The sequence below is a fragment of the Diabrotica undecimpunctata genome, chromosome 9, assembly GCF_040954645.1.
Source record: "Diabrotica undecimpunctata isolate CICGRU chromosome 9, icDiaUnde3, whole genome shotgun sequence".
NCBI lineage: Eukaryota > Metazoa > Arthropoda > Insecta > Coleoptera > Chrysomelidae > Diabrotica > Diabrotica undecimpunctata.
The window spans coordinates 45,922,395-45,994,483 of record NC_092811.1 but is presented as its reverse complement, the minus strand read 5'-3'; the positions used below and the strand labels follow the sequence as shown (position 1 = coordinate 45,994,483).

General features: G+C 31.9%; 4 protein-coding genes across 4 annotated transcripts; 3 read left to right on the top strand and 1 right to left on the bottom strand.

The window, feature by feature from the left end:
* Nucleotides 1-33,842: 33,842 nt before the first annotated feature.
* Nucleotides 33,843-38,276, bottom strand: LOC140449466 (uncharacterized). The gene is made up of 8 exons (XM_072542646.1): nt 37,975-38,276; nt 37,659-37,916; nt 36,967-37,050; nt 36,623-36,763; nt 35,947-36,539; nt 35,157-35,763; nt 34,436-34,984; nt 33,843-34,235 (listed from the first exon to the last, which is right to left on the bottom strand). Exons 2-7 carry the CDS (start codon nt 37,909-37,911, stop codon nt 34,737-34,739), a joined length of 1,926 nt encoding a protein of 641 aa, XP_072398747.1. The 5' UTR covers nt 37,912-37,916; nt 37,975-38,276; the 3' UTR covers nt 33,843-34,235; nt 34,436-34,736.
* A 7,052-nt stretch (nt 38,277-45,328) lies between these two features.
* Nucleotides 45,329-47,469, top strand: LOC140450605 (uncharacterized). The gene is made up of 2 exons (XM_072544262.1): nt 45,329-45,748; nt 46,694-47,469. Exons 1-2 carry the CDS (start codon nt 45,574-45,576, stop codon nt 47,467-47,469), a joined length of 951 nt encoding a protein of 316 aa, XP_072400363.1. The 5' UTR covers nt 45,329-45,573.
* Nucleotides 47,470-48,938: 1,469 nt separating this feature from the next.
* On the top strand, nt 48,939-49,620 carry LOC140450604 (uncharacterized). Its single transcript, XM_072544261.1, has 2 exons — nt 48,939-49,110; nt 49,169-49,620. The coding sequence occupies exons 1-2, from the start codon at nt 48,939-48,941 to the stop codon at nt 49,618-49,620; spliced, it is 624 nt and encodes a 207-aa protein (XP_072400362.1).
* A 13,664-nt stretch (nt 49,621-63,284) lies between these two features.
* Nucleotides 63,285-64,386, top strand: LOC140450603 (uncharacterized). The gene is made up of 2 exons (XM_072544259.1): nt 63,285-63,874; nt 63,932-64,386. Exons 1-2 carry the CDS (start codon nt 63,793-63,795, stop codon nt 64,384-64,386), a joined length of 537 nt encoding a protein of 178 aa, XP_072400360.1. The 5' UTR covers nt 63,285-63,792.
* Nucleotides 64,387-72,089: the final 7,703 nt, after the last annotated feature.

The window sequence follows — 72,089 nt, the reverse complement described above, 5'->3', positions numbered from 1 at the left end:
CTTAACACTTCCTCGTTTCTCACCCTATCTGTCCATGGTATGCGGAACAGTCTTCGCAACATCCACATTTCGAAGGCCTCCAAATTATTAATGGAAGGTACTCTTAACGTCCATGTTTCCATGCCGTATAACAATATGGACCATACATAGCATTTAACCATCCTGTAGCGGAGATTGAAGGAAAGATTGCGGTTACATAGTAGCGGTTTAAATTTGATAAAAGCTTGTCTTGCTTTTTCGGTACAGCACTTTAATTCTTGTTGAGGATCCCATTGGTCATTCATCATCATTCCCAAGTATTTAAATGTTTTACTTGATCGATTGGAGCATTATCTACTTGCAGTTGTATTCTTAAAAGTGCGTTTTTTCTTATTGCCATGCATTTAGTTTTTCCAGATAATGAACACAATCATTAAAATGCAGAAGAGCACATTATAGCAGTCATGATTCGTCTAAACTATACTTGCCTAAAGAATTAAATATTAAAAAGTTACATAATATGTATAACGAAAAGTGTCCTACACATAAAGTTTCCTATGAAACATACAGACAGATCGGTACAACAAAATACAACTTATCCTTCGGTTATCCCAGAAGTGATACATGTTCAGCGTGTGTTTGAAGAAAAAATTAAAGTGAGTAACAATGGTGATGAAAAGAAGATATATATTTAAGTGAAATAAAACAACTTAACACAGAAAGACAATTACACATAAAGAAAGCTCAAACGTTTTATGATCGTAAGCGAATAGCCAAGCATTCTGCTCGAAAGCATGCTAATTCTGAGGCTTTATGTTTTGATTTTATGAAAAATCTTCCGGTGCCAAATATATCAACGAACGATGTTTACTACCAACGGCAATTATTTTGCATGTTTAATGTTCATATTTTGTCTACCGGTGAGACTGTTTTTTACTTATGATCAAATAATTGCCAAAAAAGTTTCAGATGAAAAAAATTTCGGTTTTTTATAAACGTTAATAGCTTTTTTGAAAATAAACTTATAATATTTATACATCATGGAGTGCTGTGTCTTATAGTGTTTAAAATATGGTCAAAACTTCAAAGTAATCGGTAAAATAGTTTAAAAGTTATTTTATTTGTTTATCCCAAATTAATTTTTTTTGCAACAATATAAGTCAGAAAATTATAGTTTTAGTAATTGTAAGGGTAGTTTCTGAAATAAAAACACTTGTTCTATTATTCACATTAAAAAAAATTAAGAAAATTAGTTTTAAATATTGTAAAATAATTTTGCAAAAATATGTCGATTTTTTGCTTATAAACAATTAGAATAGCTTTTTAACCATTGCCTGTAGAAATATTATTTTTTTATATTTAAAAAGCCTGAATTTTTTCACAAATTAAAAAGAAAAAAAATTGTCCTAAAATAATTTGGGACAAAGTTAGCCTCTTTTTTTATTTAATTCATAGCAGCCTTGTTTATAACAATTAAGAAATCTTATTAGCACTATTTGAAAGAATATACTTTATAGTTTTAATGTACCAAATTCTGAAAATATTGCCACTAAATAAAATCGTCCACAAAGAGCTGAAGGGAGGGGGAAGGAGCTGTTAACTGTATCTCTGGTCTTTTTTTTATGTATTTTAACGTTTCTTTTTGAACTTGTATGTACATGTTGCGTAAATTACGAATATGCATTATTTATATATATTATATTATATTATAAATATTATAAATTTTCAAATAAACCACCTAATTTGTTAAATATATATATATATATAATTTTAATTTATTTTTAGTAATATTTAATTTAAGTTTGAATGTAAAACAGAAATATTTATAATTAATGTATACTTCTTTAATAAAATTGTAAATAATAATAATAATAAAAATAAATAAAGTTTGAATAATTTATTTTCCCAAAAATTTTATTTATATATTTTTTTATTCTATCTATGTAAATTTATCAATGTATTTTTTACAATATTGTAAGTAAATTTAATCTAATGCATCTAATTTATTCATTAGAATAATTGCAAGTATTCAAATATACATTCAAAGATCATGTTATTCACAAAAGGCAATTTTTACATGTTGTAAGGGACTCTCCTAGTGTCGAGTAAATGGACCAATCCATTTTGTTGGACCATTTTGTTTCGCTAATTAAATGAAATGTTTACAATATTTCAAAACTATACTGAAGACAATTCGAAGTCACAATGAATTCAGAAAGGGAAGGAAAAAAGGAAGCAGAAGGAGAAAGTGTACAAACGTAGAGTTTTATTTTTATATGTTTTAACTCTTTTTTCAACTTAATTTATTATTAGGATTACATTACGATTGATTTACAAGTATACCTAATAATTTTTTCAATATAATGTTAATAACTAATATTGTTCTGAAGCTATTTTCTTGTGGCATCTTAATGCCGACTCCTATTTTTGAGGGAATAAGTTACAATTTAAGTTTATAAGTTTATTTTTGACTTTTCGATTTCTACGTCGGAAACCTTCTCAAAATACAAACATTAATAAATTAATCAAATTTTGTTTTTGGTTACTTGGCAGAAAATTTTTTTAATAACTTAATTTTATCTGACTCATTCATATAGACAATTCAGACATTATATTAATTTATATATATATATATATATATATATATATATATATATATATATATATATATATATATATATATATATATATATATATATATAATATATATAATATATAAGAAGATGACTCTAAAATGATATTGCCAATATTACTGAGTTGCATTCTTGGGACGATTTTATTGTAGGATAGTTCATTCGATTACATGAAATTAACTCTAGCTTAAGAATATCCATCAGAAAAATCATAGCATGCAATTTGTGTACAAAAAGAGAATTTTACTGTCATCATTACGTGCGGTTTTTTTTTAAAACAAATCACTTATTCCAATCAAAAATAGTAAATTGTTAATAACTAAGTTCTGTGAAATATATTTAAGAACATTGTTTGAGCTCGAACGAATCGACTAAAGTAGAATCGTTATGTTTAATTTGTGACAAGAGTATAACACCTGAAATCATTGTAGTTGTCAAAAAAAGAGGAATCCAACCGTGTATTAAAGCCAGTCGAGAAAGAAAGGATAAGAAATATCTACTATTTGAAAATTTGGAAAATGTTGAGGTACACAAAACTTGTCAAAGAGCTTACATAGGCTCGTGTAACATTCAAGTAGCTGCTAAAAATGCTTCACAGACTTACGTTGGGCGCAGAAAGGAAATAGCTGTAGGAAGAAAATTTAATTTTCCTGAAAGTTGCTTTTATTGTGGTGAGAGAGTTAGAATAAAAGATACTTCTACTTATAGAATAGTTAAAAAGAAAAGTACAGTAAATAATGTTTTTGATAAAATAAAAAGTCAATCGAAAGACTATTGTAAAACAATAGATGCACGTCTGCGTAATTTGCGTAATGGAAGCAATAAATTTTTTTAGAAAATAATGTTGTATATCATAAATCATGTCAGAATCAATTTTATTATTATAAACCTATAAATATGACAGACAATAATTTGAGTGATAATATGAATGCTATTTTTGAATTCGCTATTAACTATATTTGGACAATAAAAGTATTTCGCAATTTTCTTTAAAAGATATTATGGTTCATGTAGCAGAAAATTCCCGTGATTATTTTATTTGCTACCGCGATACTTTAGGAAAAGTTTTAGAAGATTCCTGGTACGTGGCACGCGAAAAAGACAACATAAATGATCGCGAGGGGATTATCGAAATGGCAGGTCATGTTATACTGCAAGATATCAAAACGCATCAACAACTTGACATGGATGAATATAATTCTCCAAGCAAGTTTTTAGATGACATTGACAACGTTCCGAAAACATTAAAGAAATATGTAGACATTATTGCAAAAACTCATAAAAACCCAAATGAAATAAGAGAGATGAAATTAGACAATCAAGTACTTACTTTTTCGCGTTTACTCGTGTCTGCTGCGAGACCAAAATGCTTTAAGTCTAATATTAAGTTAGGTTTATCACCTTTAATTCATCGTAAATATGGTATCAAAGAACTCATTAATCTGCTCAGCAATATTGGTTTATGTGCTTCGCATAAGGATGTTGAAATATTTGAAAATTCTGTCCTTCATGACCTCGAAAATTTTAATATTTTACCTGACGCATATTTACAATTTGTTTTCGATAACGCAGACCATAATACTGCTACAGTTGATGGACATAATACATTCCATGCGATGGGTGGTATAATGTGTGTTACTCCCTGAGAGTCAATTACATCAGAATCAAAAATAGCAAAAACAAAAAAGACTTTATTAAATGTAGCAAATGATAAATTTGATTTTATTCCTGTAAATTAATGTTATACACATTAAGGTGCTGGATTAGATAAAATGATATACAGCGATCTTTCAGCTAATGAAGATTGGAACGAAGACAGTATTCTTGATCCTAGTACTGCGGAAGACGAAAACCAAGTAGACAATGCAGTTGTGGATATGGACGTTGAAACACAGCTTGAAGTTAAGGTTAATTTAGTTGCTGAAAATAAAAATAATAAGTTCGAATCAGAAGCGTCAAAAAAATAGAAAAAATACAAAAAAGCGCCCTTGAAAAATTACGAATCAAATCTAATGAGTTGTTATGGTCTTTCACTAAAAAAAAACAGATAAAAATATTCCGGGCTGGTTTGCATTCATGGATGAATACCATGAATTTAAAGATACTTACGAAATTTCTAAAGTAATTCTGCTACCTAATTTTATTACTAATTCCAATAATAAACCTAGAGACTGCTGGAAAATAGTAAATTTCGAAAGAAACTACACAAGATCCAGTTCGGTACAACCTGATCTACCTCGAGACGAAATGAATCATTTTTTTACTACAATTGCAGAGAATATAACTACTTCTCTTCCCAATATTAACGTCGATGTCCTCGTCAATTACAGAAATTATCCTTTTCCGAGCAAGTCCTTTTTTTTTGTCCCGTTCTGGAAGAAGAGGTCTCTCAAATAATAAAGTCTCTTGGTAATTCTAATTGTAGGGACGTTCACGAAATTAATAGCAAAATTTTTAAAGAAACTTACCAAATAATTTTAACACCTTTCACTCATCTTATTAATTTAATTCTATCAACTGGAGTATTTCCAGAAATACTAAAATACTCAAAAGTACTACCAATCTACAAAAAACGTGATTCCTCAAAAACTGACAATTACAGACCCATAAGCATTGTTTCTACTTTTGGGAAAGTAATTGAAAAAGTTATCAAACAACAATTTTATTCCTATTTTGAGTCAAATAATTACTTTAGCAACTCACAATATGGATTCGGAAGTGCTCGTTCTACTACGAACGCGGCATTTAATGTTGTGAGCGAGGTGATTGAGGTGCTTGAACGCGGCAATCGCATAGCAATTTCTCTTTGCGACTTGTCGAAGGCTTTTGATTGCGTTTTACACGACATTTTGCTTCACAAATTAAATTACTATGGAATCAGAGGTATCCCTCTTAAGCTTATAACCTCTTATCTATGTGGCAGACACCAAGCGGTAGTGTCTAAAGGTCATCTCTCCGATTTTCTATCCGTACAACATGGAGTCCCACAAGGTTCGGTCTTAGGACCCCTTTTGTTTATTATTTATGTCAACGATCTGCCTAAATTCATATCTCCGTACAAAACCATACAATTCGCAGATGATACGACATACTTTATATCAGGAAAAAATAATGATGATTTAAAAATGTCTCATGAGGAAGTTTCTACGAAATCTAGCTCATGGTTTGCTGCAAACAAACTAAAACTTAACTCTGATAAAACGCAAAATTTGGTTATATCTGCAAGTAATTTACACAATGATCTAGTTAACAAAGAGACTGTTAAACTATTGGGAATAACCATAGATAATCGACTTAACTGGTCGGCTCATATCTCACAACTTAAGAAAAAACTATCAAGTTCATTATTTGTTATTCGCCAACTAGCAAGGGTTGTCAACTTTGAAACATTAAAAATGACATATTTTTCCTTATTCCACTCTCATCTAAACTATGGTGTAATTATATGGGGCAATTCAACAAATGCACTTCAAATTTTTAAAATGCAAAAGAAAGCTATCGGGATTTTAGCAGGGGTTAGTTATCTAGAACACTGCCGACCTTTCTTTATCCAATTCAAAATTATGCCGCTACCTACTCTGTTGATATTTCAAGTTTTAACTGAAATTCACAGAAAACGTGCTCATTTAATAAAGCAGTCTGATGTCCATGTTCACAATACGCGAAACTGTCACCACCTACGAACAAATCGCTGTAGATTAAGTCTTTCAGTTTGTCATTCATTCATGTTTGTATATATTATTTAAGTCACGTTTTTTTAATACTATGTATGTTCTTTTTGACTTGCTACAAACAATATTTGTTTTGTTATGTAGTTAAATAAATACTCTACTCTACTACCGTTTGTAAATGGTGCTCCAAGCGACTACAGTACAATATTTACAGTTTTAATGTCCTATTTAGGAAGTATCGGTTTTATCATGGAAGGAAGCGGAATAAAAGAAGCTATTTCGACAATATTATTTTTGAAAATGTCGAATTTACAGATACCGAGAATAAAGTTCTGGAAGAAGCTCGAAAAAATTTAGGTATTATTCCAGTGGATAGTTTGAATGACAGTACATGGTCTAATATTATAGATAAATTTGAATTGACTGTAACAAATTTAGAACAACGTGGGCCCACAAGCAAGAATGGTCACAATTATGCTCCACTTCATTAATTCAGAACGCTGCGGAAACTGGGATCCTAACCACCACTGCCCTTTTTCCATGCGTCTGGCCATAATTTATTTGCGAAGAGCACGCATATTTTTTTACAGGATATGCGAAATCTTTAAGCAAAGTATAAATCCAAGGGAATTAATTAATTTAAATCGAAAGGAAATTTCACAATAAGGCGACCAGACAAATATTGGTCTGGAATATGGTCAGACATAGCAATTGAACAGGTTTTAATGCGTTCAATGAAGTGCGTAGGCGGCTTAACGCATGGTCATGGCTTAACAGAAGCAGTAATAGCAAAATGGATAGCCTGCTCAGTTTGTATGATTGAAGTGTGTAACAATATGAAAGCTTTTTGTGGCACTTCATTTTGCACTTGTGAACAACATATTGATGCTAGAGCGTCCCGCATATCCAGGGATACTTCGAATTTGCAAAAATACGTAATTTTTTGGAGGAATTCAACCCATTTCCCATAACTGAAGATATAAGATCAATATATTCTGGTGTAGTAGGAGATACATCTATAAATTGTTATAAAGCGCAGGAGATTGGCATTAGCTTGCAATTAGCTTTAAGTCGCCAAACAGTGGGAAAATTTACTTAAAAAAATAACATGTAGTTCAATCTACCAGCCATTATACGAGATAATGGGGTCCTGGTACAGAATAGGCTCTACAATTGCTGAGGTGAAAGAACCTTAACAGTTATCTCCATCGTCTGACATCGTGTGGAGGTACCAGGCAGTTTCACATTTGGCAACCGCTGGCATATACACCCAAGAAGACTTGGATATCCTGAGATCACATATCATGTACGGAAATGAAAGAATAGCTGTAGATACTGAATTAGTGAGAGGACTCCAAGGACTAAACCCTGGCATGCAAGGTCTCTACCCATCGGATTTGCTCGATGATAAATCATTAGAGACAATAGAAAGTAAGATATCAACTAAGCTATGGGTTTGGTTCACAGGATTCGGCAATATATCTCCAGGAGAATTAGGAATCTTGATAACGCTCAAAAGCATCAAATGGCTCATTAATACAATGATAAGCGGAACTATATTATATAAGATATATGGTTTCAGTTTTATGATTTTAAAGTGCTTTTTTGAGAGCGTAACATCCTGGTTTGTCCATAAGGGTTATAGTAAGACTACCACTATGTCTCAGGAAGAGACTGAAAATGATAAGTTAGTAACTTTATCCATAATACCTCGGGATTCGTGTAATAGAAGCTCGAAAAGTGCTATAAATAAACAAGAAAAGACATGCGATAAGGCTGAGCAAGCACCTCTATGCACTCTGCCTACATCTCCTAGACTATACCCTACTCTACCTCTTATGCAGCAAACGAGATCAGGACATATAAGACTTACTGAGGTATCATTGTGGTACGCTCAAATAGTATTCTCCCTATCAAGAATAAATCAGCAATGAAAAATAAGACAACTCACATCAAAGCAGTTATCACAGCAGTATCACAGCAAAATAAAGTCAATCAGGATGATGTCTTCTACTGTAAAAAAATAACAAAAATGAAGAAGTAGCTATAGATCCACTCTTGATTTTTCAGCGAATTTCTTTAAATATCTTTGAGCGGAACGATTATAAACAAATTTTACATTATGAGCTCGCACCGTTTCCTCTTTTACTCTTTACGGAAGGGGGTTTAAAAGAAACTATGAAGATGAAATTTTCATCGTCGTCAAATGAGGATAATATTCTTTTCGAAATAAATTTTAAAAAAATGGTATTTTATAAAAGCGAAAATACAAAGTTCGTACTTTATAACAAAAAGCGATGTAAATATGGAGAATTTCACCACTTTTTTAACGACCTCAAAAAAGATAAACGTCAATTTTTTCAGTATATGAGAATGGATATAGAAACTTTTGAGTATATTTTATGCAAAATCGATAACACTTTGGATACAAAACTATACAAATTGTCACGCGCAACCAATTTCACTTGAGGAACGGTTAATGGTAACAATAAGGTGTATATTAAAGCTATATAAAAAATATTATTTAAAAAGACAGTAGGCCCAAGTTACAATTTTTTTATTAGTATTGCTTTTAAGTTTAAAAAATTAACACAAATATTTAATTAAAATTTGGATAATTCTAAGCTTGTGAAGTTTGCTGAATTGAAGTGTTTGGGCTTTGCAAACTCGTGTTGTAAAATGATACATTTTGATCATTCGGAAGACGTGGAAAGCGTTGGTATCATTTAACAACTGGAGTACATTTATTCGAAAATTAATTTTTCTTTTAAAATCCACAAGGAAACAAAGTTCCTGTATTTGGCTGTATACCATATATTCAAAAATTTTGAATAAAATCCTTTATAAAAAGGTATATAAAAAACCCAGTTGGGCTATGTTGAATTGACAAAACGTTTTCGGAATAAGTATTCCATCATCAGTGTCTAGTTAATACATGGATGTAGCCACTAAATATGTGGGTAAAAACCCTTTAAAAATTATTAAATAAAATTTAGTTTACATTATGTCTAATTTACAGTTGAGATGTTAAAGTTACCGTTGGATTGGTAACATGGCGACATATGACTCTACATTAAGTTGCAAGTCCTGAGACGGTATGTCTCAGGACTTGCAACTATATCCAACGGTAACTTCGGTTGGCGCGCAGTTTTTTGAATTATTGTATGATGGCCTCATTTTATCTAATTTTTGATTGGTGCAATCAACAATATAAGAAATTATCTCATCGGGGAAAAACAATTTCCAACAATCTAGAGCTGTTTTATATCGTTTCGCTACATTTTTTACGCCTGGCAACTTCGTAATTATATTTTGCCGGGAAGTTTTATTTCTGAGATCAGTTCTTTTGTGATGAAGCCACTCTGTTTTGTCTTTTCCTCTAGAGATTGGCACATCAATTGGCAAAATAGTTATATTTGAAGCACTTGTGGATGGAACCGGCTCACTTTCAATTATTTCCTCACTCTCACTCAACCCAGATTGTTCTGTATCGGAACAGTGTTCACTATGCCCAGATGGAGCATCTGAATCCGAGTTATTATCCATTTCCACATCACTCTCACACTCCTCGAACCATTTTATCAATTGGTCTTGTGTTTTCTCATCCATTTTAGATAATAAGTGTAAAAGACGAGCGTAAATAATCTCGACAGACTACACGAAATAACAACAACCTTACTCGACAGCGTAAGACCTGTAAAAAAAAACAACTATTAGAATAGATTTTTAAATTAACATATATGTTAGGAAGTTGCTTAATAGTTTAAAATATTTTTAGAAAATTTCCTTTTTAAATAATAATATTAGGCCTAAACCCGAATCCCATTATTACAATATCCTTATGAAATTTTTGTTTCAGTTGACAATGCTAAAGCGCACTTGAAGAGACTCCGAGAAACATTCTTAAAAAAACTTGCCGAAAAACCAGTTAAAAGATTAGGTGACGGAGTTGATGACGAAACCAATATACCAGAATGGCCTTATTTTAATTCACTTTTATTTCTGAAAGATACTTGTATACAGGAAGAGATGGTTTCCCCTATGCCTGATGATTTAATTCAGACCGAGGACACACTTGTAGGCGATGTTGAAATGTCCTCACAAATTAGTTCCACTCCAACTTCAAGGCCAGGAACACGTCCCAGTAGTCCAACCCTTCTACAAAAACCTAGCTAAATTCTAAAAGCAAAATCAAAGCAATCGATTGGAGATGCCTTAATTAAAGCAGAAACCGAAAAATTAGAATATTTGAGACGCAAAGAAGAAGACAGACAGAAAAGGAAAATACTGGAAGAAGAAAGAGCTGCACAAAGGCAGATGGTAGATGAAGATGAGGCATTTTTCAACAGCATACTTCCTCATGTTAGGGCATTGGACGCTAAAAGAGAAATTAAAAATTTTTGAATAAAATCCTTTATAAAAAGGTATATAAAAAACCCAGTTGGGCTATGTTGAATTGACAAAACGTTTTCGGAATAAGTATTCCATCATCAGTGTCTAGTTAATACATGGATGTAGCCACTAAATATGTGGGTAAAAACCCTTTAAAAATTATTAAATAAAATTTAGTTTACATTATGTCTAATTTACAGTTGAGATGTTAAAGTTACCGTTGGATATAGTTGCAAGTCCTGAGACATACCGTCTCAGGACTTGCAACTTAATGTAGAGTCATATGTCGCCATGTTACCAATCCAACGGTAACTTTAACATCTCAACTGTAAATTAGACATAATGTAAACTAAATTTCATTTAATAATTTTTAAAGGGTTTTTACCCACATATTTAGTGGCTACATCCATGTATTAACTAGACACTGATGATGGAATACTTATTCCGAAAACGTTTTGTCAATTCAACATAGCCCAACTTGGTTTTTTATATACCTTTTTATAAAGGATTTTATTCAAAATTTTTTAATTTTTCTTTTAGCGTCCAATGCCCTAACATGAGGAAGTATGCTGTTGAAAAATGCCTCATCTTCATCTACCATCTGCCTTTGTGCAGCTCTTTCTTCTTCCAGTATTTTCCTTTTCTATCTGTCTTCTTCTTTGCGTCTCAAATATTCTAATTTTTCGGTTTCTTCTTTAATTAAGGCATCTCCAATCGATTGCTTTGATTTTGCTTTAAGAATTTAGCTAGGTTTTTGTAGAAGGGTTGGACTACTGGGACGTGTTCCTGGCCTTGAAGTTGGAGTGGAACTAATTTGTGAGGACATTTCAACATCGCCTACAAGTGTGTCCTCGGTCTGAATTAAATCATCAGGCATAGGGGAAATCATCTCTTCCTGTATACAAGTATCTTTCAGAAATAAAAGTGAATTAAAATAAGGCCATTTTGGTATATTGGTTTCGTCATCAACTCCGTCACCTATCTTTTAACTGGTTTTTCGGCAAGTTTTTTTTAAGAATGTTTGTCGGATTCTCTTCAAGTGCGCTTTAGCATTGTCAACTGAAACAAAAATTTCATAAGGATATTGTAATAATGGGATTCGGGTTTAGGCCTAATATTATTATTTAAAAAGGAAATTTTCTAAAAATATTTTAAAATATTAAGCAACTTCCTAACATATATGCTAATTTAAAAATCTATTCTAATAGTTGTATTTTTAACAGGTTTTACTCTACCGGCATATCATTCCGTAGTTTGGCACATTCTTTTCGTTTGGGAAATAGTACAATGCAAAATTAAGTAAAGTATCAGAATGTTTGTGGAATGTTCTATCTGGTATCCATATGTCAATCTCATCTTAACGTGATTTTAAAAAAATTGCGAAAGATTTTTATAAAATTTGGAATTTTTCATGCGTAGGTGCGCTAGATGGTAAACAGAGTAATGGCGGGACATTCAGATCGTCTGCTTTATATAAAAATATTGTGCAAGGCACACTTAATTTACCGAATAATAGTCCTCTTCCAGGCACAAACATGATTTTGTCTCATGCCATAATAGCTGACGAAGCAAATCTCCTTTAATGGCGAACCTATTGAAACCTTATAGCAAAAATGATTTAAATTCTGACAGAGAAATTTTTAACAAACGTTTATCCTGGGCTAGGCGAACTGTAGAATGAGCTTTTGAAATTCTAAGGCTATGGCTCCACGAGCGACAGATTGTCGCTAGCAGTAGCAGTAAAATGTAGCTTGATAAATGAAAACAACAGCAGTGATACTGAGTGGCTCCACGCGCTGTAGATTGTCGCTTCGTTTCGACACCGAGACGCGTCGTCAAGGTCGTGTCGCGTTCGAATAGATCCAGACCTATTTTTTGACAGTAATTTGCAGCGCGTTTGTGGCTCCACTGGCAGTAATTTGTCGCTTGTAGCGGTAATTGCCATTTAATCGGATATTTTTGTTCTTGTTTGTTTATTTCTCTGTGTTGTTAAGTTGTTTCTTTGTTTTTATAAATAACTTTAAAGTTTTTTCATACAATTTTGTGTCTCAAATCATAACAAATAAATCCAATATTTTCTTTATCGGTATTCTAGATAACAAAAATCAATGGATGGTTTTTTTTCAATCCCAATTAACCGTATTAAACGGTACTTTATAATAGATGCCATTACTAAACAAGAAAAAGTTGAATAGAGAGAATAAACAGTTTTTATTGATTTCCCGAAAATCTATTTTTTGGATTTTCTTCTTCGAACTGGTGATTCATTTCTATATAAGTGGTAAGTGGTTGTCTAATCATGTCATATAAATAAAATTTTATTATCCTTCAGTACTGTTTCGTTCTCGATAGCTTGGCGTAAAATTCATAAATAAAAGAATGCAACAAAGCAGATTTTATGTCACATCAGAATTTTTTTAATTATTGTAACATAAAAAAGCAAGTTAGATATTGAAAAAGGAAGATTCATTACATCAACCCAATATGATAAATGAATATAATCGACATATGGGAGCCGTCGATCTACTTGATAATTCAGTAGATAATTACAGAATACGCACAGGTAAGAAGTGGTGGCGGCCCCTTTTCATTCTAATGAAAGTTAAATAGTTAAATATTTTTTTTTGTATTTTTAGGTAGATACATGTATAGGATTATAAAATATGTAATTTGAAATCTTACTTTAAGGTTGGTAATTGCTAATTTTTCTTCTGGGCTTAGGCTATCACGCATTGATGTATCCTGTTTTCGTATGACTTCTTCTATTTCACATAATAAAACATTAAAAGAAGACACTGACATCCTGTAATATTCAAAAAGCTTGTCAGGATATTCTTTTAATTTGTTATGTAAAAGAAAAAATTGTCCCTCTGTCTAGGCACTAGAACAGGGTGAACCCACCATTTCCGTTGTTTTTTAACCCTACGTCGACGGCGCAATGCCAATATTAAGCAATTTTTTGTTAAAATGATAGATTATCCATACTATATTATTGTATTATCGGTGTGAATTTATTTTACTTATTTATTTTATCTGCTATATACACGGACATTATATAAACGGACAAGATACTACTGATTGTAGCTGCGTCATATTAACGCTCATGTAGCCACTACAAGACCAAAACGCGGCGATATGCGCGCTGTAAACTGTCGCTCGTGGAGCCATGATTTTACTTCTTTACTGTCGCCGTAATTTTACTTCTACTGCTAGCGACAATCTGTCGCTCGTGGAACCATAGCCTAAGTCGCAACTTTTGAATAGAGCAATACTTACAGATGTAAAAATGGCAGATAAATTTTTTAAAACATTATGCGTTTTGCATAATACAATAATTGTTAGAGAAGGTATGGAACACAATCTGCATGATGTTCAATTTACAAATGAAGTTCAAAATTTTCAAGCCAGACATTTTGCTGCAGGCAGACCGGCTGAGCGAGCCAAAATTGTACGAGAACAATTTAAAACATATTTTGTACAATAAACAATAATATATATATATATATATATATATATATATATATATATATATATATATATATATATATATATAAGAATAAGAAAAAAGAAGTACTTGTGACTCGTTTGGAACAAATATATAACTGTTTTGGATGGGTTGGAGTCAATAAAAGGGCTATTGGTTAACTATTTTTTTATTCTCGAGCTTTCAGTTGTGTTTACAATTATTATCAAGAGCTAAAAAAGACAAAATACTTACAAGGTTGAACTAAAAAGAAAAAACAATTTTTGTTAACTTACCAAATATATAATTATTATATATATAAAATATATACCAAATAATTTTTACTTACTAAACTAATTTTTATTTGGTAAGTTAACAAAAATTGTTTTTTCTTTTTAGTTCAACCTTGTAAGTATTTTGTCTTTTTTAGCTCTTGATAATAATTGTAAACACAATTGAAAGCTCGAGAATAAAAAAATAGTTAACCAATAGCCCTTTTATTGACTCCAACCCATCCAAAACAGTTATATATATATATATATATATATATATATATATATATATATATATATATATATATACAGGATATTAGTGACTGTCGATATAAATCACTTCCACTGCCACTTAGAATTTTGGCAAAAGAAAAAAACCATATCTTGCATTAATAAAAAGTCTGACATTAATAACTTAAGCAATATTTATTGTTATTTACTGGAAAAATATCAAAAATAAAATAAATATAAATGTCTAAATATTCTTGTATGCATAACATTAAGACAGATTAAAAATCAAAACTACCGAAATATGGGCCTCTTGCTTCTTGAAAAAAATAAATACAATATTAAGAACAACTAATTACACTTTGATCACATTGTTTTTTCTTTCTGTTCTCTATGTATTAGAGTTAAAACATACCATCAAAATATGTCATGAAATAAACTAAGTTTTACTATCCTGACCAAAATTTTTAGAATGTATTGTCCACTATTATATTTTAAATTTGTGTTTTTAGTGTTGAGTGTCAAAGTTTATTTTAAATAAGCTTAACGACTAGTCAGTTGCACTGACGAATTGTGATATTTTGTAAATATTTACACATTTTTTTTATTTACATTACAGTGTCTTGAAAAAGGAATAAAACCATTAACAAAGCTCGACTAAAAGTCAAAAGAGTGTTTCTGTAACATCTCGGCAAACCTTCTGACTGCAGCCCTAATAAACTTGTGGTTTTGTTTATATCGACAGTCACTAATATCCTGTATTTCATGTATTTACATAATGGGGTTTTTTGAAAACATCCGAAGAGGATATGGTTCTGCTAGCGTAGATTTCCTAAAACAATGGGCCAAGTTCAACATCAAGCTTGCATCACTCAAGAACTGAAGGATTTTCCTTCTGAAATGTAGACGAAATCTTTGTTTTCCTGTACACATAGAGAATTTAAAGCTTATCATCAATAACTTGTTACATCATAAAGGAGGTAAATTAGGTAGTAAAATTCAAAACTTTAATTCAAATTTAAAAACAAAAATCTTAAACTTAGCAATTTCAGTAACAATAAGTGATATTACTTAAATAGAAAAAAATTTATATCAATTAAAAAATATATTAGAGCTGCATTTACCTGCTCCTTTAATACAAGAATTCTATAGAAGACAAAAAATTAAATATAATAAATTATTTTTCCAAATTAGAAATAACAACATCAAAAAATTTAACAAAATAAAAGTAGATCAATTTTCAAAAATAACATTCCAAGAAAAATGGTTCAAAAATCTAAATGACATCACTTTTCCTTACAATGTCAAAAAACTTTTGTTTTGGGTCCAAAATTTTGCCTATTTCCTAGTGCTAAAGATTTCAAAATGTCTTCTCTTCTCTCAGATATCGAGTTCCTTATTTCTGCTCTGAAACCCCAAGAGAAGGATATTGTGAGATCTCAAAGCACTAATGTTATCACTAAATTTCTACATAAAACAAGTAAAGAAGGACATTTTTTGAACACAATATACAATGAGTGCAAACAATTTTTAAAATCACATCCAGAAATTTACATTGTTAGGAGTGACAAGGGAAATGTACAGTGGCAATGTATAAGAATGATTACATTGAAAAAAGTAATAGTTTACTGAATGACAAAAAAAGTTACATCAAACTTGTCCGGTGTGCACCCTCCAACAAAAAGCAAACAAGCTGGTTTCGGAGTTAGCTTCTTCCAAATCCATAACAACAGAGGTTGCAAAATCCATGAAAATTTACAATGCAGTTGCACCCAGGTTTTATACACTGCCTAAAGTTCACAAACCCACTATTTCAATGAGGTCTATTGTCTCTTTCATTGATGCTCCTAATAGTAAACTTGCTAAACACCTTACAGATACTCTCACAATTTTCTACAACAAATCCAATGAATTCTATATTAGATATTCTTTCACATTTAGTAACTTCATTAACAATGTTAAAGTTCCGAATAATTATATATTGATTAGTTTAGATGTTGTGTCACTGTTTACAAACTTACCACTAGATGCTATTCTGAACAGCATCAAAAATAACTGGAACAACATCTCTCCGCATACCAAGATCAGTTTACATGATTTCATAAGAATTTTAACATTTATATTTGACTCTAACATCTTTTTGTTCAATGGTGTTTTTTATAAACAAATATTTGGCACCCCAATGGGCAGTAAAATATCCCCAATACTATGTAACTTTGTTTTGGATGAACTTATAACAACGTGTAACGAAAATATACCTTTTATTAAACGATATGTAGATGATTTGATTTTATCGGTCCCTGAAAACAAAGTAACTGATGTCTTAAACACATTTAACTCCCAATGTGAAAACCTAAACTTTATGGTTGACAGAGAGGCAGATGGTATAATTCCTTTTTTAGACATGCTTATCCATCGTGGCAGTGATGGCATGCTAAGAACAAAGTGGTATCGTAAACCTTGTTTTAGTAACCGTTTCATAAATTTTTATTCTCAACAGCCATTCAAGATGAAAACAAATTTGGTTTTGGCCTTAAAAACTAGGGTTACTAACTTATCACACATCGATTTCAGGGACAAGGGACTAAAAAAGTTGAAATCTATACTACTAGAGAACTCCTACGCCAAGGGCCTTTTAAATAAACTCATTTTCGGTTGTCCTTTTCACTCGCAATTTTCCAACAAACAAAATTTTCATAATAACAATGAGATCCGACAAGTGACATTGACAAACAACACTTCAATGATACCATCTAAAATAACTTATGATTCCTTACCCTACATTCCAGTTCTGACACCTAAACTAATGAACATTTTCAAAAATGTTAATGGCTTGAAAATTGCAACTAAGAATGTGAAAACGGTATCGAAGTTATACAAAAAAGACAAAAGATCCTTTCACAATACAGGAGTCATCGAATGTTGTTTATTCTATATTGTGTGCAAATTGCAACAACGTCTACATCGGAGAATCCTCTCGTAATTTCCACAATAGGGTGATCTCACATCGCAGTGACATAAAAACCAACAAAATAAATGCATGTGCACTCAAAGAACATGCAATAACTCGGAAACATATTTTCTTGGAAATGTGTTGCATAAAATCCAGTACATCTTGCATTAATGAAAAGTCTGACATAGATAAATTGAGCAACATTTATTGTTATTTACCGGAAAATTATCAAAAATAAAATAAATATAAATGTCTAAATATTCTTGTATGCATAACTGGTTGCATACAATTAAGACAGGTTAATTAAAAATCAAAACTACCCAAATTGCTACCCTCTTGCTTATTGAAAAACATAAATACAATATTAAGAACAAATAATTACACTTTAATCACATTGTTTTTTCTTTCTGTTCTCAATGTATTAGAGTTAAAACATACCATCAAAATATGTCATGAAATAAACTAAGTTTTACTATCCTGACCAAAATTTTTAGAATGTATTGTCCACTATTATATTTTAAATTTGTGTTTTTAAGGTTGAGTGTCAAAGTTTATTTTAAATCATCTCAACGACTAGTAAGTTGCACTGACGAATTTTGATATTTTGTAAATATTTACACATTTTTTTTATATACATTACAGTGTCTTGAAAAAGAAATAAAAACATTCTGAAAAATTCGACAAAAAGTTAAAATAGTGTTTCCCTAACATCTCGGCCAACCTTTTGACTGCAGCCTGACATACTTTACTTTTACTTTTACTATTACTTTACATATATTACACTTTACTATTTGTGTATAATTTAATCACAAAATAAAAATATTGACAATTCAAATATTGTCAAATATCAGAATCGTCAATATGACCAAACGCAACATGTCATACACATTCTTGTACCTCGTGTGGCCTGACTTTAAGGGGTGGTCTGAAAAATGTATTATATTTTTACAAAATTTTGGAATACATTTAATTCGTAAAACAATTTTAACATTTGTTTTTAATACATATTTCAGTTCTTTACAAATAGTTTCTTATAATTTTTTATGTAAAATAATTAGGGAAGCAGGAATTCAACAATTTAGAATTTCCTATGGCCCGTTTGATGATTCACCATATATATATATATATATATATATATATATATATATATATATATATATATATATATATATATATATATATATATATATATATATATATATATATATATATTGATATGATATAGGAGAAAGAAAAATAGTGATTAGAAATTGATTTAAAGTTACACATTAGATAATATTAGATATTTAGTTATTTTAATAAGTTATATACTAGAGAATTTTATAAAAATATATTTATGTGAGGGCATTTTTAAGAAATTAGCATATAATAATTGTAAAAAGTTGTATTTTAGTAATTATAATGTGGTAGATATATTTAAGTGAGCCATGTGACTAGACAACCAACTATACATACTCTCCAAGTGACATTGTAGGAAATAATTGGGAATATAAAGTGGGGTTATAATAATAATGTTAGTTTAAAATGTTTAATTTATATATATTTAATGATTTAAATGTTTATTCTGATCTGAAAAGCCTAAATGTCAACAAAATTATCAATAGAACATTAACGAATTCTCCAGAATGCAGAATTTGACCTTTGTTTATGTTGGAACATTCTGGAATAATGATTATGTCGGTGGATCGAACAGATACTTTTTTCGAGAACATCCATATAGAAGAAATAGAACTAAATCGAACATGATCTCTTACCAGATGGTTCTGGAACATCCAAAAAGATATAAATACCCGTGATTTGGATTCAAGAGGGCAGTTTTTAGTTTTAGTAAGTCAGTCAGAAAGTTTAAGTCAAGCAGTCAGAAAGTTTAGTAAGAAATATGAAAGTTAGTTGGAGTCAGTGAATCAGTTACAAATAGTCCAATTGTTTAATATAGTGAGTTAAATGAAGATTAAAAATTATGCATATATTTTAATGCACATTTATAATTATACACAAATAATTATTGAAGATTAAAAAAGTATATTAGAAGAATATTGGATGGATATTGGAAGAAATTAAAATTATATTATGATTGGAGATTAGTATAAATCAACTTATAATAATTGGATATTGGTATATTGAAAATAAGAATAAATATAAATGCTGTTTTGCTGGTTTGCTTGGTGGTTTATAAATGCTGGTGAAGAAAAATATATCTTAAATTGGTAGAAGCTGATAATTGGAAAAAGTAATTTCACAAAAACAAGGATAACCGAAGTACGAAGACATTCAGTGGTGATTAGAATCTATATAGTGGAAAACAGTTCATTTAGGCATTCAGTGAAAGAAAGGTACAAAATTTTGTTAATATAATTTAGTTAGTGTCATAACAATTTCAATTTTGAAGATAGTTTGTTTAAATTTTACATTGTCTATAGAATTTAATTAGTTTTATAAGAATATCAATTTAAAGATAGTTTATTTTAAATTTACATTGGCTAGGTTAGATATATATGTGTATTTCATAGTAGTTATAATAAAGATAATTTAAAAAAGTACTTACAAACTAATTCTTTGAGAACCGCGATAAAAACCCTATATTATTAAAAAATACTCATTGCTCATCATTCAAACAAACAACACATCATAACAATATATATATATATATATATATATATATATATATATATATATATATATATATATATATATATATATATATATACAACGCAAAAGTCTAGGGATATTTTTATAAATAGACGTATTTTGTTTATCTGTAATCAACTTAAAAAAAAAGAAATCGATGACTAAAGTGCAAAACCTCGTAAGTCAAAATTTTCCAGTTTTGGGATTAATTTACCAATAATTTTTATATATTGCTATCTATTAAACTACAAATCCTCATAAGTCTATTTCAACATTAAGACCTCTAGTGACATCTATCAAAAACTAGTAAAAACTCTTTAGCAAAAAGTGTAAAGCAGAAACCTATTAAGTAGGACTTACGAGTTTTTTATATTTACATTTGCTCGAATATTTTATGTAGTAATACAATGTTGTGAGGTTTTACCGGAATGCGGCAAGTGTTTTTTTAGGTTTTGTGTTTCACTCTTGTGAATAAACGCAGTTTTGATGTTTTGTTTTGAAGAATATGTCTTGTAGTCGTGGAAAAACAATTTTGAGTTTAGTGTTGCAAGCTGATACAGATGGGTAAGTGATTTTTTGCCTTTTTCTTATATTTTTATTATTATTTATCGTTTGAGGTTAAGTCTGCTTTCTTTCTCACTGAAAAAGTAGGGCATGGTGTAAATTACAATAAAGCAAATAATGATTGTTTATAAAATACTTTTATGCAAACGTGAATTATAAAAGTTAACGTTATGCCATTGAATTATAAAATAGATTATGAAAATATTGGTTATGAATTTTATAGTGATTGTTATGACTATTGAAATGTAAAATTCCACTAAATTAGGTATACTTATCTTAAAATCTTGACAAATGTTTCAAGAACTCAGGTTCTTATCAATATTTAAATTAATTATTAATGAATTCAACTATGTACTATCAATCTTCTGATGATTGAGTTCTTAAAATAATTGTTAAATTTTTAAGATAGGTATTCTTAATTTAGTTTAATTTCATATTTTAATAATTTATTGGTTATGAATTTGATGTTTTTTACAGTACAATACAGAGTAGCAGCTCAGATGAACCTCAAGAAGTTAATAGCGTGGTCGAGGAACCACCATCAGCGGTATCAAATAACGTAAACATAACCACTGATATGCCAAATTTTCAAGATGAAAATTCCGATAGCGAACCTTTCCAAGATAGTGGATCGGAATATATGGCATCAACCCAGTCCAATGAATCAGATGAAGAAACACATAACCAGTCGCTAAATGAATTACTAAATGAGACAGAAACAGTAACATCGCCCATAATGAGAAAAAGATCAGGGAAATCTGACGTCAATTATTTAAACTGGGAACGAAATAAAAATAAACTGAAAAGAATGAAGGGAGAATCATACCAATCCTGTCAACTAGATAAAGATGACAACAAGTATAAAAAAATTGAACGAGACGAGCGAAAGATGGGACCTCCATGTCAATGTAAGAATTCGCAAAGATCTCTAAAATTTTTTTGCAATATTTTTGAAGACGACGACAGAAAAAATATTTTCAATATGTTTTGGAAAAATTTGGACTGGAATCAGAAGAAAATTTATGTTACCAGCCTTGTAGGTAAAGAACCGGTGAAGTATCATCGAACAGGTATTTATAAAAATTTGTTTCCGTAAATCACATTTTACAAACCTTCATTGCATTTCAGTTACTCCAGAAAAGCAACGAAGTACTTCGTATATTTTTTTCCTTAAGAAATCTAATTCTCGAAAACGGGTATGCAAGAAAATGTTTCTGCAAACATTAGGTATAGGCGAATGGAGTGTGCAAAATTGGATTAGTCAAGGAGAACAAAACATTGCAGTTCAAACTACAAAGAGTTCAAGAAAAGGCAAGATATCCGAAGATAAAGCCTTCCTAATCCAGTTTTTAGAGAAAATTCCAAAAATGGAGAGCCACTACTGTAGGAAAGACACTAATAAATTGTATTTAGATACACAGTGGACCAGCGTTAATGAACTATACAAATTTTATACCAATGAGTGTGTGGCTGCAAAGATAGCCAAACTGAATAATAGAACTTTTCGTCAGGAGCTCGATAAGCAACGTATAGCCTTATTTAAGCCAAAGTAAGTTAAGCATACAGAACAATAGAAAACGTTTTTTTTTTTGTTACAAGAATTTTTATTTTTTAGGAAAGATCAGTGCGACACTTGCACTGGGTATTCTGTCGGCAAAATAAATGATGAACAGTTTCAGCAGCATTTGGAGAAAAAAAATTTAGCTCGTGCTGAAAAGGAAAAACTAAAAGAAGAGGCTAGTAAGGACAACAGTAAACTTGTTTTGACTATGGATGCACAGGCAATATTAACAGCACCAAGATTACAAGTATCAGCTGCATATTATAAAATGAAGCTAAATGTTCACAACTATAGCTTCTATAATTTATCCACTGGCAAAGGCCATTGCTATGTATGGCATGAGGGTTCAGGTGGGGTTGAAGCAAACGAGTTCACTTCCATTATCATAGATTATATCAAAAGAAATTTATCTCCTGCTACTAAATCCGTTGTTTGCTTCAGCGACGGATGCTGCTACCAAACTCGAAATGTTACGCTTTCGAATGCTCTTTCTTACTTATCAAGAACATCAGGTGTAGAAATATTTCAATATTATCTAGAAAAGGGTCATACTCAAATGGAGTGTGACTCGATTCACGCGTGTATTGAGCGTAAACTTAGAAATCGTGTCGTGTATGTACCGGGATGCTATGTTGACATTTGTAGGTCTGCTAAGGCAAAAGATCCTTATGAAGTTGACTACTTAAATTATTCCTTTTGTAAAGATTACTCGGTAATCAAAACATTTTATTCAATTCGTCCTGGCAATACTAAGGGAGATCCTAAAGTAACTGATCTTAGAGCACTGGCATACCGTTGTGATGGTGCGATTGAGTATAAATTATTATACCATGACCATTGGACACCATTACCAAGGCGTACAAGAGCAATTCAAGATAATTTGGATATACCCCAATTGCATAACGCTCCTCTAAAAATTAAGACTGATAAATTTAAACATCTTCAAGAATTAAAAAACTATATTCCAGAAGATTTTAGGCTATTCTACGACAACTTATCTCACTAACTCAAACTTTTTTTTATTTTTTTTTTGTATTTCTGTCGAATAAAGTTTTTAGTTGTGTTCGTATTGTTTCATTAATATTTTTTAATCATCTAATTAAACAAAATATTGTATTAAAATTCTTAACCAGATAATACTTTTCATGTCAAAACATCGCAAGTTGAAAAATGATTTAAAAAAAATACAAAACCTCGTAAGTCGATTTTTTTTTGAAAAATCAAATCCAATTTAATGTACTTGCATACCATTAAAAAGAGGTGTAATTATAATTTTTTATATCGCTAACACCAAAACGGGAACGCCTTATTAAAAAAAGTAATCAGTTTTTTGTCTCTCCTGTAAAATTTATAAAATTCGACTTAATAGGTTTTACACTTTAGCCATCGAAATACAAGATTTGTAGTTTAAATTGTTGTTTAATGTCAAAAACCATAAATTGCAAAAAACAGAAAATTGGAGCAAAAAAAAAAATATATTGCAAATCACCCATCTTTCACATACCACCATAAAATGTCAAAAATACGAAATATAAACTTAAAATAAAGTATGGCCACCACGTTGGTTTATCACAGCTCTACATCTACTGTTCATGCTCCGAATCACATTGTTATTGTCTGCTTGAAGTAGTTGTGTCCATTGTTCTCTCAGAAGCTCTTTTAATTGAAATTCATTGTAGATATTGCCCATATGTGGAGTAATTCTTCGTTGGAGCATGTCCCATACATGCTCAATGGGATTCAAGTCCGGTGATTGTGCTGGCCACGGCAATACACCAATACCCTCGTTATCCAACCAGTTTGTTACAATATGCGCAACAAGTGGCCGAGCGTTATCATGCATAAAGTAAAAATTTTCTCCAACAGCAGCAGCAAACGGGCGCACAACAGGTTCAAGAATAGTGTCCAAATATTGTTGACTTGTGAGAAAGCCACGTGGGAAAATGAGGTCAGTTCTTCCGTCAATCATGATTCCGCGCCATACCATTAATGTACTAACTCTGTATGTATACACTTCTTGAAGATGTAATAATCGTTCTGCATTTCCGAGTCACCTCCATACTCTTGTCCGACGAGAATCTGGATAAAATCCATATCTACACTCGCCACTAAACAAAACTGGCCCAGTCATGGTCAGTCCAATTCTGAAACTCTTGAAATCAGGTTAATCTTGCAGCGCGATTGCCTCTAGATAGAGGTGGACATATCAGTAGTCGCCGACTACGAAGATTGGCTTCATGGAAACGATTCCTGACAGTACTGCTGCTAATTGTTACATTATGTGCAAGATGTAATTCATTAACCAACTCGGTTCCTGTGATTTTTGGCTGCCTTCTGGCATTTAAAATTAAATATCGGTCTTGAGCAACGGTTGTAGAGCGACCACGTCCTGGATGTTGCTCGGCTGGATTCCCAGTGTCTCTAAACCGACGTCACAAACGACTTACGACGCTTTGGGAGACACCCAGCTGGTCAGTAACTTGAGTTTGTCGCATACCAGCTTGAAGGAGGCTCACGGCTCTATTCATCTCGTCCAACGTTAAATGTTGTCGTTGCATGGTAAAAAGACAATATCTTTAACTCACCTATTAAGCAAGAATGGTATAAAGTGACTAAAATTAAAAACAAACAAAACATAAAAATGTAGATTTTTTTGTCCCTTATAAAAAACATTCTAAAACACGTATTGCTATCAGTTTTACAATTTTTTGTTGATAAGAAGAGAGATCAACAATCATAGTACAAGCAAATTTATATGGTCTTGAAATTTCTGTCATTGGTATTGTCAAATTATTAAAATATCCTTAGACTTTTGCGTTGTGTATAATATATATATATATATATATATATATATATATATATATATATATATATATATATATATATATATATATATATATATATATGTATATATCGCACATCAGCATTAAAAGTGTAGCAACTCAAAAATGTGCATTGTAAGTCTGAATGATCACACAGCAAAGTTTTGCTGAATGATCACACGTTCGCCGTCATTATAAAACCGCGTCATTTTTAGTTACGCTCCGACTTTCGTGCGTAGTGTACGGTTTCATTCACAGTGTGGCATTTTGAGTTGCAACGGTTTTGGTAAGTAAACTTGATAAAACTACAATAATTATTTAGATTTAATACAATTTAGTTGGTGTATTCAGATATTTTTACAGTAGCATTTTGAATTGTAGCAGCTTTAATGCTTAAATTTTAATTTGTTAAGTTAATTTTTGCTACAGTTTTAATGAACGTTTTTTTAATTTAGGGCTAAATCGGTTTTAATGGTGAATTCGTTTTGTAACGGTAATTTAGTTAGTTCTTGATATTTGGGATTTTGAATATTTTATATTAACTATAAGAGATTTATTTTTATTTGATAGATTTTGGAATAGAAAATTGGCATTTCAAATTAATAAAAAGATATTTTTGAGTTGCTTCACTTTTGACGGCTTAGTTTATTTATCGCTATCGTTTCAGTATTATGCCGAGCCGTGGCCGTTTATTTGTTGACATGGCTTTACAAAAGCACGAAAATAAGAACATTAATAAAGATTCTTCCAACATTTGAGGGGCTCGGTAGTAAACAATGGTAAGGGACAAATTTTTATTTTTCCCGAAATATTATGTAAAAGATGGCAACGGACATGGCAACGCAGAAAACTTGACTTATTTTATCCCCTGAATAACAGATGGCACAAGATTAATTTCTTAAAATTTGGTAAGAAATACGCATGAAAATAATGTTATGTGTCTATGATGGCGGAAGACAAAGCAAGTTGTTCAAATCAAAATGGCTTTTTTGATGTTATAAGTGACATTTCTAAGAGCTACGATGATTATGACTCAGATAAAGATCCTGAATTTTAAATATTTAGTGAAGCTAGCTCGATTAACTTTCTACAAAGAAGGTAATTTATTGATATTTTTAGAATAATTGTTTGCAAGTAAAAAATGGTAAAGGATGTACTTAACATTGTTTACATCCACATTCACTTTGCATAAAAACTTAACATTTTTTACTTGCAAATATGAAAATGAATGAATCGGCAGCTCTATAATACTTAATACGATTTTTATTTATGTTTTAGAAAACTTTTGAAAGAACATGGACTTCAAGAAATTTCTTCTCACACATACCCAGAGTCCAGTACTGAAGAAGGGGAGGAAGAAAAAGAAAATGGAGGAAAATTAAATAAACACAGTAAACAAGAAGAAGAAGATTCTGTTTCAGAAACAAAATCTAGAAAAAGGAAGCGCAATTTTAGTAAGCAATTAAAAACGAAAGAGCTTAGAAATCGCGGAAAAGAATATAAACAATACAGAGGTAAGGGAAATATTGTTTTATCAAAAACACAAGGTCCCCCGTGTAGTTGCCCCAATAAATGCTATGAGTTATTTGCATCTTATGAAGAGCTGCAGACAATTTTTGTTAATTTCTGGGGCATGAACAGTTTTGATACACAAAATGCTTACTTACAAGGTTGTATGAGATCTAAAAATGTGACTAGGAAGAAAACTAAAGCACTAATGTCAAAAAGATCTCAAACTATTGAATATAAATTAAAATCACAAGGAAAAGATGTTAAGGTATGCAAAATGGCTTTCCTAAGTATCCATGGCTTACAGAAAAATCGAGGTCGAGTTGAAAATCTAGTAAAACAATTAAAAATTGGATCAAATACTCCAAAATCAGATCTAAGAGGTCGACATTCAAACCATCCTAAAAAATATTCCAATTCTGATATAGATTTTCTGAAATCTTTTATCAAAATCTTACCTAAGTACAAAAGCCATTACACCCGTGCTGACAGCTCTAAACAATATATGAGTATGGAATATTCTATTCAGACTTGTTATGAGAAATATGTAGGAGAATGCATTTTGAAAAAGAAAACTCCAGTTTCTGCAGATAAATTCAGAAGAATATTTACTGAAGAATATAATATAAGTTTCAAAACTCCAAAAATGGATACATGTCAAGCGCGCGATAAGTTTTCAGTGGCTTTAGAAAATGCTAAGTTACACAATGATGAAACTGGAGTTAAAAAAATTAAAACTGAACAAGAATTACATCATAGAAAAGCTGAAGCAGGTCAACAGGCAGTCAGAGTCGCAGTAGAGGAAGCAAACTTAAACCCAGATGTGCATGCAATAAGTTTTGATCTACAGCAAACCCTTCCCACACCAAAGCTTAACACTGGTCCCATGTTCTATAAGAGAAAACTGTGGTGCTATAATTTAAGCATACATTCCCTTGGAGATGGTCAGGGTCACTTTTTTATGTGGGATGAATCTACTGCTAAAAGAGGGTCGGACGAAATCGCTAGCTGTCTCAAAATGTACTTTGAGAAAAATAATATTCGTGGCAGAAAACTAATAGCTATTTCAGACAATTGCTGCGGACAAAATAAAAACTGGACTATCATTGGTCTTTGGCTTTGTCTTTTACAAAATGACTATTTTAAAGAAATAGTTCATATATTTCCTCAGGTAGGACATACAATGTTGCCAAGCGACAGAGACTTTTCTGTAGTAGAAAATTATGTCAAGAAAAACTGTGAAATGGTCTATTCGCCCAATCACTGGGAAGACATTTTGAAGAAGTGTCAGAAAAAAAACCTTTTCTAGTAACTAGGGTCCAGCAAGAGGATATATACGATTTTTCAGTACTGAAAAGCTATTTTAATCAACCGGTAGGTATTTTACAAAGTAGTGTGAAATTATGCCTATCTTCAGAAGTTCCAAAAAATATACAATATTCAGCACCATACAGCGGATTATTTAATTCCATGTCCTTGAACAAAAGAGGAAGACCAACAGCTGCAGAAGAAAAATTTCCTACACTTACTCAAAAATATAATCATCCCCTTAGTATTCATCCAGAAAAACTGAAAGATGTAAAATCATTCTTGGAATGGATTCCAGCTGTTTATCACGAATGGTATATAAATTTAAAATAAACCCCTAGTACGTACCAAATTATGTTAAGTCAACACCACTTAACATGTTACGTTAAACTTTTTCGAATATTTTAGGTAAATAATGTTAAGTTGTAGTACATATTTTTATATTTTTCTCAATAAACACATTGTAAAAAAATACTTGGTATTTCATATTTTGCCTACTGATTAACAACATAATTAACTAATTTGAACATGATTCATAGTCTTATATTTTTTTATAAAAAATATAAGAATATTTTTTTCAAAATTCTTCACTTCAAAAACACTTCAAATCTCAAATCTTCTGTATTGTCCCTTATCATTTTTTACTGCCGGACCCCTCATTTCATCAGTTCAAAATATTCCTTTGCATGATACCACAAATTCTTTAGAATTAATTTTAAAGGAATCTAATGAATATAGTCAACACGATAAGTCTTCTTTTATGCCTGGAAATGACAATTTACTACCCGAGAATAGCATATCTTTAAATTAAACTCCAACAATTTTCAACGAAAACACCTATAATGATTTATGTCTACCAAGTACTTCTAATATTGTTAATATGGATCAGAGAGAAAATGATTACATATCTCCCATTCGAAGTAACGAAAGCGATATAGATGATTCCGATGCCGATCCAAATTTTGATGTCTATCCAGAAAATTATTCTCCAATAGATTAATTCCTACAACTAATAATTCTTCATCCAGCAGCAGCAGTTCTTCGACTAGTTCTGATAGCTCCGACAGTGCATCTGAGTCTGCAGTTTCGAATATTGGAGATAATCGAGAAAAGAAAGGAAAAAATAGAGTCCGAAAACCGAATTGGAAGATGAATGTAACAAAACAGTTACGAAACTCAGGTAAGGCATTCATTTATATGTCTAAGTCAAAAAAGGAAATTTCAGGAAGAATGGTTCGTGAAGGGTGTGGTGAAAAATGTCGTTTCAGATGTAATAATAATATTAATATAGAAGATAGGCAACGCATTTTTAATAACTATTGGGAAATGGTTGATCTTCAACGTCAAAAAGATTATATTTTACGACACATAGATGAAATCAAACCTAAGTACGGATATTCTAGCACCCAAAATTTAAGAGCACTGAATGGGGCATATTTTTTGAAGTGAATGGTATTCGTATACGGTTTTGGAAAAAATTTTTTAAAGCTACACTTGATTTGAACGACAGGCCAATTGATACAGCGCTTACTAAGAAAACTAATTCTGGAATTGTTCAAGGGGAACTTAGAGGCAAACATAACAATCACCCCACTGTTGGCTCTGATATTATAAATAGTGTTATAGAATTGCTAAATGATATTCCGAGAATTGGTGTCACATTATTTAAGAGCCCAGACATCACGTGAATTCATACAGTCTGACACATCATTATCAGATTTGTATAGAGACTATAAATTTACTCGTGAAAAAGATAACTTTCCCTTTCCTTCAAAAACAACTTTTAATAGTATCTTTTACATTTTCACACAGAATTTAACATATCTTTTTATATTCCTAAAGGTAAGTACAGACCGGCCAAGAATCGCCCTGATACATCTTGTCAACACTGTTGCCAACATTTATCCCATCAACTCGCAACAAGTTGATAGATACACGGCAACAAAGCGGCGATGTTGTGCGGCAAGACCATAGATAAGAGGGTTAGGTAGAATGCACTCTCTATAGACTAAACTGGTCACGAATTCTGGCGCCATCTACATTTTTGGAAGCCAACTAATCCCCATAAATTGAAAGAACTCTGCAACGTTATGACGATTGCCGCGAAATTCAAATCTGTTTAGCGCCCTCTGGGATCTTGAAAGCTAACTAATAATTGGAAGATTTTCGCTAGGCATACCAAATTCCATATGTGCAATCTTTTAAATTTTAGTTTTTGCAATAAAAATATTTTTATTGCAAAAACAAAAAAATTAATAACATGCACATATCAAATTTAGCATGAGAAGCGACGATATTAATAAAATGAGAAGTATATATGGATAAAGTAAGAACAATAATAAAACCAACAAATGACAGTAATAATCATTATTTATTACAATAAATCTAACATAAATCTCGAGTATATTAAATTGTTTTGACAACACAAATTCTTCATCACATAGGAGTATTACACTAGAATAGAAATATGCTTTATTATCCTTGAAAATAGTAAAAGTTTATAAACAAATCTTAAAATCAGTGGAAAAACAAAACAATAACAAATATAATCTAAAAAATTTAATAAATTGTCAATATAAATTATAAAAATTAGTAAAACAAAAACAATATATTGCAAAATTTAAATAAATTGTTAATAATCAATCTTAAGAACTAATAAATTTAATAAGTTGCTACATATGATACCCAAATAGAGGTAAAAATACTACTTTTATGTTAGGGTATTATAATTTCTTAGTTACTGATTAAGAAATTCTTCTACTGAATAATATTATGGTCTTTCAGATAGATAGGATTTTGAAATTTTTCGTAACGTAGGGAAAGATGTTGCAGAGGGAGATGATTGTATAATTTGTTTGCATAATATAATATAGATTTCTTAACCAACTCAGTGGACGGCTTCAGTAAATAGACGCCAAAGAAAGAATTCCTGGTGGAATAGTGATGATTAGGTCTTGCTGGAAAGACATGTAGATGTTTACGAATTAAACAAACAGTTTCTAAAAGATAAAAAATTTTAACACTTCCTTCCTAAAGAAGGAAGTGTTAAAATCCCGTGATCTTTGAAGTAGCTTCTGCAATTGATCTTTTTTGTACTTTATAACATCGGATTGTCTAGTTTCTAAAGGTTAAACGCTTTAAGATAGGTGACATTATTGTCACAAATTTTAAAGAAATTGATGAAAAAATTGTGAGCATTGACGCAGTAGGGAGAAATAAAATACGTATAAAATTTAAAGATTATAAATCGGCCAAATATGTCATATCTAAAAAAATGAAGCAATATTTACAAAAAATAATTTAGACATATACATTCCTAAGTTTCTTGTAGTTAGACAGGGCGTAATAAGAGATATTTCCACAGAATTTTCAGTAGAGTATGTTAAAGACAGAATCAAAATGTACGATTTACACTGTAAATTTGAAGTCATTCAAGTCAAAAGATTAAATAGGAGGCAAGTAGATGAAAACGGTACTCAATATATTCCAACAAAACCATGTGCAGTTAGTTTTAAGTCACAGGTACTACCAAAATATGTAACAATCAACAAGGTACTAAATAAAGTCGAGCCATATAAACAAAAGGTGCTATTATGCTTTAATTGTCTTAGATTTGGAAATACAGGGGGACAGTGTAAAAGCAGGGCTAGGTGCAATAAATGTCAGGAATCACACAACTCAAAAGAGTGTAAAACGACCGATATAATTGTTTTAATTGTTCGGGGAATCATTTTACTACAAATTTGAGCGCGTGTCAGGAATTTCAACGTCAAAAACTTGTAAAAGACGCTATGTCTTCCAGTAATATTAGTTATCAAGACGCCAACAGACAGTTCCAAAAAAACTCCTATGCAAATACAACAACCATTAATACGGAACAAACTACAAACATTTCCTGCCTCAAAACTTTCCCTCCATTAAATCCCAATAATTATACACCCACCCAGCTCCCATCAAATTCAATTAACCAAATGTCAACAAATAACATATTTTACAATAATTCAAATAGTACAAATTATAGAACATTTAAGAGACAGAGACCAAATAGTCCAGATCCAACATTAATTTTGCATAATGAAATTATAGCTTCCCCTAGATCTCAATTACCTACGGGAGCAATATTAGACGGTATTAACTATAAATGAAATATTAATAATAATTCAGTTGCATCTCCTTCAGACCTGAGCATGATAAATTCAATATTAGAATTAGTTGTAGAAATTGTCACAAAAATTTTAGTAACAAAAAGTATAAATATAAATAAGAAACAACTCAAACACTTAGTCAAATTAACTATAAATGGAAATACGTCATCACATTCTCAGACCTCAACCATGAAATAAATATTCTTCAATGGAACTGCCGTTCAGCAGTTTCTAATAAAACTAACTTAGAATATCTGCTAGATAGGGGCAACTACTCCGTTGCACTTCTGTCGGAAACATGGTTTAAAGCAGAAAAATATTATAATTTTAAAGGCTTCAACAATATTCGCTGTGACCGGGACGACGGGTACGGCGGCTCAGCCATTTTATTAAAATCAGACTTAATATACCAAGAAGTCCCAATTCCAACTACAATAAACTTTGAGCATACTTGTATCTCGGTTAATTTTCCATTAATACATAAAAAAATGTACTTACTACTTACTTTAGATATACTTCGTTTCAGTATACTTTAAACCGAGAACTAGAATATCATTACAACAGTGGATCAACTTTTTCTAACAAATTCCAAAACCATTCATAATTGGGGGCGACTTTAACGCACATAGTTTGGCTTGGAATGATGGATATGACGATATCTATGGCAAGATTCTTTTGGAAGCTATCGAACAATGAAACCTAGTAATCTTGAACGACGGATCACCTACATTAGCAAACAATAAGAAGTCAGCTGTAGACTTGACCATCTGTACAAAGGATCTGACGCACCTAATTACGTGGTCTACTTTAGAAGAACCTTATGGCTCTAACCACTTAACAATACACAATACACTTAACAATACAATTTGGAAGGAATAGCCCGCTTGCGCAAATTAAACAGACAAAACATAACATATGGAGGCTCAAGGCTGCTAATTGGGATGTATACACCGCTACACTTGAAGCTACAGAACCAAAATCTGCTACCGTAAATAGAAACACTTCTTTTTTACAATCACTATTTCAATTATGGGAACTTGATCAATGCATTAAATCAACAAATAATAAATCTCCCGGGGCTGATAACATTTCATACAATATGTTGCATAAAATGCCCTTAGGCCATAAGAAAGCCCTGTTAGAATTGTTCAATTCGATTTGGATAAATAAGATTCCTTTTCCACCAATGTGGAAAAAATACATCGTAGTACCTATCAAAAAACCTGGAAAACAGAACGGAAATGCAGATTCATATAGACCCATAGCTTTATCATCGTGTATATTTAAAACCATGGAAAGAATGATAAAGAACAGGCTTGAATATTGGCTAGAAAATGAAAAAATATTACCTGACTCACAATATGCTTTTAGAAAGGGAAGATCTTCCTTAGAACCCCTAACGATATTAGTAAATGACATCTATCTAGGATTCACACACAAATACAACACTTTGGCTACATTTTTGGATATAACTTCAGCATATGATAATGTTCAAATAAATATACTAGAAGAGAAGCTTATCAATATTGGTCTACTAAACAAAATAATTATTATGTGCTCTTTTGTTTTCGTTTTCGTATTAATATACTGTTTGACAACATTTCCGCTTCCCGAAATATTTTTGGGGCATTATTAGGGATTTTTCTTTGGTCATTTCCCTTTAGAATGCGATTTAATTCGCATTCACTTTTAGGAAATGTTTCAAAACAATATTTTTAATTTTTGTACCATGTTTACAATTAGGAAATGTAATTCGCTGATTTAAAATAGAAAGTGTATATTCTAAGACTTGCTTTTTAAACAAATCTCTATTAAATATATATTTAATTATACTTAATGCTAATTGCATTTTTTGTAAAAAGTCTGCATTAACATATGTTAAAGCAGGTTTTTGGGGATTATACTCTTTAAAATTGATGAAATCGTTCTGTGTGTCATTTTTTACACAGAACTCTTCAACACATGAGCAAGTCAACTTTGAAGTTGCCTTCAGAACATATCCTGAAACATAGCGTAATACCCTAGCTTCAATGGATTTTGTTGAAGAAATTAAATTGTCAGGTACTACACAATATTCCTGTGTTGCAGGCTCGAATTCAGACAGACCCTAAAAAAAAATTAGTGGGAATTATTTAATTGACAAATTTTTTTGCTTGCTAAGATTTTGAATAAATAAAAATAATAGACTTTATATATTTTAAATGTGTTGAAGTAAAAGTTTTAAATTTAATTATATATATATATATATATATATATATATATATATATATATATATATATATAAATGCCATGTATTTTAATGTTTACCTGGGTAACAAACCGTTGAAGGGTTAATAAAATTTTTGAGTTATCATCTTCACAATTTGACCCAACAGAATGGTATGATGTTAAGCTATTGACCATCAAGCTTCTATAATAATTGGAAAAATCTTTCGGACTGGGGTTTATATTTCTGGATCCTCTTTGTCTAATTTTTCCAAAAAAATTTTCAATTGGATCTTGGTTGAAGGTCCGTGGCATAATGTGCTTAAAACCTAAATCTGTAAGAATTGTCAAAAGCTGTTTAAAATTTTTAACATTCCTTAACAGATTTATTAAGCTAGGTGGCCTAAACATTTTTTTTTTCAGTATGTTTCCAAAAATAAAATGTCTCCAGCTTGATTAAACTTTCTTGCCAAAACTGTACATGCTGTGAATTTTTTGTCACAGCACCTCTAAGGGTTTTTCCAGCTTTTGGTTTAAAGGACTTGCCATTTAAACTGTCGAATAAACTGTCTATAAAGGACAAGAATTCTGCAGTTTCAACAGCTTTTTTGTCCAATTTTAAATTGTCACCTGCAACTGGAACAACTGCACCTAAAATATTAATGCAAATATTACTAACTTCATAATAAATGTGCTGAGAAATTACATATTCAATAATACAGCAGGGTACCTACAAAATTGAACTTAAAGACTATTTTTTTATAATAACCTAATAAGTACCTATATGTTCACACATTTATGCAAAAATTATACTATTAATTACCTGTAATGGCAAATACATTAATGGCCTGTGCAACACTGTGGCTAAAAACTTGTGTGCAATTGGCAACCTTCATTTTGTTAATTCTATCAGGATTAACATGCTGCTCAGTAATTTTAGGTATTAACCTTAGGCTGCCTAAATGAGGATCCATTTTATAGGCAGTATATATGTGGTCCCAAGTTGCCACTTTCTCTTCATTATTACTTGTGAAATGTAAATTATATTTTAATAAATTATTCCTCAGCCCTTTAAAAACATGTGGGACATCATAAATTGGAATAATTCTTCTGCCATCAACTTCAAAAACATATTCTTTGATTTTATTTTTGAGATCAAAATACTTGGAAGAATATGTTTTCTGTTTTTCCAAATGATCTAATTCATTGCTGTATTTGATCTTTGTATCTTTAATCAGGTAATTAATGGCAGCTCGATTGTTACTACCTTGATCACAAACAATGGCTATAACATTTAGACCAATTTCAGTACATTTCCGTACAATCATTTTAATAATGTGTACAAGGTCTATCGTTTTTGTAGCGCCATTTGAAAAGTTATAGTATACAGGCTGTTTCCATTTCCTCCGTATTCCTCGTAGCATAAAAACCTAAAACAAGATTACTTATATAAATATTAATAAATAACAACAAAAATAAGTTATTTAAGTTATTTACCCACTGATAACTTCAAGTTACAACTAAATACATCATGAAAGTACAAAAAATGTACATAAATATAAAATACTAATAACTACATAGCAAGTAACTTCATTTTCCACCACAAAAATTACCTGAGCATGATTTGCAATTTTGTCTGTGGTTTTAAATCCATAATTCTCAAACCCTTCAATACAGCCTTTACCAAAATTGGGCTGTATGTGTGCCTGAATTGCCATCTCATCAAATATCACTATACAGTGGCAATCCAATGGATTTTTAAATGTCCTGACTTCAGCTTTAAGCAAGTCAAACACCTCTTCATGTAAGCCAGGCTCTATAGGGATTCTGTTGAGCAAGCTACTAATTGTTTTCCTTGATGGAAGTGAAAAAAATTTTGACAAAAATTTATATGCACTTCCACTTTGTTTATATAATGCTAGTGCTAATATTTTGTCTTCAATGGTATACCGTCTTCCCTTTGGCTTGTTCTTTAAATTACGAACTTGGCTATCAAAAAACCTTGCTCTAATATGATCCATGCTAGACAATTTTGTAATATTATATTTTTTTTCTAGAATCAGCTTCCTTTTTAACTGTAACCTAGCTTTTCTGGATCTCGATAATTGCTTGTGCAACAATTGTGCTTTTTTATAAAGCTGTTTGGCTCTGGGGCTTAGCTTTTTGGAATGGGTCACATTCACCTCTGTTAGTAATGCAGATCTCCCTACGAAAAAAAATACACACGCGTTAGTTTGTTGACCAAGACTGTTAACATACAATATATCAGAAAACAAAAATTACACTTACTTCTTGGTGGTGTCTGTATTAAATCTCCTTTACTTGTTGATGGAGTAGCCATATAATGTGTGACACCACTATTTCCAGACATTTGTTCACTAATATTAAAATTTTGCAACTCCTTCAATGGAGAATGCTTTATTTCAGTAGCTAAAAAAGGTAGATTTTTATTTATTCTTTTGAATACATAACTGTTTTTATGATAAAGTTACCCTTCCAATAATTTTCAACAATGCTTCCTCTTCTTTTGTGAAGTATGAAATTTTGTGTTGTATGTTCCCTACTCTGAATATGTCAAAACAAATCTCAGTTGAGCGAACCAAGTATATAAAGAAAATCAAAATTACACTTACTACTTCTTGGTGTTTCCTGTATTAAAACTTCTTTGCTTGTTGAAGGAGTAGGATTAACGTTTTGCAACACATTTACATCAGTTGCTAAAAAAAGAGACATATTTTTGATTTCTCATTTTGAATATGTATAACCATTTTATAATAAAGTTAACACATTCGATGTATATATTGCTAATCAGTGACATTCAGTTTCCCTCTCCATTGCTGATGTCACTGATAAGTGCCATGTGCTCACTTACATTACATTACAAAAATTATTTCAGGTTCTGGGAGAAGTACTTAAAATATATATATATATATATATATATATATATATATATATATATATATATATATATATATATATATATATATATATATATATATATATATATATATTATATATATATATATATATATATATATATATATATATATATATATATATGCAGCAACCATGTTAACCTTTCAATTGTAAAAACAAAGAAAGACAGAATCATTACATTATAAAAATCTGTGATGTACACCTAACTAGTTATTATATCTTAAATATCGGCTGTCTGAAGTAAAAAAAACATTTAATTCCTACTACTTAGGTTACAAAATATTTTCTAAATTAAGTAGGTATATTTAAATTTCTCTATTGTATAAAAAAATAAACGATTAACAAAAATTTGTAATTAATAAATTGGTTAGTACAAAATGACCTTTACCTGGTAAATTAACAGTTGGAAAAACATTCTGTTTCAACTTGTGATTTAAAGTAAAATCACATTGTGCAAAATGGTAGGAGCATACACGATTATTAGCATATATCTTTTCTGGAGTTTTCTCCAACAGCTCAGGGTTGCCTATCACAGAGACCCACTTATCAAAAAGATTTTTTTGTTTCCTTGGATTAGGAAATCTATGCTTAGATTCAGGACTTTTCCAACACGTTTTTACACAACACCTAATTGGCCCCATTATATCTAGAATATAAAAATTATACAATATTTGTCTGTCTACCTTTGGAATTTTTTACATTACCTTGAAACAAGTAGAGTTGAAGGAACAAAAATAAATTACACACTAAAACTGTATTAAAAACTAAAATAATCTACACACTAAAAATGTCTATTAAAAACTTAGATAATCTATATACTAAAAATGTCTATTAAAAACTAAAATAGGAAACATTTAATTCACGGGAGTACAAAATAAAAACTTAATAAATTTATATTGTATACAACAAAATGGCACAAACACAAACACGTGGAAAATGGAAAATACAACCTATAAATACAAACACAACTGTCCAACTCCAACTTGAAACTCAATATTCTTCTTTCTTTTTTACTTAGCCTTCTACCACATATACTAGCGATCCAGTTGAAATACGTGCCAGGCGCCATCTCTTTTTTTGGAAGCCTACTATATATATATATATATATATGTAAGAGGCAACAGCGCGTTGTGCGAAATAAAAGTGTTAAACATTTTTACCAGTGTTTATTCCGATTTTTGAGGTAATAGTGAGAAATAAAATCCAAACTATACGTGAAAAATTGTATGAGGACATAAACTCTCTGCAGTGCAAAGAAAATTGGCAAAAAGTGACCTGTAAGTAAGTTTTAAAACATTTTATTGTATTCAAAACAAAACGACATTTAGAAATTCCAGTTCTTTTAATAACAGATAAGAAGACAAGTCTTGATCAAATTGAATGCGACGTTGCCGGTTATCCAAAAAGTTTCAAAAATCCAAGAAAGGAAATCCGCTAATTAATAATATTAACTAAATAAACAAAATTTAGAAGAAATAAAATATTTAATAAATTTAAATTTCATACTCAATTATTGCTTGAGAAGTTCTAGAGCTTCTGACGGGTTGACCGGAGAACTAGAACTTACCGCTTGCTATAATATAGAGTAAAAAATACATAAAAAAGAAATAAAAATGGATAGCGATGATGACTACACCTCAGAAGACAATAAAAAAAGAAGTCGAAAGGAAGATGATGAAGATATTTTCAACAAGAGCAAGAAACTTACCAGAACACCAACCAAACAACAGAAAGATGAAAACAAAATAGATCAGCTTTTAAAAATGATGCAAAATTTAACAGATCAAACAAAACATCTAACAACGGAGGTAAAAGGAATAAAAGAAGAACAACGAGAATATAGAAATGACCTCAGAGAATTAAAAAAAGAAATAAATGAATTCAAACAAAGTAACCAACAACTAAAAAAGGAAAATGATGAAATGAAGCAGGAACTAAAGATAGTGAAAATGAAGGTAGAACAGCTCGAGAAAGAGAGAAAGGCTAACAATGTTATTGTCCAGGGTCTACCGATGGATACAAATAACCCAAATGTAGTCAACGAGATTATGGCAAATTTCGTGGAAAAAGAATTAGGCATTAAAGTAGAAATAGAAGATGCTTATAAAATAGGCGACAAAACATGTCTTGTAAAACTAAAAAACAGAAATGAAAAAATTAAAATCATGAAGAACAAAAACAAACTAAGGGCATCAAAGCCAGAAATATACATCAATAACGATCTAACGCAAGAAGAGATGAAGATCCAACAAGAAATACGGAAAATTGCAAAATTTCAACAAGAAAAAGGTATGAACACCAGAGTAGGTTATCAAAAATTAAATATTGACGGGGCTATATGGAAATGGAACAAAGAGAAGAATGAACTGGAAAAGGCAAACCAAGACACGCCAAAAAACCGATAAAACAACAAATATCGTACACACAACAAAAAACGGAAACGAAAATGACAAAGGAAAAGGACATGAATAGATTAGATAAGATAAAACAGACGAGCAGGAAAAAATATAATAGAAAAATGAAAAAACGCGATGAACTAAAAATAAGTACGTGGAACATCAGAACAATGCTTGAACCAGGAAAAATGCAGGAGATTGTCTCAGAACTAGAAAGATACCAAATTGATATTGCAGTGATTCAAGAAATTAGATGGGCAGGTCAAGGAGAAATAAATAAAAAAAACTACACACTACAGTATTCGGGACATGGAAAACAAGGTCAATATGGAGTTGCTTTCATAATTATGGGAAAAATAAAAAATAACATTATGCAATTTAAACCAATAAATGAACGTATGGCTTACCTGAGAATTAACGCCAAACCATTTAATATATCAATCATAAACGTATATGCTCCAACTGAAAGTGCTGCTGCGGAGGAAAAAGACAAAATGTATGAGGAACTTGAACGAGAAATGGAGAATTTACCTAGAGAAGACACAATACTGGTAATGGGAGATTTTAACGCCCAAGTAGGTAAGGAAGACTACATTAACCAAGTAGCAGGTAAACACACATTACACGAAAAAACAAATGACAATGGTCAAAGATTATGTAACCTAGCAGCTAGTACCAATATGATTATCATTAGTACAAATTTCGAACATCCTAAATACCATAAAGTAACATGGATTTCCCCAGACCAAAAAACATGGTCCCAAATAGACCATATTCTGATTACAAGAAGGAAACAAACATCGGTTACGGACGTGAGAACTTACAGAGGTGCGCATGCAGACACAGATCATTTTATGGTGACTGCAAAGGTAAAACAAAAAGTCAAAAGAACTCTAAAAAACACGACAATGAAAGACAAATGGTACGTAGAAAAACTGAATGCTCCAGACATAAGGATTAAGTATGCTGATGACATGAACAAAAAACTAAAGGAACAGTGTAAATATACAAAGGATATAGAAACAGAATGGAGAAATTTAAAAAAATGTATAAATGAAACAGCGGATGTACACATAGGAATAAAAAGAAACAAAAAAAAACAAGAATGGTATAATGAAGAATGCCATAACATGCTAAAAAAGAAGATAGAAATTAGACAAATGTGGATAAGAACAAATAGACAGGATTATAGGGAAGAATACAATAGAATAAGGAATGAATGTAAGAAAAAAATAAGGAAAATTAAACGTGCCTGGTTAGATGATAAGATAAAAGAAATAGAAAAAGAAAGTAAGAACAGAAACACAAAAGCATTTTATAAGAAAATTAGCGAGCAAAACAAAACTTTTAAAGGAAAGATAAAAGGCATAAAAGATAAAAATGGAAAAGTATCAGAAAATGATGAAGAGTATAAAGAAATTTGGACTCACTATTTTAAAGAATTATTAACAGAGCAAGAAGATCAAGACCTAAATGAAAACGTAGAAGAAAAGACAATGATGTTAGGAAACCAGCTAGAAAGACTAACAAAAGAGGAAGTTGAGGAAATTATAAATAGCAGCCGTAATGGTAAATCTTCAGGATCAGACGGGATCAATATGGAACTTATAAAATATGGTGGTGAAGAATTAAAAGAAAAACTGTACAATTTAATAAAAGACATATGGGACGAAGAAAAAATGCCGGAAGAATGGAACAAAGGACAAATTATCACGATTCATAAAAAAGGAGACCAACAAATGTGTAATAACTACAGAGGACTGACGCTATTAAACACAGCATATAAAATTATGTCGACCTTAATACATCGAAGACTGACCAACGCTATGACGAATATCATAGGACACTATCAATGCGGATTTATTAAGGGAAAGTCTACAACAGATGCCATACATACAGTTAAACAAATTATGGAAAAAGCTCATGGATATAAAATAGAAATTGAACTGCTTTTTATAGATTTTCAGCAAGCATTTGATACAATAAAAAGATCAAAATTAATGGTAGCTCTGAAAGAAATGGGAATACAAAACAAATTAAGACGATTAATAAAAATGACAATGAGTAGAACTGTAGTGAGTATAAAAACTCAAGTAGGAGACACAGAAGAATTTGTCATAAATAAAGGGGTTAGACAAGGAGATTCGTTATCAGCAACCCTGTTTAATCTTGCCCTGGAATACATCGTCAGGAAAATAAACAAAGGTACCCTTAGAACTAGAGAAGGACAAATAATAGCATACGCTGACAATATTGTGCTAATAACAAAAAATAGAAAAACAATGGAAAAAATGTTAAATGAAATGGTAACAGAAGGAAAAGTAATGGGATTAAAAATAAACCAAGAAAAAACAAAAATAATGAGATTTGATAAAAACTTCGAAAACAAAAAGGTTAGACTAGGCGAATACATTTTTGAAGAAGTCGAAAAATTTAAGTACTTGGGAATATTAATAACAAACAATGGAGAAAGAGAAACAGAAATCAAAGAAAGGATTATTACAGCAAATAAGACCTTCCATGCAAATAAGAAATTACTAAAAAATAAACTATTGAGTAAGAAATCGAAAATGAAGGTATACAAAACAATAATTCGACCGACGATGATGTATGCAGCCGAAACCCTCAGCATGACAAAAAAACAAGAGGAAAACCTTAGAATACAAGAAAGAAAAATACTAAGAGCAATACTGGGACCAATAAAAATAAATGAAAATGAATTTAGACAAAGAACGAACCTTGAGCTACTGGAAGAAATTAAGGAAGATATAGTGTGTAAAATAAAACAACAAAGAGCAAAATGGCTAGGACACGTATGGAGATCAGGATCAACTACGACGATATTCTCAATATTGGAATGGACACCAGCTGGCAAAAGAAGACGTGGAAGACCAAGATCTACATGGTTACAAGAAGTTGTAAATGATCTCAACAAGGCGGGCATACGACAGTGGAAAGGAAAAACCAGAGATAGGACACAATGGAGAAAAATAACTGAGAAAATTAAATAAGGAACATGAGGACTGATCTACCTCAAAACATAGATCTAGAGAGCGTAAGCGGCGTAACCCCTAAAGGGGTGTTTAGCCACATATATATACTATATATATGTAACCATTTTTTTCCATTGAGTTCGCAGGGCATGGGCAAGACATCAAAGAATTTTGTTGAGTGTTGCATGTATCCGTGTTTTCCATTTTAAACGGAAAACGTCGCTCTGTTTGGACAGTGTGGCCAACAAGTAACGTCGAATAAAAGACTAGTGAGGTATCATCTATTCGATAATCGGTGCTTTATTTTGTTATTTGTTACAACTGGCAGGTATGTTAATAATGTTAACTTCATATAATAGCGTGGACATGTTTTTTGACGATAGCCTTTTTTTACATCTGTTATCTTGTTATCTCTTTACAGCCAACATGTTATGGATCAAAGAGCAAGTGTTAGAACTCATTGAAATGCTACATATGTTTCCTTAGCTGTGGAACATTTCATGCCGAGAATATCGAGATAGATATCTGAAATATGATGAAATGTCGAAGATGACTTCGCGCTTTCAAACAAATGTGGATAAAATATCAAGGAAAATAAAATCTCTTAAAACTCAGTTTAGCAGGGAGCGAAAGAAAATTAAGGAAAAAACTAAAATTGGAGCAGGTTAATATTCTTAATATTAATTTATTCAAAAATTATTGATCTAATCAATTAATGCAAATATTTATTTTTACAATACTTAATGAATAATTAATGGACTCGTTTCTCTCAGGTTTCAAGTAAAACTTCTTAATAACATTTTTAAAGCAAATACGTATTTGTATAGTAAATATTTAATCACAACTAAATACCATTATTGGTTTTGTTTAATACCAGGTAAAAACTGTAAATTGAAGTATTCAAAACCACTCGTTACAATTTGTTGAATGATGATAAAACACGTTTTGACTTTATATATATTTAAACTTCTTCTCTTAACACATTTTTTTTGTTTCAGAAATGGGAGTTAACTATATCACTACACAATAAACAACAACTTCAGAGGTGATAATTTTTTATTTTACTCATTTTAGCAGCAATAAGAGCGTTTTTACAAAGGCGACTACCAGTCCATTTACGAAACCGCCCATTGGGAGTCCTCTTTGGACAAGAAGAGGCGGCTCCCATAACTGCCCAATATATTGGAAGAATTTTAAGGTACCGGCTTTTTATAATAGAAGAAGAGCCGGTAGTAATAATATGGGCATTAAAGATTAGTAAGTTTATTTATTTATGATTCCAAATTGATACTAATGTATTTCTTTTATTGCAGCTTGATGAATTAAATAAATCTTAGAACGCCACTGTGTGTTTTTTTTCACTTCTTGTCCTTTTGTTTTGTATTATGTTTATGGACTTGTTTCCCTAATAAACAAGTCAATTCATAACGACTTTGTTTGTTAATACCAGGTTAATATTCTTAATAATAATTTATTCAAAAATTATTGATCTGGACATTTTAAAGCAAATGTTTTTACAATACATATTGAATGGTTTATGGACTTGTTTCTCTCGAAAACAAGCCAAATCATAACAATTTTCTGTGATTAATACCAGGTAAAATTCTTTATAATAATTTATCCAAAAATTAAAAGTTTGGACATTTTTAAAGCAAATATGTACTTGTATAGTAAATATATCACAACTAAATATTATTATTAGTAGTATATACAACAGCCTACTTTTCATCAATAAAACAATTCTTTTCGACAATACGACAATATTTTGCTAAACCATCGAAATAAGGTCAGATATTGTAAAAACAGATGAAGAAACGGTAACATCTGTTTTGCATTTACTTAATAACTGTACGAGACTCTGACCGAGAGTTGATCTTTTCACAAATAAAACCTTTTTGAGAATAAAAGGACACAAAGCAATAAATCAGACAGGTTGAAATATTTGGGTCAGATTCGAAAACTTTAGCGTATCCAATCGCACTATGGACTATTGTAGTGAATTGCACTGCTCTCGGTGTTACAACAGTGTTACTGTGTCATGACACTTTATTGTCGCATTTCTTTTTATTGTTAGTTTTTGTTCTTCTGCTTTGTAAGAGATATTTCGGTCGTGAGTTTATTGATAGTTCAATAGTGAGTTATTTAGTTTTTTATAGTTGAATATATTGTTAAACTTAAATATGAAGCCAGGTGGAATTAAATCCGCAGTATGGGACTTTTTTAGTAAAAGTAACGATAAAAAATCAGTTACATGTTCCTCGTGTAAAAAGGGATTTAAGTACCATGGGAATACAACCAATATGAAGAAATATCTTCAGAGAATGCATACTCTGCAGTGGAGTGAAAATAATGCAGTACCATTTTCGTCTCTAACAGATGATGAAGAGACTCAAGTACCTAAAGTAATAGTCGGTACAGATGAAATTTCACTTGCCTCTTCACAAGAACCATGTTATTCAAAGAGAAAAGCAGAAAATGAAAATCCAGTACCCGAAGGCAAAACAATTAAAATTATTCGGTGTCCGAAATACAATGACTGAAGCAAAAAACGGGAGATAGATAAAAAACTATTAAAAATGATCACTAATGACTATCAACCTCTATCTATAGTGGAAAATATAGGATTCAAAGAATATACTAAGTAACAGATGACAAGCGGTCGACGCGCCTTCAGAAACAGCGCGGTTGTAACTTACTAAGAAATGAAGCTGCTTATTTACATGAAAACGCGCCTTTCGAAAAACGCGCAGTCGCCGCTGAGCAACCGCTCGGGACTTTGTGTCCGCGCCTTCAACACAAAACGCGCGGTTGACAAAGTACATTGGAACACATCGGCCTATGCAGTTGGAAGGCGCAGTTTGTGCAGTGTGGTGTATTATCAGTTATAATTTAATAATCTAAAAATATCAAAAATATGGGCGAAGAATTTAATACAGATAAATTCATTGATGAAATTCAAAAAAGACCAGCCATTTGGGACATGACTAATAGCGAATATAGCAATAAAATTATTAAAAAAAACGCTTGGGAGGAGATAGTGTTAATTTTTTGCCACAACGAAGATACCGATGAAAAGAAAAAAATATTAGGTAAGAACTTTTTTTATTATTGTTTTTTTACAATTCAAATCATGCTATTTTGCCAGTCCACTTTGCCTTCATTAACGAAATAATGCATAAATTTATTTCGTACATTTTCTGTCACTCTTCCAGTGCGTCGAGTGGAGGATTGTTGTAGATTAGTTAGCGGTGCTGTATAAAGCGTCTCTTCAAACGTAGAACCATCTCTTTGCCTAACATAATTGTGGAGTACGCAAATAGCTTTCACAATATCTTCAGCGAAATTAATATTTACATCTAACGGTCGATGTAATATTCGCCATTTGTTGCATATGATACCAAATGTACATTCGATATACCGTCTTGCAAGAGTTAAACGATAATTAAAAATTTTTTTTTCGTACGTGAGTAATTTTCCACCAAATGGTTTCATTAAATTTTCCATCAGAGCAAAAGCTTCATCACCCACTATTACATAGGGCACAATGGACCCACCTGTTATTGCCGTTGGTTCAGGAATGTTCAGTGTCTTCTCCATAAGCATTCTGTACAATGTAGATTCTTGAAATACTCCCGAGTCGCTATTTTTCCCATATGCACCAATATCAACCCATGTAAAACAATAATTTGCATCACACAATGCTAGTAGTAGTAGTGAGAAAAAGTGTTTATAATTATAATATAGTGAAGCAGACTGTGCCGGTTGGAATAACCGTATATGTTTCCCATCGATTGCGCCAATGCAGTTAGGAAACTTAGCGTGTTTCTCAAACCCGTTAGCAATTTCTCTCCATTTATCTGCTGTGGGTATTTCCATTACTACAGTTTTTAGTTCTCTCCATAACACTTTACATACTTCATGAATTATTCCTGCCACAGTAGACCTTCCAATCTTATAAGAATAATGTAATTCACCCATAGAACATCCACTTGCCAAATAACTGCAACAAAGTAACAATATTTTATCTATTACAGGAACATCATTACAAAAAAAATGGAAGAGCATAAGGGATCACTATGTCAAACAAGACAAAAAAAACAAGATGCTAAAATCGGGCTCCGGCGCAAAACCAACAAGCACGTACATTCATTATAATAGGTTGAGGTTCCTGCAAAACTCAGTTCAAAAAAATGTTACTGAAAGTAACTTCGGTCCAGAAGTACATGCAGAACTTCCAATATCAGAAGTGGAAAATGGTAGTGTGCAGAATTCGTCTTTGGAAGCGACTGTTTCTACACCTACAGGGGAACGCCAAAAAACAAAAAAACTTAAACTTCATCCGGCTGATCAGCACTTTGCTAATATATTAGAAAAAAGTTTAGCACAAAGACAAGTGCCAGACAAACAGGATGAACAAGATGAAGATAAATTATTCTGTTTGTCTCTTTTTAAAGAAATAAAGAAAATACCGGAGAATAAACGTTTAAAAACAAAAATTGATATATATAATTTAATATTGCAAAAACAGACGCCCGAGCCAGAGAAAATTTTCCCAAGTACGTCTAATTATATGAGTTCAGCACCGCCATTACCAAGGTATTCTATACCACACACTCAGCAGTATTGCCCGGCTATTCCATCATCTCAACCTAGTTATACACCTGGACGTGGGACATATACAAGTTACAACGATTCCATTTTTTCTCCAAGTAATGAACAGTTACAAGATATGAGTATGACATCACCAGCTTCCACAGTTGCCACTTACTCCTCACAGGAATCCAAATTAGATTTATTTATTGACAATTAAAGGTATTATATCTAGTCGTTTTGAATCTAATTTTAAGATAGTAAAACCCGCAATTTTTTTATTTTTATTTTTTATGATTCATTAAAATACGTTATATATAAATATATATATATATATATATATATATATATATATATATATATATATATATATATATATATAATTAATAGTATAAATATAATTACCTTAGCGTTATTATGAGTTTTTCTTCTGGTGAAATACAATATCGTACTGCATTGACACTGGCTGTTATTTCATGTCTAATAAGTGCTAACAGTGCATCAAATGATGTCGTCGACATCCGAAAGTAATTAAAAAATTTAGGTCCATGTTGCCTGAGATTTGGGTAGAGGGTAATGTATAAACTATTCGTTAACCGGTTTCTTAGAATTGGATGCACCCAATACCTCCTTCGTCTTTGCTGACGTCGTTTCATCCTTCTATATAACACCCAAAAGCACACCGCTGATTCAATGTCCATCGTCGATGAAAACTTATACACTACTATTTTCTATTTTGTAGCGCTACATGTGAACACTACCGAAAAGGGCAACAAGCAGTCAACGCGCGTTAAAGGCGCCTCGGCCGCTTGTCATCTGTGGCCACCCTTAAGCATTAAATAGTGAGTATGTATTACCAAATACAAAAATTAGCGTGATTGAACCGGTTTGCCAGACAACACCAGTTGTCGGACACTTTACACAAACTTGGAATAAAATAGCAAAACCTTCAATATACTTAACTTTATTTAACTTACTATGGGTTGCACATGTTATCCCTCTCTAAATTCATAGCTTGTGCATCTTTTTACAACAGACAAAGAAAGAAAATAAATCAAAGATGGTTGATGTTTAGTGGGTGCATCCGTTTACAAAATTTTCAACAAAAAGTGTAGTGGGAGGTGCTTCGTGAAATTGTAAGTAAATATTGTGAAAACTAATTTATTACTGCCATATCAATTTCGCATGATTATCTTATTATTGAAGTCAATTTTCTGCATAAAAATCGTACTTTATTTGAGTCTTAACCTCTAAAATTGAGCGTCCGGGAAACTGGTTCAAGAAAGTTAAGAAAGACCCGTTTTCGGACACGGTGTCTGACAACCGGTATCTAGAGTAAAATTTTTATCTTTCTCTGTCTAACACTTGCAATTGTTCTATATCTGTATACCTTAATTCCAATATTGAATTATATATAAAGAATACAGTTTTCGGACACCTTTTTCTTTGTTTGTTAAATAGATATAGCACTCGTTTTCTACGAGTACGCGTACGCGTCCGAAAAACGGTAGTTTCAGACGCATTAAAGTTATTTAAAGTAGCTATATGTGATTTATATTGCGGGTATAGGTGTCTGAAAAATATTTTTCAGACCGTTTTCTTCTGATTATATGTTTATTCAAAATTGAACAAATTTGCCGTCGCGAATCCATCATAATAGGCACTCATATACTAACCTATCTAACAAAAATGAATTTTCAGATGACGAAACCAAAAGCGACATCCAAAAAAACCGAGTTCAAAACCCTTCTTAAGCCAAAAAGCCGTAAATTTTGTACCTATTCCAATGCTTCACTTCAAGCAGCCTTGCATTCTATTCGAGAAACTGGAATAAGTGTGAGGAAAGCGAACAGGCGTTATGGTAGGTAAAAAAATTATTATGTGCGACCCATCTTAATACAAATTTTATTTGTTAATAGGTATCCCCAGAGCTACCGTTCACGACAAATTTACCGGAAAATCTCCAGCTGAGAAAAAAAAGACCGGACCGCCGCCATTGCTGACTGTGATAGGTGAGAAAAAAATTGCAGACTGGGTGATAAATAGTGCCAAACGTGGCTTCCCAATATCAAAAACTGATCTAATGGAAGCTGTAGCAAAAATTGCAACTGATACCGTCAGGTTAAACTCCTTTCCCAATGGTAAACCTGGAGTTAGATGGTATAAGGGATTTTTGAAAAGACACCCCGAAATTTCCCAAAGAGAGGCAGAGGGAATCAACAGAGCGAGGGCTTCAGTGACAGAAGAGTCGATTCGATCGTGGTTTATCACGTTACAAAAATATCTTGAAGACAATGGTTTTCAAGACATAATAGAAGACTCGAGTAGAATATTTAATGGGAACGAATCAGGATTTTTCCTTGTGCCCTAAGACTGGGAAAGTCCTGGGACCGAAAGGCTGGAAAAATTATTCGGCTATTAAGTCCGGCAAGGAAAAGGAAAATACCACTGTACTGATAACATTTAATGCATCTAGAGCAGTATGTCCTCCTCTGGTCATTTTTCCATACGTTAGACCACCAATAGTCCTTGTACAGAATGTCCCCAGAAATTGGGTTATCGGAAAATCTGACTCGGGTTGGATGACTGGGGAAGTTTTCTTTGAGTATATCTCAAATGATTTTAACTTATGGCTCACAACAAACCAAATAAAGCGACCGGTTTTGTTGTTAATAGATGGACATAAGTCACATATGACTTTGCCATTAATTCAGTTTTGTGATGAAAATAAAATTATTCTGTACGCTTTACCTCCTAACACGATCCATATTTTACAGCCGGCTGACGTGAGCGTGTTCAAACTCATGAAGCAAGAATGGAAAAATACACTAAAAAATTGGCAGAAACGCCCTGAAAATTCTAATCAAATAATCACAAAGATTAATTTCTGCCAAGTATTTGAAGAGACACTACAAAACACACAAATGCAAAGTCATATTGTAAAAGGATTCCGTAAATGCGGATTATATCCCTTTAACCCTGACAATGTGGACTACACAAAATGTGTAACAAAATTCTAGAAAAAGAATGTCAACAAACTGTTTCTGCAGGTGTCTCCGGCAAGACATTAACGGTAAATGATTTCGAAGCTGCCAGGAGAGTAATTGAGTCAATTTCGAATGATTTGATTAAATATGGTATCAATGTAGACGTTGTAATCACCGAAATTAAGTTCCAAAAATCACTATTGGAAAAAGATTCCAATACAATAATTCAACCGTCCACGGCACCAACCACTTCAGCAGATCAGGCTGTGAATATTGCTGTGGGAAGTATTGTTCCTATGGACCATGTAACTTTGCTACCTGTTGATATAATGGAATTTGAGGAAGGTGGGCTTTTGAACTTTGAAAACAATTCGTGGATAAGTAATGAAAACTCAGAATCAGAACTATTTACTGAACAGGGAAACTTACGAAAAGAAAATGACATTGACATCGAGAATAAAAAAGTAACCGTACTAAATAAAAAGCGTAAAATTGCATCAGAAAAACAAGATTAATTAGATCAATCGAAGCAGACGACTTTTGTGAAAAGGAAATTATAACTTTGTCAGAAAATGAAAAAGAAAATCGAAATGAAAGCGAAAACTCGGGAGAAATTGAGATATTTTACAACGAGAAAGAAAAATCTGATGAAAATGATGCAGGTGATGCAAAAGAAAACGAAGGGCAAACTACAACGGAAATAGACAGATACAAAGGAAATGAAGGAGGAAACAAAGAAAATGACAACGAGCATAAGAAAGTAAACCAACAAGAAAGTAGGACTGGAACTGGAGAAAAAAATACACAAAAATAAGGAAGAAATTCTAGGTCTGGTCAAGCAGACTGACATGAACAAAGCTGTGATGTTACATGGTAAGTTACATGATATTACAAAACTTGACAGAAGGGATGAAAATGCTCAAAATAAAGAAACAAACAAAGATTTAATGGGTAAGACTAAAGAAGTAACTGAGTCCAATGACAAAGATGAGGCTCTCACTCCTGATCCTTTTCAAAATCATCTGACATTCCCAGAAGTATCTTTAAAAAAAAAGAAGGTAGTTGCGTAAAAGAAAAGTTACCTAATGCAATCTCGTCAGCAGCGTGGAGAGCTTATTACAGTCGCAAAGATGATGAGAAGAAAGAAAAACTTGAAAAGGCTAATCTGAGAAGAAAAACCCGGGAAGCAAAAAAGGGGCCAAATCAAACAAAACCATACGCCAAGTCAAAAAAGAAAGTGGAAACGAGTATGAACGATAAAACAAAGGTACGGAGCTCAACAAGCAAAGATACATTTTATACACTCTATGTGAAGAAGAGCTTATTAGTGATGTCGAAGATGATGGAAACAAAAACATAGGCTGTGATGAATGCCCCCGGTGGTATCACCTTAAATGTACTGATATGTCAGACTTATCGCACAATGATGCAGCTCAAAAAGATTATATATGTGACATGTGCCGATAAAAATAACTAGGTTTTGTTTTCTTACTTATTATTTCATTTAACTTTAACTATTTAGATGCCTTTTTATACAAATGTAGTATTTGTTTTTTTATTTGTTTCTTTACGTTGTTTACCAAATTGTACAGGAAGAATTTGTGTATAATTATAAAATACTTTCTTTAACAATGCTGTGTTTTTTTTTACCAGTTGGTGACCTGTTGTTTGGCCCATACCTACCTATATCTCCGTCAAGTTTTTGTTTATAATTGCTAAGTACCGAAAAGTACCGCTTTTCGACCAGCTGTCTGAAAAATGGTACATCCGTGTCTGAAAATGTGTCAATGATGTCTGAAAACTGGTAAAATTGACTTTCTGACATTTAAAAATCATAATTAAAATATAATTAGCCTGTAATGTTTTTTTTAGCTCGATCCATTCTTCACATTTCTAAAAATGAAGTTAGGCCTATACAATTTGTTTCATTGCATAAAATAATTATTATATTAAGTGTTCAATATAGAAAAACGGTTAGATGTCCGAAAACCGGTTCGGTCACCCTATAACAGAAAATATTATTCCAAAACAATATTCAGACTCTGTTTCGAAACTGAGGCAAATGTTACTTACAGTAAAGTATGTATCAATAACGACAGACATTTGGACCTCTGATAGTTGTAAAGCTTATATATCGGTTACAATTCATTTTATTTACAATGAGAAAACATGTTCTTATAATATTACAACCAGAGAAATAGTAGGATCTCATACAGGAGAAAATATAGGACATGTTTTAAGAGAAGTGTTAGAGGAATGGCAATTATTAGCAAAAGTTTTGACTGTTGTTTCTGATAACGGCGCTAATATCAGAAAAGCAATTAATGAGTTTGTAAAAAAATACCATCATCCATGCGTAGCACATACTCTAAATCTAAGTGTAACAGATACTATAAAATCAAATAAAATTTTTAATACAATTTTAAAAAAATGCAGATCTCTAGTGAATCACTTTAAACATAGCGTTGTGGCAACAGAAAAATTAAAAAATACACAAATTCAAATGAATGCTCCTATTTTAAAAGTCAAGCAAGATGTGGTAACAAGATGGAATTCTTGTCTAGTTATTATTGAAAGACTGCTAAAAATTTAAAGATTCACTGGCAGTTTGTATAGCAAATCTCCCAAGTGTACCAGAAGGTTTGGATGCTTCTGAATGGTTAATTCTTGAAGACTGTGCACGTATACTAAAAGCACCTGAAAAATTAACTACAGTTCTTTGTGGAGAGCAGTATCCCACACTGTCATTAATAATTCCACTAGTAAGGGGACTTTTTTTTTAGACGTCTTGGATATTTGGAACAAAATAAGATAGTTGCCAAAGCCACCTTTTTAGATCCCCGATTTAAGAAACTTGGATTTGGTGTAGAGCAAAACGTGAAAAATGCAGAGCAATGGATTTCAGAAGAACTTTCCCATTTAATAAATTCAAAACAAATTGCAGAAGCAGGTAATTTTTTTATCTTTTATGATGTATTAATTTGATTTTATTGTGTAACTGTTTTTAGCTGCTACAAGTTCAATAGAATTGGAAACTACAGCGCACTCTCCGCAACATGAGAGCGATTCCGAAGATATTTGGGAATTTTTCGATTATAAATTGGAAAAAGTACAAAATAGCACTTCTAAAACTAGTTCAGCTTTAGTTACTATCAAGCAGTATCTACAGCTGCCATACTTAAAAAGATTGGATAATCCACTGGACTTTTGGAAAAAACATAAAATCATGTTTCCAGAACTGTACGACCTGGCTTTAAAATATCTTTGTATACCAGCTACTTCAGTTCCATCGGAAAGAGTATTTTCAAAGGCTGGTGAGCTCACTAATGTTAGGAGAAATCGGTTATTACCAAAAAATTTAGATATAATAATTTTCTTGAACAGTGCTGGTATATAAACAATTTTTTTCGTATTATACAAACTTTTTTTAATTATTTTTTAGTATCTCCTTTAGGTATGATCTGACGTAAATACAATATATTTTTTAGTTATTTTCGTTTATATTTATAATTCTGCACCGTAATATATTTTAAAATATATTACATATACCCATATTCTACATATATCTATAACAGACTTTATTTTTAATTTATCGATGACGATGCTCAGCGTCAGCGATTATCAGTAATTTTATATTCCATAAAATAATTTTGAGCGAGGAGATTTCTACTAACATAAAATATCATATAACTCGTTTTTTTGCAGTCGATACCGTTGTATTGTACTCCAGTACACAATGAATACTTTTAAGTAACGATGCTCAAGCGTCACCGATTATAATATTCTATAGTTGTAGTCAACAATCGTTGGCCGACAACATGTACTCGTTCTGGATTCGATCCCGGTATATTTGTACTCGAGTACAATGAATACTTTCAAGAATCGACTTGCTGTTAGCCGCAAAGTAGGTGATAAATATGTCTGAAATTGATAGTGAAATATTAATAATATTGGTTGACGCGAGACCTATTCTTTGGGACAAAACAATAGAAATATATACACATAGAAACTTGACGAGAAATGCTTGGAATGATATGTGTAGTGCACTTTACAGCGAAATTGGGGAACTAAGTGATAATGAAAAAACGCATTTGGTAAGTACAGCTAAATTATTTGTTACTGATAACAACAATTAAAACTCTATATTATAATAAATTTTATTTTACATAGTTGCAATTAACGTTGAATATACAGGATGTTCCATAATATGTGTGAATATTGTGCTTAGTGTTTGAAAGTCAAACGAATATACACAAAATATTGCCAGTATATTGAGTTACAGGTTCAACGTTAACAAATAAATACAATTCTTGTTATTCAGTCCATAACTCTTTTTTAGATATAAACCTAAATATTAAAAAATTACACACAAAAACAAAACACCCTGTAAATGCTATAGTTTATATTATGGCCGATTAAAGGTAATATTGTAGTAATATGTCGGTTTTAGATAAATTATATTTTACCCATTTGCCAAGAAAGGCTTCCAACGCTTGACATAAAATACTGGCACAGAATGTCTCGTACGTTGTTAGCTGCCAGACCTTCTCGTGTTGTAGGGTCTGTAGGAAAGTCTTTAAGTCCAACGATCGATGTGGTATCTTCAACCATATATCCGCCTCTGTCGCTAACGTAGTTATTCAATACTGTACATGCTTTCAATATATCAGTTGCAAACTCTGGCTGAACATTCAGTGGTCGATGGAATACTCGCCATTTATTACTAAGTATTCCGAAATGTATGCACATTCAACATATCTCCTGGCTCGAGACAACCGGTAGTTGTACACTTTCTTCGCAACCGTTAAATGTGTACCTTCAAACGGGCGTAATAAATGTTTATGTAAAGCAAAAGCTACATCGCCAATTAAGAAATATGGTACCATTGAGCTTTTGGCACCTGGTACACAATTTTCGTCAGCCAATTGTTGGGACCCTGTTGCAATATATTTCCACAAACTAGATTGCTTAAAAATAGACGAATCACAGTTTTTACCTTAATTTCCAACTTGTACAAATATGAAACGGTATTTTGAATCTGCCACAGCTATCAGAACCACTGAATAATACTCCTTGTAATTGTAGTACATAGAACCATTTTCAAAAGTACACACAATTGGAAATATTTTCAAAACCTGACGCAATAGATTCCCAACATTTCTTCTGTTAGTATCGGAATACATTCTAAATGCATAGTTGACCAAATAGCTTGACATACATCTTTTATTATCTTGCTGATAGTAGAAATACCCAATCTGTATGTATAGTGTAAATCCGTGAATGTGCAGCCACTTGCTAAATACCTAAAATAACATTTGGTTTTAAAATGGCAAAACTAATTTATGAAATTTAATTTCATCAATCAATAATGAACAAAAGTTGTAGACAAATTAGAGTAGCTCGTAATGTTGATCCTTTACTACCACGAATCATTTCTCTCTATATGTATGACCAATTTGATTATAAAAAAAATTGTTCCCTCTTTCCTAATTGTAATATTACACATAGTTTAAGTTTACACCTTTTTTTGAGGTAAAGAAGTAATTCGACGATGGACTCACATTAGAGATTCCTTTACTAAATCGTTGAAAAAGACAAAGGAAGGTAAGTCAAGCAGTTCTTCAGCAAAGAGACAACGGACATATGTATACCATGATTCATTACTATTTTTAAAGAAACTGTATATGGAAAGAGAGACTTCTGACAGTTTCACTAGCGGTGACAATGGAGGAGGTGTTGAAATTGAAGAAGTTGAACTAACGGAAAGACAAAATATTGAAAGTGAAGCTAACCCTTCAATTTTTAAAAAACCGACGGCAACCAGGCGACGAAAACAAGTGGATGAAGTAGAGTTAAAAATTTTAAAGGCGTTGGAACCCAAAGCCTCTGAAAAACCTGACCCGAACATGGCATTTTTTGCTACCCCATTTGAGCAAGGTTAGTGGGGAGAAAATACTTGAGTTCCAGATGGCGGTTCTTCAAACCATATCAAATATAAACGACAAAAAAAAGGGCCACTAGCCATCCTTTACAATCCGATGTAGACACTAACTACTAGCGTCCCCATCCCACTTACTCTTCCTTTTCACAACCATCCTTTCACAACCATTCCTTTTCACAACATCACGCCCAACAATATTTTCAACCAACAAACACTATACCTCAACCGTATAATTAACACAGAAACTTACAACAGTTTTCCCCACTTCCTCCAGTACCATCTAGCACCCTTACAACGAACCAGCCCCTTACGAACACCCCCTCACAACATGTACCACTAGATTTCTGTACATGTACATAGATTCTCATGACTCATTCTCATTCTCACTAGATTCTCAGTGACTACATCGTATTTTAGAAAAGTATTTAATAGTTTGCGCATTTCGCATTTTAGGGCACTCTAACCTAACCAAATATATTTCCTCAAGGCACCGCATCACAGTGTTGCCGTATTTATTTTAGTAAAATATGTATATGAATGTTACAAATATAAAGTTACTTTTACGAAATAATAATTTGTGTTATGAGAAGCTACAAATTTTAAATAAGTATAAAACTTGCCATATTTTTTTTTTGTAAAATGTATACGAAGGTTTAAAATATAAGTTACTTTTACGAAATTATAATTTGTGTTATGAGAAGCTACAAGTTTTAAATAAGTATAAAACAAATATGTATTTTCTGTTTAAATGCAGTTAAATATTGTAAATTAGCACTTTCCAAATCTTATCTATTAGAACCTTATTATTAGGTGCGGATGGTCAACCGGCACAATGACACTTGTGAATCATAAACAGAGATGGGCATCGACACGTCGACTTTAAATGTCGACACAGACGTGTCGACAATGTCGAGAACGTGTCAACAATGTCGACAATGTCGACAATGTCAGCAACGTGTCCATAATGGAAAAAAGTGAGGTTATGTTATGAAATTATTCAGTTGTAAACTTTGAATGTGATCTGATCTGATCAGAATCAAAATGAGTGGCAGAAAACTGAATAAAAACTATGATATATTATCATTCAAAGTATTAAAGATAGAAGGAAAGCACGCGGCTAAATTGCAGCTAAATGCAGCAAGATTGCAAAGTCACAGGTAAGAAGAAATATTTTAATTAATTTTAGCTGGATAGCTATAGAGATTTATTCTCTGAAATGATATTTGTATCGGCTGATAACTAACCCCGTCCCGTACTTTCATTTTAAGAAACGTCTGCAAGTTAGATCGTGGCAATGGTAATCAATCCAATAATGAAATGTCGCATGTTTCGATATACGAAAATACTGGCTCAGACACAGGTTTTACACCTACAGTTAATCCACAAGTGAGTATATAGGACGTATGTTCTACTACATATTTAGCAGGGGCGGATCTAGAAAAAATTTTGGGGGGAACTTTTTGAAATTATATTTATCTATAATATAAAAATGAATCGTAAAATGTGTTCGGAGCCGCATAACTCAACAACGCATGGATCACAATTTCGGTAGTAGTTATATTGGAGAAAACATGGCGTCAAAAACCGTATAGCCATCTAACGGCAAGAAGTGAAAATAACGCACTATATATTATTGTAGATTTCTTGATTACTATTTAATTCGAATTCGGAAGGGGACATAAATTGCATCAGTTTTCACCCCAGAATTTGTATTCTGAGGTTTTCACGTTGTTGCATCTGTATATACAGGGTGTCCCATTTAAAAAACACCAAGTTTAGTATTTTACGACAAAAAACGGATTGGCCTATTGAATTAAGTACAAAACGCTGTATCTATGCCAACTTCTGTATACAGGGTGTCCGTAGATCCGCCCTTCATATTTAGTCACCTTAGAGTTTCTTTTTATTTTGAATTTTAGAATACAACGAACGGTAGTTACGAAGTTATGGAAGATGGTTCGCTAGCTATTGTGACTGGAACTTCACCTGAAAACATGCTAGATGGAATTATAGAAAATTCATTAGATACCGATGCCGCCTTATTGGAATTGGAAGAAAACAATGGTGTAGCAATTCAAGGCACTCATAGTATTGTTGAAAATATGATGTTATCAACTACTGATACTGAGAGTAGTAATTTGACTAACTTAAGTACTCCAACTTCCTCCAGCACAAGCTACACAAGCACGAATAAAAGAAATTTATTCGCTACATCTCAAGCTAGACCAGCCAAAAAATCAAAGAAAATCACCGACTATATGGACATATTACAAGAGTATGAAGAGGAGAAGATAAGCACTGCACTAGCCAAATTTATATTCGGCTGTAACTTACCATTTACTGTGGTAGAATCACCTCTCTTTAAAAGTTTTATAAAAACGATCCGTCCTGCTTATTTAGACAAAATTCCTGGCCGGAAAAAACTTTGTACATCGCTTTTAAATAAGTGCTATGAAGACTGTATTGAGATTTCACGTAAAAAAGTGGAAACCGAGTCAGTCATTTTGTGTGACGGTTGGAAAAACTCATCTACTAATTCTAAAACGGTTGTGACAATGTTGCATAGTGCAGACGGAAAAAATGCCTTTCTTGATGCTTGGGATTTAACCACGGAGTCTGAGACTGGAGAAAAACTTGCCGAAATAATAACAGAATCTAAAAAAATTGCAAAAGAAAAATACGATGTAGATGCGTACGGTATAGTTTCGGATAATGCTAGTGCAATGATTAAAATGGGATCCCTCCTCAAGCACAACATGTGGCACTCTACGTGCAGTAGCCACACCGGCAACCTTTTAGCCAAAGACGTGCTGGATAAAAAGTTAGTCGACAATGTGGTCATTGTCCTCAAAGAATTTAAGCAACCAGATTTAGAAAAAATGATAGTTGATAAGGGAGGGCGCAGAATCAAATTGCCGGCCGAAACAAGATGGTGCTCTTACCGAGATTCTTTCAAAAGCCTCCTAGAAAATCTGGTATATATGAAACAAGTAGCCGCTGTAACGAAAAAAAAGATTAAGCCGAAAGTCAAGGAATTAATCTTCAACGATGAATTTGTGGATGAGATTCAACAGAACATAGAAATTTATGAACCCATTTGTAATCTGATCAATGTTTGTCAGAAATCTGACACATCTGTAGCAGATGCCGTTCATCTGTGGCTCAATTTGAATCTGCCAGATAACCTTAAAGAAAAATTGAAACACAGACAACAAATGGCGTTAAACGTGTACGCATTAACTGGGTACTATCTGCATCCGAAATATGAAAATTCCAAGCTTACGTCAGAGCACACTGGTATAATAACTCAGTTCTTACTCAGAAAGTTGTACAATCAGGGCATAGAAGAATGGGACAAATTTAACACTAAATCGGGTAAGTCTTTCAGACAAAATTATCGCTCTTTTGATTTTTAATATATTAGGTTTACAATTTCAGGAATATTCTCAACACTTTGGGAAAAAGGAGTTGAAAAGCCTCTAGTATTTTGGCGAGTGGTCAAACTGGAATGCCCAATTCTTGCTAAAATGGCTCTCAGACTTCTAAAAATGCCAGCCTCCTCAGCTCAAATCGAGAGACTCTTTTCAAATTGGGGACACATTCACAGTCTGATAAGAAATAGATTAACGTTCACTAATTCCAAGAAATTGGTACATATTTATGTTTCATTAAAGGGAGAGTATCCTGATAAAAATAGTTATGACCTGGACGAGGAAGAAATTGTAGATATGGACGGGGAAAGTACAACTATTTGATGTATTATTGGTTAAATGTTTTCTTTGGTTAAAAATTAGCAAAACCGCAAAATGTTGTAATGTTTTTATTATGCAGTCTCTGCCAAAGCACGAAGAGATTCAACACTGTTTCAGTAATTATTATACTATAATTATTATAATAAAGAGTTAGTAAAATTTAAAAAAAAGTAAACGAAATGTTAGGAAACAAGGTAAGGTTTCAATGTACTGAGATATGTTTGATTGTGGTTTTGAATCTTACCTCGTTTACTGACGTTTAGGTTTACGTTTCTTTTTAATTTTTTTAAACCTTTCTGTAAATGTTACGAGTTTACGAGTAACGATAGAAAATTAAAAATCTATGAAAATTTGTTTTGCTGGTTTTTTCTGGTTTTGCATCTATATGGTAATATTTTAGATTCATTACATTGCATTACTCTATCATGAGGTTTGCACATAATAAATTGTCTCTATATGATTCTATTTAAAATTCATTTACACTTGAAAAACCTGCAATCAAACAATTATGGAATATCCTATGAATTTGACAATCGCAAGTTAATAGTGAGGTTAAAAGTTTCAAAAGTTTGAGATTATTTGGTCTCTTTGCAACTTGTTGAAACATTAATGCATACTTTTTCAATAAGTCAGCGCAGCCAGATTAACCTAAAATTTCAAATTAGTGCGCACGGAACGTCATTCTGATCGTTTGCTAATTGTCGACATACTCGACATTGTCGACATTGGCAACAACTTTAAATCACTCGACATCGACATGATTGTCGACATGTCGACAATCGAATTGTCGACATGACATTATCGACACCGCCTATCCCTGATCATAAATTATAATTGTCCTAAGAACTTTATTGCGGGCGACCGTTAAAAGGGTATTTATTTATAGGCACGGCCAGGTCCAAAATGTAAAAGAACACGTTTTTCGATCTTATTTTCTGTGGTTATAACTAAATTTAAAAATTATATATTTCCCTATAACTTTTATGCTTGTGGATATTTATATATAAAAATTTATAACTGAGGTCGTTTGACTACGAGGAATTATAATTTGTTACATACTTTGATATAGCTGATAATGGGTGCCACATATGTGGCATAAATTTGGACTTATTTTTTTTTTGCTTTTCAAGTTAGCGCTTTTTCTGTCAAATAATATTACAGATACATTATTTTAACCCAAAAAAAGATATAATTGCTAACAACTTCAAAACTAACAGTTTTCGAGATAATCGCATTTTACAAATCAGCTGCATAATAATTCTTAATATTGTGATATTTGTGCATCAAATCACTGAATATCTATTGATAAGCATAATTAATAGTTTATTCTAGTTATCTAATACCACAACATGCTTTCTTACGTCATCATTAGACAGCTACTCCAATCGTCAGAAACAAAAATGCCACTGAACTCCCCCTCCCCGTAGGGTGAAACCGTAATACATTTAGTAGTTACTAAGAATTAGTTCATTTTAAAAAATATTTTTTATTAGCACTTTTTTCTGTGTAATGAACCGTTCTCTCGGAAACAATGCTTGAAACGACCGGCAATTTTTTACGATCCTCATGAGACAATAAAATTTATCACTTTCGTTCACTGGACACTATGTAATTTTCATTGCTCAAGCTTAATCTTCAGAATATATAACATGAAATTTCGATTTTGAGTTCTTGCAACACATATGAGGCATTTGAAATATGCCTGCAAAACGTTGAATTTAAACGTTCACATTACAAACGATCTAAAACGTTTAAAACTCCTTCTTTTCGATTTCACAAGTACTTTTTTAAAACAAAACAACCTCAGCTACAAATTCCTCTTACAAATGTCGTCTTTGTAAAAGCATTTCTCGTGATGTGAGATCTTTTGTAATGTGAAAGTTTTCATTCAGCGTTTTTTAGGCATATTTCAAATGCCTAATATGTTGCAAGAACCCAAAATCGAAATTTTATGTTCTTTATTTTAAAGATTAGGCTTTAACAATGGAAATTTTATAGCGACCATATGGTGGAAGTGATACAACATATTGAAAAAAACATTGACGAAAGTAGGTCTCAGTAGGGAGTATGTGAATGCTATCGCAAATATATACAAAAATACAAGAAGTGTCGTTAAAGAAGGAAACTTTATATCTGAATCATTTCCAATAACAAAGGGGCTTAGACAAGGATGTTGTCTATCTCCGATCTTATTAGAAACACAAAAACATGCAATGAATATAAATATCTCGGATTTATAATATCTAAAGAAGGCACTACCAAAAGAGATATCAAAAACAGAACGCAGCAGGGAAAAAAAGTTACATTCTAAACTTTCTGCTATGGTCTAATGATATTGGACAAGAAACAAAATTGACAATCTATCGAACCTTAGTAGAGCCTATTATGACTTATGGGGCAGAAGTTTGGCAGATCACAAAAAAATATAGAAAAAGAATAGAAGTAGTAGAAATGGATTTTCTAAGGAGAGCGTGTGGTGTATCCAGAAAAGATCATATCAGGAATAAAGATATTAGAAGGAGGACAAATGCTGTATATTCCAGTGTAGACAGAATTGAAATGAGACAACTAGTGTAGTATGGTCACGTGAAACGAATGAATGAAGATAGATGGCCAAAGAAAGCTTTAGATTACATACCACAACAAAGAAGAAGGGGAAGGCCTTCATTTGCCTGGGAAGAAAATGTACGACACCTAATGAGAGATAGAGCCATCAAAGAAGACGAATGGATGGACAGAGAACGATGGCGGTCAAAATGCGAGAGGCGGCAGAGGCTGTAGAAACCTCGCTTATATATATATATATATATATATATATATATATATATATATATATATATATATATATATATATATATATATACATATATATATATATATATATATATATATATATATATATATATATATATTTTACAAATTTAATATCGTTGACTGCTACATGTCTTTTTGAGGTAACACACATGTTTTAACTTCTCTTTGGATGTCTGATTTTTTCACATTGTTCTTTTAAGATGAACTGATGATGCTTTCTAAACAGAAAGCGAAACGTCTTCAATAAGTAGATGAAGTAGCCACCTTCTTTGTCTTTTATTTCTCCACTTTGACCGAAAAACCCACCACTCTTCGAGTGTACCTTAGCTTATATATATATATATATATATATATATATATATATATATATATATATATATATATATATATATATATATATATTTTAGATTTTGTTGTACATAACGCGATGTAAAAGCGTGTCTACAAATATCCCATAAACACTCCCAACCAACTTTGGAAAGAAATAAATTCTGCAGCAGTTTCTTTTGAACCACTAATGCTATTTAACCCATTTTCGGCCAATGGTGCGTATACGCACCATTACCTTTTAGATTTTTTTTTTTTTTATTAAAGCATTTCAACAGAAAACCTCATTGCGGTAGTTTAATATACAACCTTTAAACATTTAATTCAATATATTATCTTTCTATTTTTATTGTTTCCTTGCTTTCTGTGAATTTTTTAATATAGTTCATGTTTACCATTTTAAAAATGCCTAGCCATAACTTTAAAAATAAACTATATGATACATTTTTGTTTGGACGCTTTTTATTTATTACTGTTCTGAAAAGATAAACAAATCTATGTATAAGTCATTTTTGGTGATAAGATATTTATTTTTCTAAGAAACAGATTGTCATTATATAGTGGTGCGTTAGCGCACCGTTGGCGGAATCTGTGAATAAGTACGCAGCAACTCGACAGATCTTGTCGGCTCATTCTTTAGTAGTTATAGTGGTTAGTTATGCGGTAGATTTCGTATCGACAAGAACTAAGTATACACGTGCTGTTTATTACTGAATTTAGCTATGCCAAAAAGACATATTTTGACCCATAGGGAGCTAGAAAGTGCGTTAGAAGAAATTGTTAATGATTTAGAAATAGAACGAGGTATGTTGATATAATTTTTTATTTTTCGTGTATAAATAACATCATAAATTTTGATAGGATTTGTGGATGCTGTCTATATACCACCTAATGTAGACGAGTTGACTGATGAAGAGGATATTGACGAGAATTTACGTATGAATGACGAATCAATTGATAAAGAAATAGCTGGTACCTTGGAAATTGAGGTTGATATCGATAATGACATTTGCGATGAGCCTGAAGAACCTGTGCCAGGAAAGAAAAGACGATTTTCTGGTAAAAAAGAGAGGGAAAATATAGAGTGGGAAAAAAAAGAAGTTGTTTATACCCATTTACCTACCTCAAATGAACATAATAGTCTACAACAAATAAAAGACGCACTGGAGGGCAAAACACCATTGGAAATTTTCTTAATGTTTTTTGACGAAGAACTTTTGACCATGATAGTTGAGTTTTCAGTAAAATATGCTCGTGATAATAATCGTCAGGATTTTAAATTTTGCATAAAAGACTTAACCCCTTCGGTACGGTGATGCACCCGTGTGCATCATGCTTGACTTTCCGCTCAGTACGGTGATGCACACGGGTGCATCATGAGTTTTCGTTCGCCATAAATGGCGATGCCACCGCCTGCATCATATTTAAGGTATTTTTGTTCCGTCCTAATTACCTAATTCGAATCTAAAAGTGGAGAAACAACGCCTAAAAGTGAGTGATGTCTAGAAGAAGGTTAGATTTAGTTAATTTGATTGGTTGTTTGGATATTTGACTGATGGGATTGTGTGGGAAGTGAGGTTACTGTGTTGCTGTTTACTACTTACCTTACCAGTTGAGTTTTTGTTGTCAGAGAAGTAAGTATTTATAATGTCTCAGAGCAGCGATTCTGAATCCGACCTAGATTTCGATTACGAAGGTTCTGACGATGATATAAGTTCAGAACGTGATTATTCAACTACAGACGAGAAGGAAGATGATGAACCTGTACAATTCGGGGATTGGAAAGTTATTTCAAATCCATTAGTGTTATCCATTAGCCAATTAGTGTTATTATTACATTAACTTTAATTAGTTGTAGTGTGATACTGTATTTTAACCGACCGCGCGAAGCCGCTCGGTAAGCGCTCGAATCCGTATATAGGAGCCGACTTACCGAATGACGGTCCGGCACGAAGGGGTTAAAAAAATTTCTTGGTATTTTGATACTATCGGGTTACCACATATTACCGCAAACAGATTTATACTGGAGTTTGGACGAAGATAAGGGTTTGCCTATTGTAAGAAAATGTATGAGTAGAAACATGTTCAGGAATATCAAAAGAAATATCCATCTATCAAACAATGCAAATCTCAATCAAAATGATAAATTCGCAAAACTTCAACCATTTTTTGAAGCCATAAACGCTAGGAATAAACAGTTTGGAATATTCGCCCACAATCTATCGATCGACGAACAAATGGTACCCTATTTTGGTCGCCATTCCTGTAAGATGTTTATAAAAGGAAAGCCGGTAAGATTTGGTTTCAAGTTGTGGTGTTTGTGTTCATCAGATGGGTACTTGTTTACTTTTATACCGTACGCTGGAGCAAACACGGAAAAAGAAAAATCTCCACTTGGACTTGGTGGCCAAATAGTGATTGACCTTTTATCTGCACTTGAAAATCCATTGCACCACAGAGTTTTTTTTGATAATTATTTTTCGTCGTATAAGCTTTTCGAAAAATTACAACAGATGAATTATTTTGCTACGGGTACCATTCGAGAAAATCGAACAAATAAAGCTCCTTTAGATGGGGTCAAAATATTAACAAAAAAAGACAGAGGAGCATATGACTATGCTTACAGTGAAAAATCCAAAGTTACTCTGGTTAGGTGGAATGATAATTCAGTTGTTACAGTCGCTAGTAATAATTTTACTGTTCAACCACTTACAACTGCTAAAAGATACAACCGAAAAGAACGTAAAGATATCCAAATCCCACAACCTGACCTCATAAAACAACATAATAAATACATGGGCGGAGTAGATCTTCACGACAACGCCATTGCTAATTACAGAACAAATATACGAGGTAAAAAATGGTGGTGGCCTCTTTTCATCAATACATTAGATAGCGTCATAACTAATTCGTGGAAATTATATAGAATAGCAAATAGTTCAAATATGTCTCAATTAGAATTCAAATCTTATTTAGCAGTCTGTCTGATGAAATGTGAAGGCGACGCTACAAAAAGTACCAGCATTGGGAGGCCACCAAGAGAACCCGTTCCATCAGAAGTAGGATTTGATAAAATGGGACATACAATAACAAAACATGCCGATAAGACTCGAAAAAGGTGCAAAGAGTGTAAAAATCATACTATTTACCTTTGTATAAAGTGTAATGTACATTTAAATGCAGATTGTTTTGAAAAATTTCACAATAGAAATTAAATTAGTTTTTTTTGTTTGTACAAATTATGTTCTTAGATTTGGCCAATGGTGCGTATACGCACCATGTCATAATTCAAACATTTTTGAAAAAATTCCAAATTTTTTTATACTTCTGTTACAAATAGCTCTCATTAACATAGAAAAATAAAACTTTACTAAAAATTAACGATTTTTTCTTATTTTGGCCAGAAATGGGTTAATATGAGACGATCTTTTATGGAACGTATTGATAAATGCATTGAAGACAATGGTGGACATAACAAACACCTACTTTAAGAAAAATATTAATATTATTCAGTTGAACTATTTCTTAATTTGGTTTGTAAATAAAATGTATTTTATTTTGACTTTAATTTAATATAAAAAGTAAGTTGTTTGATTGTTTGAATTCTATAGCATATTATTAATTATCGTTCTGATGTAAGTAGAAAATATTAGCTTCTACTACTTTTTCTTTAATATTACGAAAACTATTAATTTTTGTTAAAGATATTTTATATCAAAATTCAGAAGTATTGATGTTTTTGACTATTTTTTCTTCGTTGTCTGAAGTTATTGTGTTAACAGGTTGGCTGCCACAATGGTACGTAAAAAAATTATCCCTCTGGCCGTTATGTTTTTTGTGCACAATTCGATATAAACATATAAATACTTTTAAGTTTTGATCATATTATTCAGTAAACCATACGTTTTTTTGCAAATTTTGAAGAGAAGCCACATGTGCTACTCGCGGCCCTAAAACAAAGATGTAGTTCTAATGGCCGCGTGAAGCCAATGCGGCTGCTTGGTACAAGGTCGAATATTCCGACATGTAAACGACACTAAATGGGAGGGATAACTGTATATTTCGATAGTTGCAATAAATTTGTCAGTCAGAGTCAGTAGTAATTATATGCTTATCAGTGCAATATCGTTTGTTTACTGTATCGAGTGAATATGAGCTACGAGAAGGAGCTAAACCGGTTAGAATCTTTATGGCAGGTAATAAATTCACTATATTTTATAAGTGGGAAAAGTATTCTAATATTGTTGTATTTTAGGAGGCCCTCTCTGATGAAGATGAGCAGGAAATAGTTGAGGATAATTGTTCTTCTGATGAATATATTCCTGATAGCAGTGGTGAATCATCAGACGAAGAAATTTCTACAAAAAAACGTCTAAAAGTTGCCACTTCAGAACCTATAAATTTGGACAGAAATGAATTAGAAATCGAAGATGAGAATGTGGGGGACACATTGATGGAAACAATTGAATATGTAATACAAAATAATACTACAGACAGCAACAATGATGACAGCGACCAAAATAAAAATAAGGAGCCTGATGGAGATCTGGTTTGGGATATTGTGACAGGTCGAAATTTGAAACAGTTTGTTTTTAGAGAGCCAACGTGCGGTATTGATATTCAGTTATATGGGGATTATTACAACAGAACCCCATACGATTTTTACACTTTATTCTTCTCGAATGAAATTATAAATTTAATGGTCATCGAAACTAATAGATATGCTTCCCAATGTAAAGAGAAGGAAAACGCACCAAAAGCAAGGATTCAAAATTGGTATAATACAGAAGCCAGTGAGATGAAAAAATTTATTGGTATTCTCTTCTGGATGGGTTTAGTTCAGTGTTCCACACTGGAGTGTTATTGGTCTCAAAACACATTATACCAAAATTCTATACGTTCAATAATGCCAAGAAACCGGTTTCAAATATTGTTGAGGATGTGGCATTTTCACAACAATGAAGAGATAACGGATGAAAGATTGCAAAAAATATCACCTCTCATGAATGAACTTCTGAAAAATTTTCAAAAATATTACACTCCAAAAGAGTCTTTTTGTATCGACGAAACTATAGTTCCTTTTAGAGGACGTTTAAATTTTAAGCAATTTATTAAAAATAAGAGACACAAGTTCGGCATCAAACTGTATAAACTATGTGTTGAAAAGGGTTATACCTACAACTTAACAGTTTATTGTGGACAAGATAAAGTAGAAGGTCAATCGTCTTCTGAAAATATAGTTCTTACACTGGCAAAAGATTTATTGAACAAAGGACGCACTATTTATACCGATAATTACTACACCAGTATTTCTTTAGCTCATTCATTATTAGAAAAAGAAACTCATCTGGTGGGAACACTGAGAGCTAATCGAAAATTTAATGCAAAAGATATTATACAAAAGCAACTCAAAAAAGGTGAGACAGTAGCTGCTGAAAGTAATACTGGAATAGTAATTCAAAAATGGAAGGACAAACGTGATGTTTTGACATTGAGCACAAAACATACTTCAGAGCTTCTACAAGTTTCCTCTGGGCGCAAGCAAACGGAAAAACCGTCCACTGTTGTTGATTACAATAATCATAAAGCTTTTATTGACCTCTCCGATCAGATGAAAGCGTATGCTACTTCTTTAAGACGAGGCGTGAAGTGGTACAGGAAATTAGCTGTCGAACTTCTTATTGGAACATCATTAGTCAATGCTTTTGTACTACATCAACAGGTTACGAACGACAAGATGACCATTACTAAATTTAAGGAACTTGTCACGATGGAATTACTTCAAATACAAAATACGGAGCATTATCGTCGTAATGAACCTCCATTGCCGCAGCATGTGTTAGAAGATGTTGGTCGAAATGGAAGACGCAGATGCGTTGAGTGCTATAAAAATCTGAGTGGAGCTGGTGGCCGAACACAAGCCCAAAAAAATTCGCCATTCACAAAATTTAGATGCAATGTTTGTCAAAAAAGTTATTGCTTATCTTGTTTCTTTGCAGTTCATCAGAGTACTAAATAAATGTATTTTTTCGATTCAATTTATTGTATTTTTTAATATTAATATTCTTTTTTATCTTTGTAGTACAATTTCTTAATAAATAAATAATAAAATGTGTGTTTCTTTGCATAAGTTTTTATTTCTATAAATAATAATATTCTTAACAAAGCTGTTTTATTTTTGTATAGTTTTACAGCCATGTGAAGCCACATGTTATTCTCAATTATATAGGCCAAATTCATTTTCTTGTTCTTACAGCCATTGTACACATGTTCCATAAACATTTCACGGCGTTGAATAGCATATGCGGCTTCACACAGCTGTAACGTATCTGCCTGTCCGACGTGCACGACTGGCTTCACACGGCCAGAAAGTCAAATTTGCTGTGATGCCGCAGTGGCATCTCATGGCAGCGAAGGTGTTAAATCACCGTTATGCAGCCAAAAACCAAAACCCTTAAAAAGGGAATTGCAAGACGTCCACAGATGGCCAGCAAATGACAATATCTAATTTTTTTTTCGAACAAATGTACCTGCATTTATTAGTCATTTCATTCAGTGTACTTCGGAAGTGTCGTTGAAGTGTTTGAAAATTTTATAATATTATCATGGCTACTTTTATTGTTCCAACTGGGAGCCAATTAACAGTCAACCAGATGCGGAAGGAAATCTGGAATCTTGCACTTCTCGGTGTTGCATTTATTAATTCGTACGATGTAATCGGTGCGCATTGCGAAATTTGATTAAAAACAGTGTAATGTGCGATATTTGCAATATAAATAAGACATTTGTAAAACGGAGTGGCAGGATAGACGAATATATGTGGAGATGTAGACGATGTAAATCGTCGACATCGATCCGTGATGGATCATTCTTTGCGGGAAGTCATTGGGCACTGTCCAAACTAATAATGATGATATATGGTTTTGCAAATGACTTCCCGCAGAAACTTATACGCAAGGAAGCGCAATTAACTACCATCAGCAATACAGTGGTCGACTGGTGTAATTTCTGCCGTGAAGTTTGCGGCAGATATTTGGATCAACATCCTGTGGAACTATGAGAATTTGATGCGAATGGAGAACCCCTCATCGTAGAGATTGACGAATCCTACTTCTTCCACAGGAAGCACCATAGAGGTGCCTACAGGACAGGGAAGTGGATTTTTGGGGCAATTGAAAGGAACAGTGGAAAAATGTTTCATACCCCAGTTGCAGCACGGAATGAAGAAACTTTGTTGCCCATCATATCAAGGTATATTATTATTACAAATATTTAGTCGTAGAATACAGTAATATTGTTTTTGGAATAATTCTACCGGGCACAATTATTATTACTGACGGATGGAGGGCGTACAGAAATATTGGTCTCCTGCGTGGAGGAGTGTATGAGCACCGAACTGTTACTCATCAGACCCATTTTGTGAATCCAGATGATAACAGTGCTCATACACAAACAATAGAAAGTGTTTGGATGCGTTCCAAGAAAAAGCTCCGTCGACAATGTGGAACTTCCAGAGCTTTATTTCAATCATACCTCCACGAATTTATGTGGAGGGAACACATGAAAAATAAAGACGAATTTGTGGAGTTCCTAATTTGTGTTTCAGAACAGTATTTAGTTTAGTTAAATTTAAGTTTAGTTTAATCTAGTGCTTAATGTAGTAAATAATTTTTTATCGTTTATTTAATTTAAGGTATTAGTCTTTTATATCATTTTATTGCATTGTATTATATATGCATTTCATTTTTTATCTTATTCAATTTATTCCATTAGTTTTTTATTTCTATTAGTCTATTTATATTATTCTATTAGTCTTTTAGTTTTTTATCATTAATTTGATTTATACTATTAATCTTTTATATCATTTCAGTACCTTTCATCAATATATCATTTCAATATTGACACCTGATATGAAAAATATTTGAACTCACTTTTGCTTAGTTTAGAGGAGAACGACTTAAAAATTTTTTTTATTTTTTTACATCAGCTTTTATATTTTTTGCAGTTTTCTTAATCCACATCTATATCTCAACTTTTCACTTTCATGTATCACATTTTTGTTAAAATTATTGGTCCTGATTTAGGTCGAGTTACAATACCAACTTTTTCAAGAATTTTAGGTGAAGATGATTGACGTGATTTTTTTAACTTAAACAAGTATCTAAGAATTCACACAATACATTCTAATAACATACATTCATAACACATACATAACAATACATTCTAATACAAATATTTTATTAATTAAAATCTATGAATTTTTATGTAATTTCAATGCATTTCTATTATATACGGTAATTTAATTAATACTATTAATTTTTTATATCATTTTAATAAATTTTATTGTATATGCATTTGATTATCGTTAATTTAACTAAAATCTATGAATTTTTATATAATTTCAATGCATTTCTATTATATACGGTAATTTAATTAATACTATTAATTTTTTATATCATTGTAATCAATTTTATTGTATATGCATTTGATTATCTTTAATTTAACTAAAATCTATGAATTTTTATATAATTTCAATGCATTTCCTATTAATTTTTATATGCATTTCTTTAATAATATGTGAGAGTATGAAAAAACTGGAGACTTGGCAACTCTGACACCATTTAAGAGTATGTTAACTGTCATATAAAAGCTTGGTTAGGTTAGAGTGCCCTAAAATGCGAAATACCCCATATTTTAACATTGGATTTGAGACACCACGACAGGACGTTTGCTCCGATTGTCTACAGCTTATAGAAAAATTGAAAAGATGTCCAAACGGCATTTATAAATATATACAATTTTACAATTGTTATGGGAAACTAAAAGGCAAATTTAACACGTCAAAATATCTTCTCTTATGTTTGGACTAAGGATAAGGCACCAAAAGGCTCCAACGAAACAGCATCATGTGTCTATCACTGCTTAAAAAATTTAAATATTGAGGGAAAAAAGTTGTCAGGTTGGTAGCCGATGGCTGTGCAGTACAAAATAAAAACTTCACTTTAATTGGGATGTTTTC

Excerpts from the sequence above, each read along its gene's own strand:
- LOC140449466 (XM_072542646.1), bottom strand. The coding sequence starts at position 37,911 with ATGGGGCCAATTAGGTGTTGTGTAAAAACGTGTTGGAAAAGTCCTGAA. Across the intron at positions 37,051-37,658 it reads TCCAACTGTTAATTTACCAG|CAACTGATGTAAATGTGTTG; the intron begins GTAAAGGTCATT and ends CTCTTTTTTTAG. Across the intron at positions 35,764-35,946 it reads AAATTGCAAATCATGCTCAG|GTTTTTATGCTACGAGGAAT; the intron begins GTAATTTTTGTG and ends ATCTTGTTTTAG.
- LOC140450605 (XM_072544262.1), top strand. The coding sequence starts at position 45,574 with ATGGGCGAAGAATTTAATACAGATAAATTCATTGATGAAATTCAAAAA. Across the intron at positions 45,749-46,693 it reads TGAAAAGAAAAAAATATTAG|GAACATCATTACAAAAAAAA; the intron begins GTAAGAACTTTT and ends TATCTATTACAG.
- LOC140450604 (XM_072544261.1), top strand. The coding sequence starts at position 48,939 with ATGAATTTTCAGATGACGAAACCAAAAGCGACATCCAAAAAAACCGAG. Across the intron at positions 49,111-49,168 it reads GAAAGCGAACAGGCGTTATG|GTATCCCCAGAGCTACCGTT; the intron begins GTAGGTAAAAAA and ends ATTTGTTAATAG.
- LOC140450603 (XM_072544259.1), top strand. The coding sequence starts at position 63,793 with ATGCCAAAAAGACATATTTTGACCCATAGGGAGCTAGAAAGTGCGTTA. Across the intron at positions 63,875-63,931 it reads TGATTTAGAAATAGAACGAG|GATTTGTGGATGCTGTCTAT; the intron begins GTATGTTGATAT and ends AAATTTTGATAG.